We start from the raw sequence: 72,089 nt of genomic DNA, 5'->3' as shown, positions 1-72,089 counted from the left end.
GCTTCTACTAACAAACAACTAGGCCCAAAACACAAGCCTGAATATTGGCAATGCTACACTACCAACACTACTTAGGTAAAAAAACTGCAGAAATGTTTAAACAGATAAAGGATCAAGGAGACTCTAGAGAATGTTTTTAAATGCAAACAAGTTATATGATATACTCCTAGCAGGAAATCAGAACAAACAAACCCAACCAGATGCTTAACAATTGTAGAAAATTCTATTTAATACCTCACACACAGTGAGTAGTGCTATAAATAACTCAGAAATAAGCAAAAAACAAGATACGTAATGTTATAGATCACAGATTAGTTAGCTCAGAGGCCTTCCTCCGACTTCCTCTGATAAGCTCAGTGTGAAATGGCAGAAACACTCACAAGTTAACTTCTTAAGTAACAAAGTTGAAACCTGAAACAACTTTAAAAAAGCTTGAAAGAACCAATGAGGTGCTTACTCCAAGGCTTAGTCCAGGCAACCCCAGTCAGCCAATGACCACAAGCAATTCACTCTCACTGAAATGCTATACTGGCTTTGGCTAAGCTATGATGGCCTGGGACATGTGCTCAGACACACAGCCTCTACTAACAAACAACTAGGCCCAAAACACAAACCTGAATATGCACAATGCTACACTACCAACACTTTCTAGGTAGAACTGCAGAAATGTTTAAACAGATAAAGGATCAAGGAGACTCTAGAGAATGCTTTTAAATGCAAACAAGTTATATGATACACTCCTAGCAGGAAATCAGAACAAACAAACCCAACCAGATGCTTAACAATTGTAGAAAATTCTACTTAATACCTCACACACAGTGAGTAAAATAAAAGTGCTACAAATAACTCAGAAATAAGCAAAAACAGGATACTTAATGTTATATATCACAGATTAGTTAGCTCAGAGCCCTTCCTCCGACTTCCTCTGATTAGCTCAGTGTGAAATGGCAGAAACAGTCACAAGTTAACTTCTTAAGTAACAAAGTTGAAACCTGAAAAGACTTAAAAAAAAGCTTGAAAGAACCAATGAGGTGCTTACTCCAAGGCATAGTCCAGGCAACCCCAGTCAGCCAATGACTACAAACAATTCACTCTCACTGAAATGCTATACTGGCCTTGGCTAATCTATGATGGCCTGGGACATGTGCTCAGACACACAGCCTCTACTAACAAACAACTAGGCCCAAAACACAAGCCTGAATATGAAAAATGCTGCACCACAAACACTACTTAGGAAGAAAAAAATTGCAGAAATATTTAAACAGATAAAGGATCAAGGAGACTCTAGAAAATGCTTTTAAATGCAAACAAGTTATATGATGCACTCTTAGCAGGAAATCAGAACAAACAAACCCAACCAGATGCTTAACAATTGTAGAAAATTCTATTAGATACCTCACACAAGGTGAGTAAAAAAAGTGCTATAAATAACTCAGAATTAAGCAAAAACATAGGATACTTAATGTTATATATCACAGATTAGTTAGCTCAGAGCCCTTCCTCCGACTTCCTCTGATTAGCTCAGTGTGAAATGGCAGAAACAGTCACAAGTTAACTTCTTAAGTAACAAAGTTGAAACCTGAAACAACTTTAAAAAAAGCTTGAAAGAACCAATGAGGTGCTTACTCCAAGGCATAATCCAGGCAACCCCAGTCAGGAAATGACCACAAACAATTCACTCTCACTGAAATGCTATACTGGCTTTAGCTAAGCTATGATGGCCTGGGACATGTGTTCAGACACATAGCTTCTACTAACAAAAAACTAGCCCCAAAACACAAGCCTGAATATGGACAATGCTACACTACCAACACTACTTAGCTAGAAAAAACTGCAGAAATGTTTAAACATATAAAGGATCAAGGAGACTCTAGAAAATGTTTTTAAATGCAAGTAAGTTATATGATACACTACAAGCAGGAAATAAGAACAAACAAACCCAGCCAGATGCTTATCAATTGTATAAAATTCTACTAAATAACTCACACGCGGTGAGTAAAATAAAAGTGCTACAAATAACTCAGAAATAAGCAAAAAACAGGATACTTAATGTTATATATCACAGATTAGTTAGCTCAGAGCCCTTCCCCTGACTTCCTCTGATTAGCTCAGTGAGAAATGGCAGAAACAGTCACAACTTACTTTCTTAAGTAACAAAGTTGAAACCTGAAACAACTTTAAAAAAAGCTTGAAAGAACCAATGAGGTGCTTACTCCAAGGCATAGTCCAGGCAACCCCAGTCAGCCAATGACCACAAACAATTCACTCTCACTGAAATACTATACTGGCTTTGGCTAAGCTATGATGGCCTGGGACATGTGCTCAGACACACAGCCTCTACTTACAAACAACTAGGCCCAAAACAGAAGCCTGAATATGTACAATGCTACACTACCAACACTACTTAGGTAGAAAAAACTGCAGAAATGTTTAAACAGATAAAGGATCAAGGAGACGCTAGAGAATGTTTTAAATGCAAACAAGTTATATGGTACACTCCTTGCAGGAAATCAGAATACACAAACCCAACAAGATGCTTAACAATTGTAGAAAATTCTACTTAATACCTCACAAACAGTGAGTAGAAAAAATGCTATAAATAATTCAGAAATAATCAAAAAACAGGATACTTTATGTTACATATCACAGATTAGTTAGCTCAGAGCCCTTCCTCCAACTTCCTCCGATTAGCTCAGTGTGAAATGGCAGAAACAGTCACAAGTTAACTTCTTAAGTAACAAAGTTGAAACCTGAAACAACTTTAAAAACAGCTTGAAAGAATCAATGAGGTGCTTACTCCAAGGCATAGTCCAGGCAACCCCATTCAGTGAATGACCACAAACAATTTTCTCTCACTGAAATGCTATACTGGCTTTGGCTAAGCTATGATGGCCTGGGACATGTGCTCAGACACACAGCCTCTACTAACAAATAACTAGGCCCAAAACACAAGCCTGAATATGGACAATGCTACACTACCAACACTACTTAGCTAGAAAAAAACTGCAGAAATGTTTAACCATATAAAGGATCAAGGAGACTCTAGAAAATGTTTTTAAATGCAAACAAGTTATATGATACACTACTAGCAGGAAATTAGAACAAACAAACCAACCAGATGCTTAACAATTATAGAAAATTCTACTAAATACCTCACACATGGTGAGTAAAATAAAAGTGCTACAAATAACTCAGAAATAAGCAAAAAACAGGATACTTAATGTTATATATCACACATTAGTTAGCTCAGAGCCCTTCCCCAACTTTCTCCGATAAGCTCAGTCAGAAATGGCAGAAACAGTCACAACTTAACTTCTTAAGTAACAAAGTTGAAACCTGAAACAACTTTAAAAAAAGCTTGAAAGAACCAATGAGGTGCTTACTTCAAGGCATAGTCCAGGCAACCCCAGTCAGCCAATGACCACAAACAATTCACTCTCACTGAAATGCTATACTGGCTTTGGCTAAGCTGTGATGGCCTGGGACATATGCTCAGACACACAGCCTCTACTTACAAACAACTATGCCCAAAACAGAAGCCTGAATATGTACAATGCTACACTACCAACACTACTTAGGTAGAAAAAACTGCAGAAATGTTTAAACAGATAAAGGATCAAGGAGACGCTAGAGAATGTTTTAAATGCAAACAAGTTATATAGTACACTCCTTGCAGGAAATCAGAATAAACAAACCCAACAAGTTGCTTAACAATTGCAGAAAATTCTACTTAATACCTCAAACACAGTGAGTAGAAAAAAGTGCTATTAATAACTCAGAAATAAGCAAAAAACAGGATACTTAATGTTATATATCACAGATTAGTTAGCTCAGAGGCCTTCCTCCGATTAGCTCAGTGTGAAATGACAGAAACAGTCACAACTTAACTTCTTAAGTAACAAAGTTGAAAACTGAAACAACTTTAAAAAAAGCTTGAAAGAACCAATGAGGTGCTTACTCCAAGGCATAATCCAGGCAACCCTAGTCAGTAAATGACCACAAACAATTCACTCTCACTGAAATGCTATACTGGCTTTGGCTAAGCTATGATGGCCTCGGACATCTGCTCAGACACACAGCCTCTACTTACAAACAACTAGGCCCAAAACAGAAGCCTGAATATGTACAATGCTACACTACCAACACTACTTAGGTAGAAAAAACTGCAGAAATGTTTAAACAGATAAAGGATCAAGGAGATGCTAGAGAATGTTTTAAATGCAAACAAGTTATATGGTACACTCCTTGCAGAAAATCAGAATACACAAACCCAACAAGATGCTTAACAATTGTAGAAAATTCTACTTAATACCTCACAAAAAGTGAGTAGAAAAAAGTGCTACTAATAACTCGGAAATAAGCAAAAAACAGGATACTTAATGTTACATATCACAGATTAGTTAGCTCAGAGCCCTTCCTCCAACTTCCTCCGATTAGCTCAGAGTGAAATGGCAGAAACAGTCACAAGTTAACTTCTTAAGTAACAAAGTTGAAACCTGAAACAACTTTAAAAAAAGCTTGAAAGAACCAATGAGGTGCTTACTCCAAGGCATAGTCCAGGCAACCCCAGTCAGTAAATGACCACAAACAATTCACTCTCACTGAAATGCTATACTGGCTTTGGCTAAGCTATGATGGCCTGGGACATGTGCTCAGACACACAGCCTCTACTAACAAATAACTAGGCCCAAAACACAAGCCTGAATATGGACAATGCTACACTACCAACACTACTTAGCTAGAAAAAAACTGCAGAAATGTTTAACCATATAAAGGATCAAGGAGACTCTAGAAAATGTTTTTAAATGCAAACAAGTTATATGATACACTACTAGCAGGAAATTAGAACAAACAAACCCAACGAGATGCTTAACAATTATAGAAAATTCTACTAAATACCTCACACATGGTGAGTAAAATAAAAGTGCTACAAATAACTCAGAAATAAGCAAAAAACAGGATACTTAATGTTATATATCACACATTAGTTAGCTCAGAGCCCTTCCCCAACTTTCTCCGATAAGCTCAGTCAGAAATGGCAGAAACAGTCACAACTTAACTTCTTAAGTAACAAAGTTGAAAACTGAAACAACTTTAAAAAAAGCTTGAAAGAACCAATGAGGTGCTTACTCCGAGGCGTAGTCCAGGCAACCCCAGTCAGCCAATGACCACAAACAATTCACTCTCACTGAAATGCTATACTGGCTTTGGCTAAGCTATGATGGCCTGCGACATGTGCTCAGACACACAGCCTCTACTTACAAACAACTATGCCCAAAACAGAAGCCTGAATATGTACAACGCTACACTACCAACACTACTTAGGTAGAAAAAACTGCAGAAATGTTTAAACAGATAAAGGATCAAGGAGACGCTAGAGAATGTTTTAAATGCAAACAAGTTATATAGTACACTCCTTGCAGGAAATCAGAATAAACAAACCCAACAAGTTGCTTAACAATTGCAGAAAATTCTACTTAATACCTCAAACACAGTGAGTAGAAAAAAGTGCTATTAATAACTCAGAAATAAGCAAAAAACAGGATACTTAATGTTATATATCACAGATTAGTTAGCTCAGAGGCCTTCCTCCGATTAGCTCAGTGTGAAATGACAGAAACAGTCACAACTTAACTTCTTAAGTAACAAAGTTGAAAACTGAAACAACTTTAAAAAAAGCTTGAAAGAACCAATGAGGTGCTTACTCCAAGGCATAATCCAGGCAACCCTAGTCAGTAAATGACCACAAACAATTCACTCTCACTGAAATGCTATACTGGCTTTGGCTAAGCTATGATGGCCTGGGACATGTGCTCAGACACATAGCCTCTACTAACAAAAAACTAGCCCCAAAACACAAGCCTGAATATGGACAAGGCTACACTACCAACACTACTTAGCTAGAAAAAACTGCAGAAATGTTTAAACATATAAAGGATCAAGGAGACTCTAGAAAATGTTTTTAAATGCAAACAAGTTATATGATACACTACTAGCAGGAAATCAGAACAAAGAAACCCAACCAGATGCTTAACAATTGTAGAAAATTCTACTAAATACCTCGCACACAGTGAGTAGAAAAAGTGCTACTAATAACTCAGAAATATGCAAAAAAACAGGATACTTAATGTTATATATCAGATTAGTTAGCTCAGAGGCCTTCCTCCGATTAGCTCAGTGTGAAATGGCAGAAACATTCATAACTTAACTTCTTAAGTAACAAAGTTGAAAACTGAAACAACTTTAAAAAAGCTTGAAAGAACGAATGAGGTGCTTACTCCAAGGCGTAGTCCAGGCAACCCCAGTCAGCCAATGACCACAAACAATTCAGTCGCACTGAAATGTTATACTGGCTTTAGCTAAGCTATGATGGCCTGGGACATGTGCTCAGACACACAGCCTCTACTAACAAACAACTAGGCCCAAAAGACAAGCCTGAATATGGACAATGCTACACTACCAACATTACTTAGGCTGAAAAAAGTGCAGAAATGTTTAAACAGATAAAGGCTCAAGGAGATTCTAGAGAATGTCTTGAAATGCAACAAAGTTATATGATACACTCCTAGCAGGAAATCAGAACAAACAAACCCAACCAGATGCTTAAGAATTGTAGAAAATTATACTTAATACCTCACACACAGTGAGTAAAATAAAAGTGCTATAAATAAATGGTTTGGAGGGTGGCCAAATGGTTAAGGTGTTTGCCTTACAAACACAAGGTACAGGGTTTGAATCTCACAGGGCATAATTGGCTAGGCTTAAAATGGCTTGCAAGGGCAGTTAGCCTAGTACTAATCTATTAACTTATGAACTAAGAAATAAGCAATAAACAGGATACTTAATGTTATATATCACAGATTAGTTAGCTCAGAGCCCTTCCTCCAACTTCATCCAATTAGCTCAGTGTGAAATGGCAGAAACAGTCACAAGTTAACTTCTTAAGTAACAAAGTTGATACCTGAAACAACTTTAAAAAAAGCTTGAAAGAACCAATGAGGTGCTTACTCCAAGGCATAGTCCAGGCAACCCCAGTCAGCCAATGACCACAAACAATTCACTCTCACTGAAATGCTATACTGGCTTTGGCTAATCTATGATGGCTTCATATCCTCATGGATATTTCATAAATCTAGTGCTCCCAGAATCAGTGCTAACCCCAAACCCCCATCCAGTAAGTTTTTTAGTTAATTTCTCGCTGTGGTGCTGAGGACTTATTTTTGTCGGGGAACATCTGCAAACACATTAATATTATAAAAAAAGGAGGACAGAAGATGGATGACACAGAACTGGGGAAAGACTGTATTGCAAATGACAGGGGTTACTGGGATGGTGTTAACAGGAATAGTATTAATGGTGAGAGGACAGGTTTGAAGTTTCCTGTACATTAATACCTACTTGGCTATAGAAGATGTATTACAAGTCTGAATGAGAATAAAGTTATGGATGCAGTAGACAGGAGAGGGAATACATTTCAGGCTTGCAAAGGAAGTCTGTTCAGATCTTTGTTGTCTCTGCTGGTTCATGAAGTCTCTATATGAAGTCTCTATATGAAAAACACTCTTCCTTCATCTTCAGATTTATAAATGCAATTATGAACTGAAGCAACATACCTAAGTAATAAAACTAGAATAAATACAATAAAGATGAATCAAATCGGGAAACAAACAGAAGAAGCACAAGTAGTAAGGTAATTTATATATAAAACATAATTCATAGTGAAAAAAATATGAGTTAAATTAACATTTTAATGGAGTGAAAGAAACTGAATTATGGGCCAGGAAATACAGAGGATTTAAATGAAGACAGTGAATTAACTGACAATATCCCTTCATATAGTCTGATCACAGAGTTTTTAAAATTAGAAAAAAAAAACAAATACAATAGTGGTGCATGTAGAAAAAGTTAAACACTGCATGATTTGCGAAGTGCTGCCCTGTGTATGACCAAACACATGCTGCAGGAGAAGCTGAAAGGAAACATTTTCATTGTAATTCTTTTTCTCTTTGTCTGCATAACAATTAATTTTACCTTCTCTCCTCCTGCAGCTTACTATAAATAAATCCAAGTTACTCCAGACATCTAACCTGTCCTACACAGCACCCGGGTTCCCCACCTGTAAGAATCACCTCAGGGATCGTGTGGTGTATTGGAAAACTGTCCTGCCTCCCCACAAGAACCTATACTAATAAGAGTGTATGTACCTTACTGCTTAGTCTTTGTACCATTCCTTGATGTTATTGTCTGACCCAACGTGTGATAGCCAGCAGCCCAACATCGGCCCTAACCCTCTTGGCTCCTTAGAATATTCCCCTCCGTTCCTCCACATGCTGCTCCATATATCTGTAATTACTCATTTTGGTCAACAAATGGCAGCACCCATCCATTAACTGTCTTCACCCTAATCTTATAAGCTCTAACCTTACAATTAATAAGGAAAAACTAAGAAAGAAAGAAAATCTCTAACTAACTTCTCTACCTCTCCACCTTGTTAATTCTATATTTCTTTCCTCTTTCAACTCACCACCCTGTCCCTAACCCCTGTGACTACTTACCTTATGATGCTTACCTTGTATCTCTTCACCTATCCTTACTGATTGTTTTTCATTGCCTCGTCCTGGTCTTCATCTCCTGGCTCATCCCGCTCCGTTCGCCCTGTGGGCTCACTCCGCTCCCCTACCCTGCCCCCAACTCTCACCCACCCCCACTACCTCTACATTTAACCTCTACTAACCACACCCACTCCAATCAACCCCTACCTTCCTCACCCCCTACCTCCTAGCCCCACCCCTACCACCTCTCAATCATCTAGCACTACCACCCTCATCCTTACAACACTCCACTCACACCAATCATCCCAAATACAACCCCAGATTACAGCAATGCTAACAAAACCTTCCTCACTTATAATCCATCTACTACTATTACTTAGTTTATCCTATCTTACATACATTACCAAACCCTTCACTACTACTCACTCCCCCTATTATCACATAACCAGTTCAATCCCTATACTACACACACACTCCTCTACCTCGATAAGCCCTCACCTATACTCCTGCAACCCCTCCCTACTCATTCCCTTCAAACTACTTACCACCTATAAACATACTACTCCAAGCCTGACTTGCAATACTTCCATAAAATATATAACCCTTAAACTATACACTAAATTCTCAAATTACCTGTATATCCATCTTCACCGACTTACCACCACCCTACTTTCTGGTGATATACACCCTAACCCTGGCCCATCTTCCAGTAGTCTCTCAACATCCCCCTCCCATACACCAACATCCATAAAAGCCATCTCCTTCTCAGCATTAAATGCTCAAAGTATATGTAACAAAATCCCTAACCTCCATGCCTGGCTTCTTCATAACAATCCTGACATATTGTCAATCTCTGAAACATGGCTCAAACCCTCCATAAATGATTCAGAAATAACTCCTCCCAACTACAATATCATCAGGAAAGACAGAACCCACAAAAAAGGAGGTGGAGTTGCTCTACTCTACTCCTCTTCCTTTTCAGTTACTCCATATTCTAAATCGGTTCCCCAATTTGCTAATGCCGAAATACTTCTAGCCCTACTCCACCTGAACAAACATAAAACAATATGCTTAGCCTCCCTCTATATCCCTCCTGGTGATAATATACCCATTCTTGAGGACATCCTCTTCTGGCTCTCCACCAACATTACTAATGAAACAGTGATCCTAGGTGATGTTAACATCAACTGGTCCTCAATCCAATGCCCTACAAACCCCCTAAATATAAACCTTTACAACCTTCATCATCTAATCGATACAATAACCAGACCATCTAAGGACCATTCCTCTGGAAGCACCCTAGACTGGATTCTGGTATCACACCTACACCATATCTCCAGTAGCAGTACACTCCCTGACTCCTTCAGTGACCACTTTCCTACTTTCGCTCACCGTCACTCTCCATCCCTACAACTGCCACATACGACCATCTCTGTACGCTCCTTAAAAAACTTTAACCCCAACACCTTCTCAGACTTACTTAAACAATTTCACTGGAGTCTCCTAAATACACTTCCCCTAGATGAAGTTGTCACCTACTTTAATACATCATTTCTAAACCTTCTAGACACCCTGGCCCCCCTAAAAATGAAAAGAATTAAGAGCAAAACTATCCCATGGTTAAGCAAAAATACCTTAGCTGTCATGCGCCTCTGTGATAAAGCCTTGAAAAAACACTTATCACTTCCGACCGCAAATCCTACTATATCACCCTCCAAAACAATCACAAGACCAACCCCAAAAAATTCTGGGACAGTATCTCCTCCCTCTTCAACCCTGGCAGAAAAGAAAACCCACACCTTGATCACAATATTTCTGATACCATCCTAGCCTCCCAATTTAACAGCTTCTTCATTGACTCCATATCAAAACTAACATCATCATTCACAAACAATTCCACTCACCCACCAAAAATTCCCACCACCCCTTCCTCCTTAGATTCTTCCTCCTCTCACATCCCTCTCTTCTCTCTCAAACCCATACCTGTATCTACCATAAACAAACTCCTTCTCAGATTAAAACCTTGCTCTAATGCCCCTGATAACACCCCTTCCTTCTTCCTAAAGACAGCTGCTGATGTCATCGCCTTCCCTATCTGTATACTTATAAACAGGTCAATCCAAGAAGGTTATGTACCCCAAATTTGGAAAAAAGCCTACATTATTCCCCTCCACAAAGGAGGTAACAGTAATAACATCTCCAACTTTAGACCTATAGCCATCTTATCTCCCATCTCCAAACTACCTGAAAAATGCATCCACATACAACTATTACCATACCTCACCGACAGCCACCTACTAACCCCAACACAACATGGTTTTAGACCTGGCCACAGTACCTCTACTGCACTACTCTCCTTCCTCAAAACTGTAAATAAAGCCAGAGATTCTAACCACATTGTCTCCACCCTCCTCCTAGACCTATCTAAGGCATTCAATACCATCTCCCACTCCCTACTCCTGACCAAACTCTCTGACCTACATCTTTCATCCTCCTGTATCAACTGGTTTACCAGTTACCTTGCCAACAAGCAACAATCCGTTAAATGGAAGAAAACTACCTCCTCATTCCTCAACACAGTCACTGGTGTACCCCAAGGTTCCATATTAGGGTCCCTATTGTTCAACATCTTCATTAATGACTTCCACCACAATATCCCAAATGCTAAAATAGTTCAATATGCAGACGATTCTACAATTATCTGTGCTGCAAACTCCATTCCCTCCCTTATAAAACTAACTCAAGATGCCTTCTCAACAACTGAAAAATGGATGCATGATAACCATCTAGCTCTAAATCCATCAAAAACCAAACTCAGGATATTCACCCCATCCAAAAGCATAACTATCGACATAAATTCTTTCCTTATAACTAGTCACAACAACACATCCCTAGAAGTCATTTCCAGTGCTAAACTGTTAGGAGCTCTCATTGATAATCAGTTTAATTTTGATTCTCACATACAAATAAACATTAAGAAAACACACCACAAACTTGGAATGTTCTATCGCCACATCCGCTTCCTCTCTCCATCCACTAGATTCCTCCTCTCTACCACATATCTAATCCCTTCTCTCCTCTATGGGGCCCCACTCTTAACCAACCTAAAATCCTCTACCAAAACAAAACTCTCCTCCTGCTACAACAAAATCGCCAAATTCACCACTGGCCATAGATCCTCCTCCCATCACTGCACTGCCCTCCACAAACTAAACTGGCTAGAGCTCCCAAATTACCTTATCTACACTCAGCTAACTCATGCTCATAAGCTCATTTTCAAGCCCTCACTCTGCCCCTCACTCACCTCAACCGTCACCATGCACCAATCTAACAGACCCCTAAGAACCAGCACTCAGAACCTAATTGAACTCCACAAATCTGCCCGTCCAGCAGGCAAACTCCTACTCTCTTTTTCTGTAGCCCATCTCCGGAACTCCCTCCCACCTCAAATCCGCAGCACCAGCAGCCTTCCCATCTTCAAAACTCTCCTCAACTCACATTTATCATCTCACTGGGGATGCTCATGTTCACATCCTGCATAACATCCCCAGCTACTACCTTACCTTCCCCAATCTACAATCACATCCCCTGTGGGAACACACACATTGTAAATAACCTCTTAAAGTTAATATCTTATGCACATACCTACTAACTACTGCCTTCATTTAACATTCCTTAAAAAAAAAAATAATAATAATTTTGTTTGTAAATTGATATGAATTGTCACTATACTTCACATTCCAGCTGTACTAACATTTTCACATGCTTATATGTACTCTTCTGTTCACTTTTACAAACTATTACATTATTGTATTGTATTTTTTACTTTTTATTTAATTTTACCTGATATTATGCCATTGTATTGCATTCTTTACTTTTACTTTACTTTATATTTATATTTTATTTTATATTTTTACTTGATATAGTATCTATGGAGCTTTTCTCCCTAGGACTCCATTGAAAATGGGTTCACTCAGCCCAATGGACCATCCTGGCAAACAAACTTCAAATAAAATAATAAATAAATAATACATAATAATAACACAGACAAGGAGAACAATATTAGACAGGGAAACTCTAACAGAACATATTCTATTCAGGTTCAAGGTTAAACACTGCAGTTAAATCTTGTTCAAAAAGAAGAAGGAATATCAAACACTCTGATATGTAAACATCTCTTGAGAACAGATGATCAGTTACTTAAATAACATGTGAAGAATAGAGAAACAGATTTTATACTTCAGCTCAAATAATCATCAGGGTGCAACAAAGTGCAGTAGTACCTTGTATACTACGGCTTAAACAGCTATCTTTCTCCACATATAATGATATTTTAAGTAGACTTTTTAATGCTTTTGATTCAACAAAATATGATTCAGTCACAAGACATACGCCATACATGCACACACACACACACACACACACACACACACACACACACACACCATATATATATATATATATATATATATATATATATATATATATATATATATATAATTCCCAAAAATCACTGTGGAGGCAACAATCGACAAAAAAAGCACACTGGTACCACAGTAAATTCCACGATCCACACTTGATTTAAATAAAAGCACAAGCTCTTTATTTAACAAGCCAAAAAACAGTTGTTGAGCGCTTTCATGTATAAAATACACTTCATCAGAACACTTACTAAGCCCTAAGGCTCTCTATAAATACCTAAAAAACCGCCAAAAGTTAATTGTTTAAGAGCTGCGCCCTCACCATTTCTTAAAACTACAGTACTTACTTTCTTACTGATAATACATATAAAACCTAAAATACAACACTAAATGAAATTATGTGTAAATTTATACACTTAAAAACCAACTCTTTGCCAAAGGCAACTACATTGTACTGTGTGGTACATATTTAAAAGTAACACAAAGATGCAGTGTCAAACATTGTCATTAGCAGTGTTTTAGTAATAGTTGAATTTTGTACCTACCAAATCCTGTCTTGTTAGGACAAATGTCAAGACTGTTTTCTAACAAGTGACAAGGGCTTAGTAAGTGTTCTGATGTGTGGATCGTGGAATTTACTGTGGTACCAGTATATATATATATATACATATACATATATATATATATAAGGTTTCTTCCTAAAGATTGAGTGTGTATTTGGTCAAGAGCTGTTTAGCTGACTGTTTGTGATCAACTAAACTGCTGATTGACTGGTGTGTGTGTGTGTGTGTGTGTGTGTGTGTGTGTGTGTGTGTGTGTGTGTGTGTGTGTGTGTATGTATGTGTATATATGGTTTCACTTCAGTATCTCGAAATACTGAAACACCGAAGTGCTAATGGCCGAGACCAGAACGTCAAATTTGCAGTATTTCTAAATACTGAAGCGATGTTAAAAAAAAAATTAAAACAAAGAAAAATACTGTTTTTGCTGGGGGGCAAACCTTCCTGTACCCCCTCACTTAAATATACCATCCCTGTGATTGCACAATAGTGGGGACATGGCAAATCTCCCGTTCTGCACTTCCGTATATGGCATGGAATGGGAGATTTCCCTTTCCTCCACTGTATTGTGATCTCGGAGTTGGTATATTTAAGTGGGGGGGGGTGTGGAGGGTGCAGGAGGGTTTGTCCCCCTGCATAAATGTCTGTATCGTTCATTTTTTTTTTTATGGTCCACTTCGGTATTTTAGAATACTGAAACTTCGGCGTTCTGGGAACGGGTTAGGGAAAGCGTTAGCATGTATTAGTAATACATACATATGGGTCTATATTACATTGTCGAATGCACTAAACTTTGAACGCCTTTGTGTTGAACCCTATTTGTTGAATCTTCATCCATCAATTGATCGTTTCAGCAAAACTTTTAACCACGGCAAGTAATAAGTTGGCTAACTTACTGACCACAACAAAAACAGCATTATTTAAAACCTGCCATGGTGGGGGGGGGCTGCACCCCCCACAGTTCCCCTAAATAAATATACCAACTCCAAGATCACACTACAATGGGGAAAAGGGAATATTTCTGATAATGGCCCACTGGTTACTTAATGTGGAAAACGTTAGCTGAAATAATCGTTCGATGAATGAAGACTTCGACAAATGTGGTTTGACAAAGAGGTGCTCAACATTTAGTGCATTAAAAATGTGATATAGACCCCAATATCCAAATATACCAAAACAGTTGTTCCCATAATAAGTGTGCAGGCTGTTCTTAAAAATCTGTAAGGTAATTTGATATTTATTTCCATACATCAGCTGCTCTCTCAGAGAACTAATTAGTACACGTCTCATTTCTGCATTGGTTGTCTGATGATTCTCTTCTTCTATTGTTTGATAATCCCAAACAATTACAGAGGTAGTTGCCTGTAAATGTCCTGTATACCTGAGTAATGTCTCCTCTTAAATATCTAAATGAGACACCATACAACTACAAGTTCAGATATTTTAGTCTTTCATAATAACTTGTTCACATCTATGGATGCCCTTGGTATATTTACGATGTACTCTTTCCATGTTTTCTTATAATGTTTAAATACTATTATTCCATACTCAAATTTGGGTCTAATGTAATTAACAAACAATGACTTTATCACTTCTGATTTCCTAGAGTTTATAAATCTTTTTATACAACCTATAGTTCTGTAACTATCTAACAAATTGGTCGATATGATTAGAAAAACTCAGACCTGGATCTTCCCATATACATAGGCCCTTAAATGAGTGTACAGTTTCAGTCAGTGTGCTGTATTAAATATTCACCTTTGAATTTATGTCTCCCACATCTCATATGCTTAGTTTTTGATATATTTACCAGCATTCTCCTGTACCCAAATGGTCAATTTAGTCAAGTTCTTTTGCAGACATGTCCTATCTGTAACACATGTAATCAGTTTACCCAGTTTTAAAGTCATCTGCATACAAACTGTAGAACACCTCAGATGAAAAAAATAAGTCTAAAAGATACAAACAAAACAAGTATGAATCTAAGACAGAGTCCTGAGGGACACCCTGACTGTAACCAACAATTTCACCCGTCCAATTGCTGTATTATACTTGCTTTGTCCTATCTGTAAGCCATGCAGCTAACCATCTTATCAAGAGTACATCTAAGTCAAAGTAAAGTTTGTTGTCATTCAGAAATCACACAAGTGCAAAAACTGAATGAAATTCCTTGTCTCTGGACTCAATGCGCAGACAACATAAAGACTATTTTCACAGACATTTACACATAACACCTAGCTATTACATCACGGACATGCAGGTAGACAGATTAATATTGCACATAATTAGAAACACATTTTAACACTTTTCGAAGTGAACACTTACTTGCATGAGACTTTAGTATTGTACAGGTACTTGATTAAGACATTGCGCTGATACTTGCACAGAAAGAGACATTTGAGTATTGCACTGTGAACATTAGAGTATTGCACTATGGCTAATTTATGAATTTGCAACATGTACTGCACTGAAAGAAGAGATATTTTACTGCATTGCTACTGACCTAGATGGCCTATAAGTTACAGTCATGGTGAATATTGCACTAAGTATTAGATGAGACTGGTAACCAGGTTAATGCACAATTTGAGAAGTTTCTACTGACCCAGGTGGACATCATGGAATGTAGTGGTTACTAGAGTTCAGCAGCTTGATAACATTAGGAAAGAAGCTGTTCCTGAATCTCGTAGTTCTGCAATGTATGCTTCAGAAGCACTTTCTGGATGATAGATGCAGGAGCAGTCTGTAAGCAGGGTGAGTGCAGTCTTTAATTATTTCTCTGGCCCTGTTGAGACATCTGGATAAGTACAAGTCATGGATAGGTGGTAAGGTGGTCGTAATGATCCTCTTGGCTGTCTTCACCACTCTCTGGAGTGATATTTGCACTCAGAGGTAGACCAGCTTCCATACCATACTATGAGGTTGTTCATCAGGATTTTATTTATTTATTTATTTATTTATATGTGTTGACCGGGAGTGTCTGACTGGACGTTGGTCCATTTTCAGCGGAGGCCCGGGGAGAAAAGCTTCACAGTTAAAATAAACAGACAGTATTACATTGGATTACATAGCGATTAACAATTTACATAGCAATTACTTACAACATATTTACAGATGAAGAACATAGTACATCAGTAGACAAGTAGAATCTTTATCTGTGAAATACATAACAGACATTAACAAATGTTACAATAAGAAGTTCCTGCTGTATAATAAGTACTAGGCTTATGACCATCTGAGCTTGCTATAATCAAGGTAGTTAGTGGAGTGGATAGAAAGGTAGTAGTTGGATGGGGTGGGTGATATTAGAATGGGAGTTGCAAGGGCATAGCCAGCATGTTTTTAGGTGCGCTTTTAGTAAAGTTTTGAAATGGGTGCATGATGGTATGGAGGTAATTGTGGGTGGGAGGGAGTTCCATAATTTAGCTATGGTGCAAGAGAATAATGCTTCACCAGCAGAGTTAGTGGCTTTAGTGATCTGCAAGTGATTTTTGTTGCTGGATCTTAGTGGTCTGGTGGTGCGATAGGGTTGGAGTAGATTCTGGAGGGATGGGACATTTAGTGGATGATTTACTAGTTTGTGGGCGAGTGAGAGTTGATACCATTGAAGGAGGTGAGGGAGTTCAAGCCAGCCCAGTTCAGCAAGTGAGAGACAGTGGTGACTATGGTAGGATGCCCCTGTGGCGAATTTGGCGATTTTGTTGTAGCAGGTCTCTAGCTTGTTTAGATCGCATTGCCTTAGGTTGGTATATATTGGACAGGCATAAAGTAGGGTGGAGATAAGGTGGGAATTTGCTATTGAAATCTTTGCTGCTTTGATGAGAAGTTGCTTATTTCTGTATAACGCTCCTAGTTTTTTGTGGACTTTTTTTATGGTCATGGATATGTGAATGTCAAATTTTAGTCTATTGTCTATTTCCACTCCTAGTAATTTGGTGTGCTCAGTTGGGTATATAGTGGTGTTGTCTCTTGCTGTGATGTTAAAGTGAGAGTTGTTTTGAGTATGTTTGGTGGGTTGGAAGATGAGTAGTTTAGTTTTGTTTGAGTTGAGTATTAATTGGGCATCGGATAACCAAGTTTCAACAGAGGAAAAGGCTTCCTGTGTGACATTTTGCAGTTTGGGTAGGGACTGGGCTGAGCAGATGATGGTTGAGTCATCTGCGTATTGTATGAGTGTGCCATGTTTGGTGGCAGAGGCTAGATTACTGGTGAAAACAGAGAAGAGTAGGGGTCCAAGGATGGATCCTTGGGGAACCCCTATGGAGACAGGTAGTTGGGGAGATATGTCATTCTGCCATACAATAGATTGTTGGCGGTCAGAGAGGTAACTCTGAAACCAGTTGGTGACTGATTGTGAGAAGGCTAGGTTATTGAGGACAGAGATAAGTTGTTTGTGTGGGACCATGTCAAATGCTTTAGATAGGTCTAGGAAAGTAGCAGAGGAGAGATAGCCATTGTTTTTATGCTGAAGGATAGTGTCAGTAAAGGAGAGTAAGGCATTGGTGGTGCTATGGTTTAGTCGGAAACAATGCTGAGTATTGGAAAGGTTGGGAGGGTGGTCTAATGGTTAAGGTGTTTGCCTTACAAACACAAGGTGCAGGGCTTGAGTCTCACAAGGGATTATTGGCTAGGCTTAAAATGGCCCGCAAGGGCAGTTAGCTTAGTACTAATCTATGAACCTATGAACCTATGAAAGGAGGTTGTTAGTAAGGAGGTAGTCTGAGCCTGAGAGTGTATGCATCTCTCTAGTATTTTGGAGAGTGGAGACAGAATAGCTGTGGGGCAGTAATTGGTTAGTTCTGTGGAGGGTCCGCCTTTGTGGAGGGTAATTATATGTGATACTTTCCACAGTGTGGGAATGTAACTTTCTGACAGAGATCGGTTAATCAAGATGGATACTGGTAGGCCAGAGCATCAGCTGCGATTTGTATGTATTCACTTGGGAGGTTGTCTGCTACTAATTTGATGGGCTTAAGTTTAGTTAAGAGTTTTTTATGTTGGAGGTAGGTACAGGAGAAAAAGAGAAGGCAGTGGGGAGATTACTAGTTGAAGATGTGGGTTGGAGGGGAGGGGGGTTGTTTTGTTTAGCTAGTGATAGTATGGTTTATGTGAAGTGTGTGTTGAATGAGGTAGCAATATTTTCTGAGGAGTGAGGGATGTTAGGAAGAGGGGTACTGACTTTACCTGGGTGGAGGATGGAGTTTATGGAGGACCAGAATTGTTTGGGGCTGTGTTGGGAGGATTCTAGGGCAGATTGGTAGCACTGGAATTTGTCCTGTTTTATTAGCTTCTTGACTCTATTGCGTAGTTCTAGGAATTTCTGTCTAGTTGAGGGGGTTTTGGTTTTGCACCAGTGCTCCCAGGCTTTATCCCTGTTTTTCATTTCTGACTTAGTGGTTTTCTGTAGCCATGGGGAGGGTTGTGCTTTGATTCTGGAAAGTCTTATGGGTGCATGGTAATTAAGGATGCTAAGGAAGGTAGTATTAAAAAATTCAACTGCGTCATCAAGACTGAGGTACTTTAGAGGATGCCAGTTACATTCTTTGAGGGATGAGATGAATGTGAGTGGGTTAAAGTTTAGTTTTTTATGTATTTGATGGTAGATGACAGGTTTAGCTTGGTATAGGTATTTTCTGAGTAGGAATGTTGGGGAGTGATCACTGAGGCTATCTGTTAAGCAGCCTGTTATATATGACTGGGGGCTCTTACTGACTAGTATCCCATCCAGGGTAGTTTGCTTGCTGGAGTTTTTATTTATCCTGGTTGGTGACTGGACTAGTTGGGTGAAGCCATGAAGATTTACATGATGGGTTGGATGGTTGCCAGAACAGGCTTGCCAGTCAATATTGAAATCACCTAAAATGATAGTTTCTTGGGGGAGATGGTGGGTAGACCAGCTGATGAGGTTTTCTAGTGGAGGGATGTTTTGGCCAAGTGGGAAGTAGCATCCAATTATGTTGATGGTTTTGTTTTGGTTTATTTTGACGTTGGTATATATTGTTTCTTCATTGCCTATTTGTGGAGCTGATGATTTTAAGATCTGGATGTTTAGATACTGTTTAAATATTATAGCTACACCGCCTCCTTTCTTGTTTAGCTGGTCTACTCTTAGTATGCCATAACCTGTAGGGAGTATTTGCTCACTGGTAATGTGAGGTTTTAGCCATGTTTATGTTAGGATGACTATATCTGGGGAGTACAAGTCTATGGTGGCATGGAGTTAATGGACTTTGTTGGATATACTTCTAATATTTAGGTATTTAGGCTAAGTAGAAGGAAGTCACTTGGCTTTCTATTGGCTGTAATATGGGAGACGTTGTGGTTTCTAGTCTGATTATGAGGATTGGGTTGGAGATGGTAGGGCCAGGGTTGGGGTGGATGTCTCCACTTAGGGCTAGTTTTGATATGCATGAGGTTATTAGTTTTCTCAGTTTTTGAATGTGTTTGTTTATAAGAGAAACTTTATGATTGTGCTCTGTGGGTAATAGGTATGGTGGGAGGTTTAATATGTTAATTTGTAGGGATGCTTTATGTTTGAGTAATATAGTTGGTAGAATATGTGGGGGGTGCATAGGGAAGGTTCTTGAGTTAGTGGGATGGGAGCTGACTGAGGGTGAGACATGAGTGGTGGTGTGAGTAGTAGTACAGTGGTAGTGGTTAAGTGGGGGAATGATGGAGCTTTGGTAGGATGTAAGATATGAAAAGGAGAGTGCATGCAGTGAGCACAGGTAAGATATGCTTGTACATGTTAGTTGAGGAGGTGTGATAGTAGTGGGAAGATGGAGGAGGTAGTGTTGGGTTAGCACTGTGGTTGGCTATTGGAAAGATGGGAGGGGTCTGTGAGTGTAATAAAGGTGGGACCACTGGGGGTGGGAGGGAATAGGGGGCAGGGTGGGGAGCAAAGCGGGTAAAGACCCTGTTAGTTGCTCTTATGAGGGGGCTGGAAACAATCAGGTAACAGAGTTAACTGATAAATGAACATATGATAGTGTGCCTGCCACAGGTAATATTTATTAACTTTGGGATTGTCTTAAGGTAATAAACAGGGAAGGGGAGAACAAGGGTGTGAGCAGGCAGTTCTTTGTACTGCTGCTAATGAGCCAAAGCAAAGACATGTATGTGTTTAAGAAACAATCACAATTGATCAAGGACTGCTCTGAAACTGTAAGTCATTTCTTAACCATTAATCAGGTGGAAAAACAGGATAACGTTGTATCAGTAGGCTACTGTGGTCTCAGTTTAAATTAACAAACACACAGTATTGATCAGTTATGGATACTATTTGCTAACAGAAGGGAATAAGACAGAAAGTGGAAGATAAGTGTGTGTGTGTGTGGGGGGGGGGGCTGCTTACAAGCCAAAGCAGAGTGCTCTCCAGGGGAAAATGAATATTGGCTCAAATATGTAGACACATACTCAAAGTCAACTTTAGCTGTTTGCAGACATTTCAGACCCGGATTGCACTTTTCTTATAAGAATGATAAAGGTGGTACCGCAGTTGAATAGTTAAGAGTGGTGTTAGGTCTAGAAAAGAAAAGTACAGAGAGGAGTAAGCACTTTGAGATGGTAAAGATATAAATATTACAAAAAACAAACTGAGCAAATAGCTAGCATATGCAGGAAAATATATGTCTTGAACCAACTACTACTATATGCAGATACTGAGCCAATTGGAAAAACATCTGTTAGAAGAAACCTCAAGACAGTTATGCAGTCACAGATAAAAATATAGCGAGCAGCACTCTGTCGAGGTTGTCTAATGTGATTCTATCCACCAGTAACAGCAAAATTATATAGAAATAATTAGACACCAGTATGAGCTGTCTACACACAACACAATTACATGAATAACATTAGTGAACAAGGTGCAGCTATGCAAACAGACCATACTATTATACTAAAAACAACTTGGTGCAGACAAAATGCTAGTGTGGCATAGTTACTTCCAATAATAAAGCATAAATCATATTAGATGTCTAACGCAATTCAACATAAACATATACAGTTGTAAAATGTCTAACATCTTCTTCTTCTTCTTTCGGCTTTTTCCCGGTTAGGGGTCGCCACAGCGGATCACCTTGTCCGCACATTGAATGGCAGTGGAGTTTTACAGTGTCGAGTTGCCAGCCCGGCGCCCAACCTTCCACAGAAGGCACACTCACACCTAGGGCCAATTTAGAGTGTCCAATCCACCTGCAGCATGTCTTTGGGATGTGGGAGGAAACCGGAGCACCCGGAGGAAACCCACGCGACCACAGGGAGGACATGCAGACTCCGCACAGAAGGCACCCCAGCCGAGGATCGAACCGGAGAACCTCTTGCTGTGAGGCAGCAATGCTAACCACTGCACCACCGTGGCCGCCCTTGTAAAATGTCTAACATAATTCAACATAAATAGGCATTTACAGTTGCAAAACACTTACTGGAGAGACACTGAGCTCCTCAGAGTGGATTGTAGTTTTAAAAATGGTGCCTGCCACAGGTAATATTTATTAACTTTGGGATTGTCTTAAGGTAATAAACAGGGAAGGGGGAGGGGAGAACAAGGGTGTGAGCAGGCAGTTCTTTGTACTGTTGCTAATGAGCCAAAGCAAAGACAAGTATGTGTTTAAGAAACAATCATAATTGACCAAGGACTGCTCTGAAACTGTAAGTAATTTCTTAACCATTTCTCATGTGGAAAAACAGGATAACCTTGTATCAGTAGGCTACTGTGGTTTCAGTTTAAATTAACAAACACACAGTATTGATCAGATGTTCGTCGTCTCCCATTGCTGCAGTCCTGACTAATGGGTACTCCGCTGCCCTCCATCGGCCCGAATACCAAAGGGCTAGATCTGGCGTCGGTCATGGCGCCCGAGACTGACGTGGTGTCAGTATAAATGCGCATGACCGACACCATAAATTTAGTCTTTCTTGCCGCATGGTCCTGAGCAGAAGCAGAATTTGCAAGTGCCGTTCGGCGTTCTGGAATTGTCGGTTTTCGGGTTTCAGACCGGAGACCAAGTTGGGCTAAGTACCCCATTGGGGACATTTTATTTTTTGTCTTTTTCTTGTCTCAGTATTGTCGGATGTCAGAAAAAGTTAATAACTGTATTTCTTGTGGGAAACAGATTCCTCATAGGGATTACCATTCACTCTGCATTCCTTGTTTAGGGCCTGAGCACGACGTTGTTGGGTGTCGCTTTTGTGCTACTTTTAATAAGCGTACTATTAAACGTCGGTTGGACTGTGCTAGGCTGGTGTTTGGTAAACGTTGTAATTACAACATGCCGTCGGATTCTCCGACGACTGGCTCTTCTAAGAAGCGCAAAGAAAAGTCTTTGCGGTCCAAGCAGGATGAGGCGTCCGCTCCGGACGTCGGTCCTGTAGAACCACTGGCTGCTTCAGTGGCTCTTTCTGACAGTGTGCCTGAGTGTCAAGGGGAGCCTTTGTTACTACAGGGGGTGGCTTCTCCTTTGTTAGGCCAGGTTGAGGGTGCTCTTCTGTTGTCTGTGGCTCCCTCCCCTCGTAGGGTGGTTAAGCCTCCTCCTTCTCTAGGCAAAGGCCATTCTAAGTCTAAATCTGCCCCTGTGGGTGCTTTTCCCCAGGGTCCAGCTCCTAGGAAGCACATGTTGAAGATGGCTGAAGATTTGATTACTTTAATTAGGGGTTCCATGCCTCCCCCTCAGAAGAGGCCCAGGGTAGAGACAGAGTTGGAGGGTTTGGTTCAGTCTTCCATTGAGTCAGATTCCTCTGTGGAAGACCTTCAGGATTTCCCTCCCTATTCTGGTTCGGAGGCTGAGGATGCTTCTCCCTCTGCGTCCCCTCCAGAAGATTTTTCTTTCTCTGAAACTTTGCATTCCATGAGGGAGCATTTCAAATGGGAGGGCCAGGATTATTCTGATTCTCGTAAAAGGCTGAGAGAATTTTTGTTTTTGCCTCAGCACAGGCCCTTGGCTATTCCTCCTGTACTGGATGTTGTTCAGGATGTGTTTTCTGAGGCTGCCCTTAACCCAGATTCTCTGCCTCCTGCCCCTGTTAAACCAGATAGATACTACAGGGTTCCGGAAGCTCACAAGTACTTGTTTAAGAGCCCTAGAGCTGATCCTGAAACTATTTCTCAAGGCCCCAAGGGCGTTAAGGCCTCTGTGGTTAAGAATCCAGTTCCTCTGGACAAAGATGCTAGGGCCCTGGATAGGTGGGGTAAAAAACTGTATACCTCTTCTACTTTGGCTATGAGGGCTTTAAATTGTCAGTTTCATATGCTCAAGTATCAGAATTTTTTGTTGAGTCAATTGAAATGTAAAGTGGATGCTTTAGCTGAAGGTATTGACTGTAAGGAGCTTCAGGATTTAGTGCATGCTTCAGACCAGGTTGGGAAGCATTCTCTGCAGTGTGGTTTTGATGCTTTACAAGCTTCTTCCAGGGTGGCTGCTACTAGTTCTGTTGTTCGCAGACATGCCTGGCTTAAAGATCAGTCCTTGTCGGAGCATGTTAAAGCTCGTATTATGGATGCTCCTTTACAGTCTGATGTTCTTTTTGGCCCTCCTGTGGAATTAGTTTTGAAAAAGATGGAGGAAAAAGCTAAATCTATGCAGACAGTTAAAGAATTTTTACAGGTTCAGCCTCCTAAGTTCAATAGGAATTGGCCTGCTAAGGGATGGTCTTTTCCCTCTTCGGATTTTCATTCTAGAGGCAAGTCGAGGCGTAGTGGTAGGGCTTCCTTTCAGGGCCCTGTTACTTCTAGGTCTTTGAGTTCCTCTACCCCTTCTGCTGGGGAGGGCAAGGGTCAGTCCTTTCGGAAGCAGACCCAATGACCTGTGTCTTCGGCTGCCGGACTCTGCTTTGCTGGCAGCTCCTCTGATGGAAAACTGGGACTTTTCAACGGGAATTGGCATTTGGTTACCCAGGACAAATGGGTGTTGGACATTGTAACTCGAGGCTACAAATTTTATTTTCACACTTTTCCGCCTTTCAACGGTATGCCGGATGTGCCTCATCAGCAAAAATTGGAAGCACAGGCACAGGTTTCTTCTCTGCTCCAGTTGGGAGCAATACAGGAAGTTCCTTCTGCGGAAAGGGGCACAGGGTTTTATTCCCGTCTTTTCTTAGTGCCAAAGAAGGGAAATACTTGGAGGCCCATTCTGGATTTATCCATTCTAAACACCTTTCTAGAAATTCCGAAATTCAAGATGTTAACACTGCAACAGCTGTTGCCTATGCTGGGCAGGGATCACTGGATGGTGACTTTGGATCTCAAGGAGGCCTATCTTCACATTCCTATCAGGCCCAGTTGCAGGAAATTCCTGAGGTTTCGGACTGGGAATTTGCATTATCAGTTCTCTGCATTGCCCTTTGGCTTATCTACTGCACCCAGGGTATTCACGAAAGTCCTGGCTCCAGTAATAGCTTTTCTCAGACTACGGGAATTCAGATTTATCCTTATCTGGACGATTGTTTGATACTGGCTCAAGACAAGCACGAACTACTTCGACATCTGCAGTGTGTGATGACAGTTTTCAGATGCCTGGGGTATTCTGTGAACGAAATAAAGTCCAGTCTAGTACCCTCACGAGATGTGTTTTCTGGGTGTGAGTCTGAATACAGCGACTCAGATGGCATTTCTTACCCCGGACAAACAAAGAAATCTTCACCAGTACTTCCTACAGCTATCAGTCCTGTCCAGGCTGACTGCAAGGACAGTCCTTCAAGCCTTGGGGTTCATGGCATCTTGCATTCTAGTACTTCCCAATGCCAAACTGCATATGAGGAAGCTACAATGGTATCTCAAAAGCGTTTGGACTCAACACAGCCACGATTTGGACACTGTCATTCGGATTCTTCCTTGCATCCAAAAGGAATTTGTGTGGTGGGCTCAGGAATGTCACCTAAACAAGGGACTCTCTGTGACCCAACCAGAGGCAAGTCAGATATTAACGACAGACGCCTCGGAGTCAGCCTGGGGTGCTCATTTCAAAGGAAAATGGATTCAAGACCTTTGGCCCCGGAGTTGCTTCACTTGCATATCAATATGAAGGAGATGCTGGCAGTTCAATTTGCCTTAAAAGCATTCAAGGATCTGCTTCGCCCGGGACTAGTGTTGATTCGAACAGACAACACAACGGTCATGTGGTACATCAACAAGCAGGGGGGAACTCATTCTTACCCTCTTTGCAGACAAGCAATGCTGTTATGGGAAACTGCTTTGGATCTGCACATCACTCTTCGAGCACAGTTTCTGCCAGGGGAACAGAATTCGTTAGCAGATGTTCTGAGCAGACAAATGGTGGATCCTCACGAATGGAAGTTGGATCCTCAGGTGTTTCGTCAGTTGACCATGGCTTGGGGAACTCCAGACATAGATCTGTTCGCTTCTCCTCTGCATTTCCAACTACCTCTGTTTTGCACAAGGCTGTTTCATCCGAAAGCCTGGAAAATAGATGCACTATCCTTCAGTTGGAGCAACCTTCATGTGTATGCCTTTCCTCCTCTGCCTCTTCTTCCAAAAGTCCTGTTGAAAGTCAGGAGGGACAAACCATGCATGATCCTTATAGCACCGGATTGGCCTCGTCAGCATTGGTACCCTCTGTTGAGGAGTTTAATTCAGGGGCCCCTTGGCCATTACCACGGATTCCTCACTTATTGTCTCAAGAAAACAATCATTTTCTCAATGTCAGGGTGCGATCCCTACACCTGACAGCCTGGCACATTCAGTTTTAGAGAATGAGGGCCTTCAGCTCCCTCAACAAGTTTTGGATGTTCTTTTGGAAGCCAGGCGTCCTAGTACTCGAAAAGTTTATGCTGATAAATGGAAGAGATTTTTTCTTTGGAGTTCAGCTAAAGGCTTTGATGTCACATTGCCTGATTTGAGTTGTACATTGCAATATTTGACTATGTTATTGGACAAGGGTTTGTCCTTCTCTTCTATTAAAGTGCATGCTGCAGCTATTTCTGCTCACTATGATGGTGACCCTCCTTTATTTTCACATCCATTGCTTAAACAGTTTCTTAGAGGGGCAAAGAATATAAGACCCCACGGAGGGCTCCTACTCCTACTTGGGATCTTAATTTTGTTTTGGAGAAGCTGACTCTGCCTCCTTTTGAACCTGCAGCTACGGCTGACTTGAAGTTGTTGTCTTGGAAGACTGCTTTTTTGTTGGCTGTTACTTCTGCTAGAAGGGTATCTGAATTACAGGCTCTCATGGCAGTGGAACCTTTTCTGATTTTTCACAGGGACAGAGTTTCCTTGCGTACTAATCCTACTTTTCTGCCTAAAGTGGTTTCTAATGTGGCATTGAACCAGTCTATACATTTGCCTACTTTTTATGCTAACCCCCAAACTGAAGGGGAAAAAGTTTTGCATTCTTTGGATGTACATAGGCAGTTACGATATTATTTGTTCAGAACCAAAGAGTTCAGAAGTTCTCATCAGTTGTTTGTTTTGTTTGCTGTGACTTCCCGTGGAAAAGCTGTCTCGAAACAAACTATTTCCAAGTGGATTGGCCATTGTATTGCTTTTTGTTATTCTCATCATGGTAAAGAGGTTCCAGTTGGGATCAGGCCTCATTCTACTAGGGCTACGGCCACATCTACTGCTTTTTTAAGAGGGGTAGCTACTAAAGACATTCTAGAGGCAGCTACCTGGAGTTCTGTACATACCTTTACAAAGCATTATCATTTGCCTCTTTATTCTAAGTCTAGGGCTGGGTTTGCCACTGCAGTCTTACAGGGCATGTCTGCAGCCCCTCAGGCTATTTAGTTGTCCGACCTCCCTTTTTGTTTTTTCCGTTGCTCTGGGATTCTACCCATTAGTCAGGACTACAGCAATGGGAGACGACGAACATAGTACAGTTTTGTACCTACCATAAATGTAGATGTTCGAGGATCTCCATTGCTGCAGTCCAATTTTCCCTCCCTCCTTCCCCCTTTTTTCTTTTTAGATTGGGGTTTTTGGGTAGTGTTTTTTTTTGCATTCTGACATCTGAGGCAAGAAAGACTAAATTTATGGTGTTGGTCATGCGCATTTATACTGACACCACGTCAGTCTCGGGCGCCATGACCGACGCCAGATCTAGCCCTTTGGTATTCGGGCCGATGGAGGGCAGCGGAGTACCCATTAGTCAGGACTGCAGCAATGGAGATCCTTGAACATCTACATTTATGGTAGGTACAAAACTGTACTTTATGGATACTATTTGCTAACAGAAGGGAATAAGACAGAAAGTGGAAGATGAGTGTGAGTGTGTGTGTGTGTGTGGGGGGGGGGGGGGGCTGCTTACAAGCCAAAGCAGAGTGCTCTCCAGGGGAAAATGAATATTGGCTCAAACAGGTAGACACATACTCAAAGTCAACTTTAGCTGTTTGCAGACACTAATATCTATTTTTTCTAATCTGTTGATCAGCATTATGTGTATGACCCTGTCAAATGCTGAAGCTAAATCTATATAAATTACATTGCAGAACAAAAATGCATTCATAACTGTTATGTTGTTATAATGTAATGTTGGCAGCAGCATTCGGAAGAACTAGAGGTGGAAAAAAAAACAAAAACACATGGTTATCAGATGAAGTAAACCACAGTACGAGCAAGAATGGAGTTTATTATCTCTGTGAGAAGACAAGGTAACTGATGATACATTGCTTTACATTTTAAACTTAACAGAACATGAATTTAATGATTCTAAACTGAATGCATTATCAAAGGGTGTAACGACTCTTCCCAGCAGAGGAGTGTGCATTGTAAAAGGACTATGACTTCTCTCAAAATATTTACCAAAAAACTTGATCTGAAAGTTGTTTCATGAGCATACTGAATGCACATTATAAATCCGTTTTTATCCATGTTTGAGTTGACGTGTGAAAATGAGTTGACAGCATTATTAAACTGTATTGGTCTATAGTTTCATAGGTGTATACTTGGCTAATGACCGGTGGGGGCCGTTATTAGCCTAGCCATGCATCCCAAATATATCCCACAAGTATTTTGAGCCATAGAGGTTATTTTAAGTGGTATATATAAGCTAAGAAATAATTTACAGACTTCCTCTGCACTTGAGACATATGTTAGATCTGGGATGAATTTCCAACTTACCATAGGTTCATACGTAGGCACGAGGCTAATGACCAGTGGGGACTCTTTAAGCTTAGCCTTGCAGCTCAAATCTTTGTGAAGTCCCAGTACCCTTAATAAGAGTAAGCAGGGGCTTGAGAGATGAAACATTTACAACAAGCAGGGGCCTAGGAGACAAGCCATTTACAGGCTGCCTGTGTCCATTAGAAACACAGGTGCCAAATCAGAGATTAATTTCTTGTTACCCATCCAGTTGCCAAGTTACATTTGGATTGGGTTAGTGAGGAACTCTGCTTCATATGGATGAGGAGTTTGCTCCAGAGAAGGGGATAGTCTCTGGCATAAATACCTGTCCCTCTTCAGAAGGTCCTATTTATATCATAGGCAAGGTTTAAGTCTTTAGAACATGTCATTCTGGTGCTGTTTGTTTTGCAGACATCCAGGAGTTTCATTAAGGTGGGATACAGCAATGCCTTGTATGCCAGGCATAGCACTCCCCTCAATAGCCTGTAGGAGACAGAATACAGGGATGGGGCTTTGAGAAAGTCCGCAAGGCATGTTACGTACACCCTGTACTGTTTTAGTGAGGGACGTATGTGGACATTCCAATTGTTGGATATGCCTGGTTAAGCACATTGCAAAGGGGGTACCATACTCAGTGATTGGTCTGCTGAGTGCCAAATACAGGGAATGATACCTTTCTTTATAAGTTGCACAACATTAAATTATTTCCTCCCTAATGTAGATACGTGATGATCAAAGGCTAGATTACTGTCTGTGTGGGTTCCTAGGTCCTTGACTACTGGGATGACTCTTGGGGGGGTGTTGTCAACAGGATTGATACCAGGGGTAAATGACTTCCCAAAGGACACTATTATGCATTTCCTGGCATTATGTTTTAGTCTATGGCTCTGACACAAGTTATTTGTCTGTATCATCCCTTCTTAGAGAATATTAGTGTTAGTGGGGGATTCCATGACTGCTCCTAATTTGTAATCTATCCATTGGTCTAGGTTATGCTCGAATAGTGTTAAGAAAGAACTCTGCTTCACATGGATGGGAAACCTGTTCCAAAGGAGATTTCTGAGACACATACCTACCTTTCTTTCCAAAATGTCCTATTTATGTTGCAAGCAAGATTTAAGACTCTACATCGATTAATTCTGATATTGCTTTAGCGTGATTCAAGGATGCCCTCTACACCAGGCACAGATCACATCTCAACAGTCTGTAGGAAACATAGTATACAGATAGGGCTTTGAGGCAATCTGTAGAGGAGATGTTATTTACACCCTGTATTCTTTTTTGAGGAACATCTGTGAGGCTTACATTCGTTGCATGTGCAACAAATGTGTGGTCAGGTACATACTGAAGGGCAAGTTGTACTCAGTGATGTGTCTGATAAGGGCCGAATACAGAGGAACAATAACCATCATGGACATAGATACCATTCTCTTGCTTATAATTTGATCAACATTGAATGATTCCCTTACTACCTTAGACAAATGTTGGTCAAAAGCCAGGTTACTATCCATATACTTCCTGAAGTACGTGACTACTGGGTCCAATCTTAAGGATGCATTACCAGTGAGATAGTCTCCTAGGATGGCTGACTTCCCAAAGGGTACTTTTATGCATTTCTTGGCATTAAGTTTTAAGCTGTGGCTTTGGCACCAGTCATTTGCTGTGTTAATCCTTTCTGTAGAGATGTTAATGTATTGCGGGGATTGTATGACTGCTCCTAGTTTGCAGTCATGTGCAAACTTGTTCAGCCAAAGACTTTTGACTTTGGTTTTGACTTCCAAGAAGTAAATGTCAAAAGGTGCAGGCCCAGCACAGAGCCCTGAGGGACTCTGCTAGTGACCAGCCATATGTGGAGGTGGTATCCTCTATCTTAACTTCCTGGGTCCTATACAACAGCCAGCTAGCTATCCAGCATGTAATACAGGGGTTAATGCCCAATTCTGTGAGTTTGTTTACAATGCTCAAGTGAATTATTGTATCAAATGCCTTAGGCAGATCAGGGTAAGCAGCATGCACTGTTTTCCCCTCATCCATTGCCTTGGTAACCTTTTCAAAGAAGCACACTAGTTGGAGTAGGCATGATCTATCTTTCAGGAAGCCAAAGCAGGCTGGAACCAGTGCCTGAAGGTTCCATATGCCATTACTAATCATATCCATGATAATTATTACCATAGCTTTCCATGGCCTTCCCTTGTGTAGAGGGATGATTGCTATAGTCCTCCATTCACATGCTACAATAGATTCATAGATTGTTACTAGGCTAATGACCGAGGGGTCCTTTCTAAGCCAAACCAAGTTTTTCTGAAAGACTAATGATGTCCTGTATCTGAATAAGACATTGAGATCCAGGCATTTATAAGCTACCTCAGTCCATAAGGGACATGGGTGCCAGGCCCGGTGTAGATTTCCTGTTCTCTATCCACTGGTCTAGGTTGCACTTAAATGTCTGTCTGGAGGCTATGGTTAAATAGTGACTCCAGTTGTCTATCGATAGTAGTTCAGGCTATTTAGAAGGCATCTTGGGATATTATTGTGGCTCCATAAGCAAATCCAAGTCATCTGCTGACCTCTGCAAAACTTAAGTAGAATTTTCACTGTACATTGGACTTTTGAAGTGCACTTTTACCATATCACTGCTTATTTGAACTGTTTTTTTTTGTTGCACTTTGCTGTAGCATAGATTAGATTCAGACCTGCTTAATCTAGTTCTGTTTGTATAACTTGAACACCAAACCAGGCCATCATTTTTTGGAGAAGGTTCCCCTGCACCCTAGTAGTAGGAGTGTGCAGTTAGAACTCATCTGATTGAAGGTTACTGGAACAGACTTAGTTTTGAGCTTTTTATTGGTTAATTTGTTAAATCAGTTTGCTCTCATTTGCTAAATAAGCAAGGCATTTGCACTGTTGAGCAGTGGTGGGCACAGTTTGTGGTTATAGATGCAAACACTTTGCCTGCAACTTTTCCCTTAGTACTTTGCTGGTGTTCCATTGGTGAGTTCTCATGATTGTCCCTCACTGACAGGTGATACATTCAGCGAAGCTCCTAAGGTACTAACACATATCCTACCCACTAGCACTTTGTATTTTTTGTCCACTTCTCCTGTCCTCTACTTTACCTGGTCCTTCCAGTTGTCTCCCTGTTTTCTGACCACATCAACTCACCTAGCATTATGGACGGACAATTTCCCACAGTTTCTCCAGCCAGCCTGGTTGACATGGGCATTCTGTGACAATGTATCAATTGCCTCATGTACACTAACAACCCACTTCTTCTAGCCCACACAAATTCATTATGTGAGAGATGCATTTGTATCAAGAACCTAGAATCCAGCCTCTCTCACTAACCAGTCAGTTCATCTGATACTTAGCAGGTTGTCAACATGCACACCTCATCTCTTGCACCTACCAAACCAATAACACATAAACCCATATATGCGGCAGAGGTCCTTACAAGAAGCTTACCTAAACATCAGAGACCTCCCAAACACAAACACAAGCATGCTTCTCATAATACATCCTCTGCAGAACACAGTATACATGATATATCACGCACCAGTGTCTCACCAGTCAAGCTCCTAAGATATAACACAAAAACAAACATCTTCGTCATAGGCAACTCAATTGTGAGAACATAGATGTCCCTCTTACCAGGTTGGATAAGGAAAAGGTCAAGTTCAGCTGTCTGTCAGATGCCAGGATCCACCACATCACACACATACTCAAGTCTGTCAACAACATGCATGGTTATGACTCCGTCATAGTCCATTTCGGTGTGAACGACTTGAGATGTACCTCACTGGACTATATGAAGAGAAACATGACTGAGCTCTCTGATTATGTGTCTTAGGCAGGTATGCACCTAGCCTTAAGCAGTATTTTACCTTCATCTAGGATGATGCCTCAATACAAACAGAAAATGACTGACTTCAACAAATGGATTAGTTTCTGGTGTCATTCAAAGGAGATCCAGTATCTGTCAACCTGCGATGACATGGTTGGCGGATCTCAATGCTTTGCCAGAGATGGTCTTCATCTATCACCTCTGGGATTTCGTTTACTGGCTAAGGCTCTTGCCATCCCCATAGTGCCTTCTTTAGGCAATGTCAAATGAACAAAATTCCCAATGTAAAAATACCCTCTTAAAACAACCTCAAGGTTATGCTGTTAAACTCAAGGAGTCTAAACTAGAAACTGCACTTACTGGAAGCAGTCCTCACCCTGGAAGATACTGACAGTTGTGCAGCCACTGAGACCTGGTTTAAGGCTGTGAAGAGCTATACCTGGTTACATTTCCTTCCACACATTCAGACAAACTGAAGGTGTGAGAACTAAAGGAGGTGGTGTATCAATATTCATTAAACATAAATACACAACTAGACTGGTTAAACAGTACAATTCCCTTGAATTACTTCAGAAGCAATTGAATGTAAGTAAGACTCCTTTTCAGGTCATTGTCAGCTATAGCACCCCTTCCATGAATCAGGACATCCAGTCAGCCTAATTGGATCTGCTTGAGTCAATCAAGATATAACCAAACACCCTGGTTTTGGGTAACTTTAATTACCCTTCCATAGACTGGGTAAATTATACATGTTCTAACTCACTTGTCCAAAGGTTCCTGGACTTCATTAACTCCAATGCCCTAGACCATCTGGTTGACACACCCACAAGGGGCTCAAACATTCTGGACCTGTTGCTCATCAACATGGGGACCGCTGTACCACCTCCAGTGTGTGGCTATCTCTGGTGAGATCTGACCACAAATCAGTCTTGCTAGAAGTAACTATAACACAAGATCCCCCATTTAGCAACAGCTAGACTAAAAACTTATCCAAGACCAATTACAACTTCTTACATGAAAGGATAAACAGCTTCATAGCCCCTCTCCCACTGATGGAATAGATACCTATGCTGAGTTATACACCAATATTTTATACAACCACCTGTACAACTGTACTGATTCTGCCATACCTGACAGAACCAAAGCAAGATCTTCAAGGAAAACCAAACCTGCCTGGTGGACAACTGCCATTAATAGGCTATACAACAGAAGAAAGAAATTGTTACCTAAGAGTAGGAAGGAGCAGTCTCAAAACAAACTCTCACCTCAACTTAAACAAGAAAATAAGACTCCTAGTGAAGTCCTCCAAAGCTAACTACGAATCCAAATTAGTTGCCCTAACTAAGGATAACCACAAGTCATGCTTTAGTTACATCCGTAACCTCAAAGGTAAGGCCCAGATTTGTGCTGAACTCATACTTAATGATGCTACATATATAGAACCTGTGGATATAGCAAACCTGCTGGCTGACAGGTTCAGTGAAAACTTCACTCCCCTGTCCCTGCCACATATACCTCAAAGCATCCTTAGCACCTGTCCTCCACCTAGTATGTCCAAGGAGCAGGTCTTAAATGACCTCTACAAGGCCAAAAACACAGCTTCTATGGGACCAAACAGTGTCCCAGACTGTATTCTAGATGGGTTAAAACAGAAATTAGCATCACCATTGGGCAAGCATTTCAATCACAGCCTAAGCACTGGCTTCATCCCAACAGAATGGAAAACAGCTACCATCATCCCTTTGCACAATGGGGGTGCTTCCATAGACCCTGGAAACTATATATCCATTAGCCTGACCAGCTTTATCTGCAAGGCCATGGAATGAATTATCATGGACCTTATTAACAAAGATATAGGACATTTCAAATGCTCAGCCCCACCCAGTTTGGCTTGTTCAAGTGAAGATCATGCATGTTAAACCTGGTGGACTTCTTCAAGACAGTCACCAAAGCCCTAGATGAGGGCAAATCTGTGCATACGGCCTACTTGGACTGAGTCAAGAACACATATAGTCAAAATATGGGACTCCACTTCTTCCAGCAGACCCACAACCAGTGGTATGCCACATAGATCGGTTCTGGACCCCCTACTGTTTGGAATCTACTTTTCCAACGTACAGGCTAAAACTAAATGACTGTAGCTGACAAAGTTTGCTGATGACTGCAGACTTGGAGAGATCATTGAAACCCCTAGTGATGTCATCATCCTGCAAGAAGGTCTTATGCAGACTAATGACTGGTGCCAAAGTCATGAACTTATACTTAATGCAAAAAATGCATTATCATCCCCTTCGGCAAGGGTGATGTTCGTGCAAACTACCACATCAATAGCAATACCCTAAGCACACAGTCAGTGGTGAGAGATTTGGGCACACAGGTTAACAGCAACCTTAACTTTGATCGCCATGTCTCCACAGTGGTAAGAAGGGCATTTTATATTGGTCATCTCCTAAGTTAAGGCATTGCCTTAAGAAAAAAAGAGGTTATAACCCCCCTGTATAATTCCCTCATCAGGCCAATCATAAAGTACAATGCTCCCTTTTGTATGTTCCTTTCTAAACACCTGCAGCAATTGGAGAGACCACAAAGATTTCATACAAAGAAAATTCAGGGTTTTCAAGATCTGCCTTATGCAGACAGACTGAAATCATTGTCACTTTAGTCTGTGTCATACAGACTGCTTAGAGGCAATCTGTGTCTTGCATATAGAGCAATCTCTGACCCAGCTTTAATGGAATCCTGTACATTCACAAGTCAAATGACACACAGGTCACTTGCTCAAATGACCTTAACCTGGTATGTAATATCAGCAGAACTTTCTGGAGAGACAGATTTGATTCACAGAGGTTGCTCAACTTTTGTAACAAGCTACCTATTCATGTTAAACAAATCCCCTCAATGGTCCTATTTAAGCTTAATTTGGACAACTGGATAGGTAGCTGGAAATTCACCCCAGGGTTTCCACCTGTGTCCCTCTTGGATGGGGGCAATATGCTGATTTTAGTTTCTACTTGAACCACACACCCTTGGGAATATGGGTTTAACGTTTTTTGGCTTGTAAGGGTCCTGGAACTGTTAGCTGTAGTAACCTTCTATGATCCTATGATCAATGCAATGCTTTTAGCTTTAGCCAGCGCATGAGGACATACTTCCTAGTGATAATTGGTTGGGTTATGTTTGATGGTATTACTTAGGGGGTGGCTTGGGGGTGGCTAGAAACTGGAAGTGAATTTGTCATTGTTGTCTATATGTGTCCCCAGGTTCCTGACTACTGGGTCAACTCTTAGAGGTGTGTTGTCAATATGATAGTTACCAGGGGTGGATGACTTCCCAAAGGATGATATTATGCAATCCTTAGTATTCAGTTTTAGTTCATGGCTCTGACACCATTTGTTTGTTTGTGTCAGCCGTTTTTGGAGAAGATTTGTGTCAGTGGGGGATTCAATGACAGCTCTTAATTTGCAATGATCTCCAAATTTAGTCAGACAAAGGCCACTGACAATGGCCATGACCTCAGAGAAGCAAATGCCAAAAAAAGAGCTGTCCAAGGACTGATCCTTGAGGGATTCCACTTGTAACTGGGCCTCTTTGTAGAGGTGGACTCCCCAGTTCTAACTTCCTAGGTCTATATGTGAGCCATCTGGCTACACACCAGTTGACATAAGGATTTATACCTAACCTCTTGAGTCTGTCAACAATGCCTGAGTGGGGTACTGTGTCAAATGCCTTGTCCAGGTCAAGGTAGGCAGTGTGAACCATTCTACCCTTATCCATTGCTTTGGTGAACTTCTCAAATAACTCCACCAAGTTGCGTAGACATGACCTGCCCTTGATAAAACCAAATTGAGCTGGGTCCAATGTCTGGAGGTTTCCTATGTCATTACTGATAATTTTCTTGATCATTCTTTCCATGGCTTTACATATAAGACTAGTGAGACTATGGGTCTGTAGTTTCCAGTGTCTGTAGATGGCTCACCTTTGTGCAGAGGGATGACTGTTGCTGTTCTCCATTCATGAGGAATATAGCCTGTTAGGCTACTACAGTTAAATAGCAATTCCAGAGGGCCTGGTAGGTTATATTTCATGCTACTAGGAAGGTACCCTGGGATATTGTCTGACCCACCTATGCTGTGTTCTTAGCCTTAGAGAGAGTATCAAGGACCTGTTCCCTAGTGATAGCAGAGGGAGTTATATTTAATGGTATTTCCTGAGACAAGATTGAAGTAGAAAGAGGGGTATAGTTGGAGCTGAATTTGTCAGCCAGTAGGTTTGCTAATATTCTGTCTTTTTTAATTTCTCCAAACCTTTTGGGTTTCTAATACCATAATGGGAATGAACCACATTCCTAAGTCAAACTACAATTAAAGTTAAGGAAAAATGAGTGCTGCTACCGTCTGAAGGTTGTAATTCCCAAAAGAAAACAGATTTCACAAACACATTTTCAAACAGTTCTTAAATACTAACTGCACAACCAAATAATTGAATAATAGAGTCAATAATTAAATTCAATAATTGATTGATTGAGCAAGCAACATTCTAAGGCAACCAACACCTAGTTAAAAGCCAGATGAAAAGTGAATCATATATAATGAAATGTATGTAGTTTGAAATAATAATAATTTAAACAAAACACACTTTATAACATCATCTTATACCATCCGTATAAAATATAAAATATATATCCAAACATTATTTGCTGAAATATCCTTAGAATTACCTCTTAAAACATTAATGAATTGAATATTAATAGTATGTATAGTATATAATGTGAAAAATAAAATAAAAAATATAATATAAAAAATATATATATATATATATATATATATATATATATATATATATATATATATATAATTGAATCCAAAAATATATCTAAATCCAGTATTGGTTTAATGCTAATAGACTGGTTGAGCCCTGGTTCTACATGTGCTCTCATTCTGAAGATCCATTCAAGCTCAACTGATTCCAAGTGGTTCAGGTTACTACCCTAATATCATCTGTAACACCCTGAACTTAAAAGTATGACCTACATTTAAACTAACATGTCTGGGTGGCGCATTCTGGGTGTTCATTTTCCTGATATCATGATTGTATATTCTGTCTTTTAGCCTCCACATTTTGTGCATGTAGCTAAATAAATTAGATTCTTTTAGAAGTAGCATAAAACTTAGGTTTAAATTCAAACATCATGGTAGGGTGAACAAAATATTGTTCAGATGTTATATATCTACACATGTTGCAACTCATACAACAAAAAGTACCCATTTTATTTATATTTAATCTGTTGATTCTATCTTTTGTGTGTTCCTTACATAATAGCCTTTTTAAATTCTTACTATTTCTATAGTTGAATCTTGGTTTATGTCCCACTATATTCAACGTTTTAGCATCTATAGTGAGTACACTCCAATGTTTGCTTATTATGTCCACCACTTTCCTATTATCATTGGTATATTTATAGTATCATAACTCCCTCTTAATCTGTTATTTACATGATTTATGGTAATTTTAGTGTTCTCATTTATATTATCCATAATAGAGCATCTAACTTTATTTATCATAGAATCATTATACCCCCTGTCTAAAAACAGTGTGTGTAAATCATCAAACTGCCTCTGTAGGTCAGGATTCTCTTTACATAACCTATATACTCTAACAAACTGTCCTTTTACCACATTGGGAAAGATATGTCTAGGGTGCATGCTACTATAACATAAAAGCGTATTCTTCCAACAAGGTTTTCTATATAGGTTTGTGGAAAGACCACCATCCATCATTCTGGTTTCCCCTCCCCATGAGACCTATTGTAGCAGGTGAGGGCTGGGTGACGGAAAGGATATCACAATATCTAGAGAGCGTACTAGGACCTATTGTTCGTAATATTCCGAGCATCTTAAAAGATAGCTACCAGCTAATCTATGATATATCAACCATTAAGGATAAATTTAAAGATACTCCTTACTTAATGGCAACTTTAGATGTAAGGAATTTATTTACAGCAATCCCCAATGACTACGGCATAGAAGCCATCAGGAGTATGCTATCAATAACAGAAGGGGTAACCAATGAACAAGAGCTATTGGTATGTACTTTATTGGATACCATACTCATCAATAATGTGTTTATGTATCGTGAAAAACTTTATGCACAAAAGTGGGGGGTAGCAATGGGCACCCAACTTAGTGGTACATTATTGGGAGAGGGAGTTTTTATTTAGTAGCACATATTACCAACAAGTGCTACTATGTAAAAGATTTGTGGATGACATACTACTATTTGGGAAAGGAACTGAGGTAGATCTCTTAGAGTTTATCAGTTTTTTGGAGTCGACTACTGATTTTTTGAGATTTACCTCAGAAATTTCTGTAAGAGAAGTATTTTTCCTGGATGTTAAAATAACCAGGATGATGGATGGTGGTCTTTCCACAAACCTATATAGAAAACCTTGTTGGAAGAATACGCTTTTATGTTATAATAGCATGCACCCTAGACATATCTTTCCCAATGTGGTAAAAGGACAGTTTGTTAGAGTATATAGGTTATGTAAAGAGAATCCTGACCTACAGAGGCAGTTTGATGATTTATACACCCTGTTTTTAGACAGGGGGTATAATGATTCTATGATAAATAAAGTTAGATGCTCTATTATGGATAATATAAATGAGAACACTAAAACTACTATGAATTATGTAAATAATAGATTAAGAGGGAGTTATGATACTATAACCCCGTTTATTACGAGATATACCAATGATAATAGGAAAGTGGTGGACATAATAAGCAAACATTGGAGTGTACTCACTATAGATGCTAAAACATTGAATATAGTGGGACATAAACCAAGATTCAACTATAGAAATAGTAAGAATTTAAAAAGGCTATTATGTAAGGAACACACAAAAGATAGAATCAACAGATTAAATATAAATAAAATGGGTACTTTTTGTTGTATGAGTTGCAACATGTGTAGATATATAACATCTGAACAATATTTTGTTCACCCTACCATGATGTTTGAATTTAAACCTAAGTTTTATGCTACTTGCGATAGTAAGAATCTAATTTATTTAGCTACATGCACAAAATGTACAGGGTTTTATGTGGGCATGACAGCGAGGAGGCTAAAAGACAGAATATACAATCATACATACGATATCAGGAAAATGAATACCCAGAATGCGCTGGCCAGACATGTTAGTTTAAATGTAGGTCATACTTTTAAGTTCAGGGTGTTACAGATGATATTTGAGGGGTAGTAACCTGAACCACTTGGAATCAGTTGAGCTTGAATGGATCTTCAGAATGAGAGCACATATAGAACCAGGGCTCAACCAGTCTATTAGCATTAAACCAATACTGATTTAGATATATTTGATTCAATTATATATATATATATATATATATATATATATATATATATATATATCTATATATTTATATATTTATATATGTATATTTTTATTTTTTATTTTTATTTTTATTTTTCACATTATATACTATACATACTATTAATATTCAATTCATTAATGTTTTAAGAGGTAATGAATTATAAGTGCAGGACATGTCTAAGGACCCAAATTTATGCTCTGGGTCTAGATGCACGTCAGTACATGTATTTCAGCAAATAATGTTTGGATATATATTTTTATATTTTTATATATCTTTCATATATTTCCTTTATATTGGATGGTATAAGATGATGTTATAAAGTGTGTTTTGTTTAAATTATTATTATTTCAAACTAATTTTTAGTTAGTTATCTATTACTTTCTATTACTTATTATATTGTATTTTTTGTATTTAGGATACATACACACATTTCATTATATATGATTCACTTTTCATCTGGCTTTTAACTAGGTGTTGGCTGCCTTAGAATGTTGCTTGCTCAATCAATCAATTATTGAATTTAATTATTGAATCTATTATTCAATTATTTGGTTGTGCAGTTAGTATTTAAGAACTGTTTGAAAATATGTTTGTGAAATCTGAAGAAGCATGCCTGTGTAGCATGTGAAAGCGCTTATTTTATCTTATTCTGTTTTACTTCAATTAAATACTGGTTTTATAACATCTTGGTGGTTGTGTCCAGTTTTGGTTTTGATACAATTAAAGTTAATGAAATTATTATTGTTTCAATCTTTGATGTCAGCCAGAAGTGCTCTTCGCAGCACCCACAATGTGCCCAGTAATGCCTCCTTCTGCAATTCATATGGGGTTACATGTATTGATAACATATCTAAATACTATTGTAGATTCTTTTTTTTTTTTATAAGACTCATTGCTTCTACTACTATTGGAACTGCCTGGGTATCTTTCTTCCACATTGCTCTCATTTCTGCCTGCGGATCCTGAAAATGCCTTTGTGTCTCTCTGTACACCAGACACTGTAGTCACTTGGAGTGGCGATTTCAATGATCAATGCTACTTTTGTCTTGTTTTCATGGACCACTATATCCGGTTTTCTAGCATCTATCTTTTCAAATGTTGGTATTGGGTAATCCCATGTGATGTAACTTCATCATTTTCTATGATGCTTTGTGGCTCATGTTTCCAATGTTTTTTAGCCACTTCAATCCCATAATGTTAGAACAATCCCCAGTGCAAAAGTCTAGCCACATTATTATGCCTTTCAGTATACAGTCATTCTGCCATTAGTATGTCACAGCCAGCAACAAGGTGTACGACTGTTTCCAATTGAGTTTTTCAAAACCTACATTTGTCTGTTTCTCCCACATGTTCAATGTACTTTGTAAACCAACATATATGTAGCCTACTATCTTGGTCCGCCAATATTAACCTTTCATTTGATTTGAATTCACCTCTCCTTAACCATTCCTTCATTCGTTCCTGATCAACATGAGGTTCTTCCAGACATTTTCTATACTTGCAACTAAATTTATCAATTTTCCACATTTCTTGCCTTCTCATCTGATCCTTAACCTTATATTTCTTTTATTTTCTGGCACATTCAGTTGCTGCCTGATTTTTATCTACTTCTGGTTTGATTTCCATTCTTGTTTGATGCCGATATGCTTCTGCTAGATTAAGCTGAGAAGTCATCTCAGATTTATTCTCCTCATGTTTCAAAACTTTCAGTACGTTTGGGTCTTGTGAGGTCAGACATGTGTGGAGTCCCATGACTGCAGATCTATACATGTAATCAATTTCAAGAAGGCCCATCCCTCCTTCGGAACAGGGAATATATAATCTTGGTAGGCAATGATTTTTATAAATCATTTGGTGAGCATGAAGCATCCTTCTTGTTTTCCTATCTAATCTATTGAACATGTTTTGGGGCCGGTCAATCACTCCAAAACTGTAAGTTAGGATAGGAACAGCAAATTGGTTTATAGTTTGGATTTTGTTCCTAGATGTCAATGCTGTTTTCAGGATTAATTTAAATCTTCTAAAGTATTCCTTACTAAGTTTTATTCACATTTGTTCATGTTTTATTGTTGATCCTTCATCAATTCCCAAATATGTATACACTTCCTCTTGCTCAAGTTCTTTTATATCACATTCTTGTCCCAAACTGAGGTTTTCCTGGTGCTGCAGTTTTCCTACTTTAAAGGTTACTTTTGCACATTTATCAAGACCACATGACATTCTTATATCACCTAAAACAGTTTTGACAACTTGCAGTTGTACTATCAGTTCATCTGATGAGATATATAGTTTTAAATCATCAGCAAAGAGAAGATGAGAAGTCTTTACAATCTGTTGTTTTATAGGAGCCAAATTATAGCCATGGCCTAAGCTGTTACGTAGATAGCTTAATGGGTTAAGGGTAAGGCAGAATAGTAGCGGTGACAAAAAGTCACCCTGGAATATCCCCCTTTGAATTTTTATCTGTGGGATAATAACTTGTACTTTATCGTGGCTTAATTGCAAAGTGGTTTGTCACTGTTTCGTGGTCACTGTAATGTAGTCGATCAGTGTAGGGTGTATCTTATACATTTTTAAGTACTCTCTTATCCATGAATGTGAGATACTATCAAATTCTTTTTTGTAGTCAATCAATGCCATACTTAGATTCTTTCCCTTTTTACAGTTCTCCATTATGACTTGATTTAACAACAAATGATCCATTGTTCCATGTGACTTTCTTTTACTGCCCTTTTGTTCTAATGCCATAATTAAGTTTTCATCTAAATGACTATAAACTCTGTCGGCATCAATTTCCATTAATATTTTATATGTCATCGGAAGGCAAGTTATTGGTCTATAATTTTTAAGGTAGCTTGCAGGTGCACTGTTAAGTAGGAGCATTGTTTTTCCTGTTGTTAGCCAGGTTGGTGTCTGTTCAGGGTGTGCATATAAACAGTTCTTACTCATGGCTAAATTTTCATGCAAAAATGTTAATACTTTTAACCAAGTTAGGTACTGCATCTGGGCCTGGCATTTTTCAATTAGAACCTTTTCTTAACTTTGTTTCAATCTCTCTGGCTGTTACTTCATCCCATTTCATATCATATACCTTTAAACTTCTTATTCTTTCTTTTACTTCTTCTATCCATTTACCATCTTTGTTATGTTCCACAGGATCTTCATAGGTACGTCTCTAAAAGGTATCTATTTCTTCCTTTTTGGTGGTCTTTCAATTGCTTTTACCTTGTTTCCCAATTCTCTATAAAACCTTTTTTGGGTAATCAATAAATTGCTTATTTTGTGCTTTCCCTTTCTATTTGTGTGCGTATCTTCTATGTTTTTCTGCCTGTGCTGAGATTTTTAGTTTATTTGTAATAGTGCGTGATAGATCCTGGTCTGTTCTAATACTGTGCATTGCTTTTATCACGTCTATCTTTCTTAGTATTTTTATTGATCTGTTCCCTCTTCTATATTCTTCTAACAGTGACACTTCTTGTCTTAATTGCTTTATAGTTTTCTGTATTCGATATTTCCATGATGAATTTCGATTTCTCCCTTCCTTTCCCTCACTACCCTGTGTTCTTGTGGTAGAAAAATTGAGCAAATTTGTGGAACACAGTTTAAAAAGCTTTGTCTCCTCACTTCCCCACATCTGCAAGGATTCTTGGGAATTCTTAGCCAGCATTCCCATGAATAGTGATCATCCTGATTTATTAATGATTACTATTGATGTCACCGAATTGTTCCCTAGTATACCTCATGGTATTGGTATTGAGTGGTTTACGGAGATTCTTGTCACTGAATCAGGGTTAAATAGTAACATGGTCAACTTAATAGTTGAATTTATGGAAATCATTCTGAATAATAATTACATCTTTTTCAGTGGGGAATTTTTCAGGCAGTGCAAGGGGGTGGCCATGGGTGCACCGTGTGCCTCCTCCTATGCTAATATTGTATTACATAAATGGGAGACCATGGTCATTCATACATCTGACTGGAAGAACAATATTGTTTTTTATAAGCGCTACTTGGACGACATTTGCCTATTATGGCAAGGTTCTAAAGATAGTTTCCTGGATTTCTTTAATTATATCAGTTCTTCTACAGATTTTATGGCTTTTACTTATAAACTTAGTGAGCATTCCCTCCACTATTTGGATGTGGCCCTTGTGAAGGACAGGATTAACAATACATTTACTTCTCAGATTTTTAGAAAGGAAACATTTTCGAATGCATTTTTACATTTCGATAGCTTCCACCTGCAATACACTAAAAGAGGAATAGTAAGAGGACAAATGATACGAGCCTCGAGAATGTGTAGTACCCTGAACTTATTTTTGAACGAAATTTTGTGTATAACAACCCTATTTGAAGAGAGAGGGTACCCTAGTTGGTTGGTCAATACATGTGTGACTGAAATTAAGGCCAAAAGAGATTTATATTATCCCCCACTCCTAGGGCATGGTCTTCCGTTACCTAGCAACAATAAACAGGTGCAAACAGAAATCTCTAGAGGTTTTGTTTACACGTTCTCTGAGGATTCAGAATTTATTGAAAACACAATGAATATGTTCTGGCCTATCTTAACATCTCAAGATGATATTAAATCTTTTTTACCAGATAAAATACACTTTATCAGGAAGCGTGATACAAACTTAAAAGATATGCTCGAGCAAGTTGGGCACAACCATTGCTCTGCCAACAATATCAACACACTCAGAAAGAAGGGTTCATATAAATGTGGAGCATGCAATCAATGCCCATTTATTTTGAATGATGACCACATCTTCATTCCATCTAGAAACCGCATGTTGAGAGCACGTGAACATTTCAATTGTAACTCATTTGGGGTGGTTTATTTGGGTATATGTGTAAAGTGTTCTGCATTTTATGTGGGAAAAACGACTAGGACCATCAGAAAAAGAATATACGAACACACATATGATATTGAAAAGAAAAAAGAGAGTAACGCTTTTTTCAAGCACTCTTTAAAGTGTAACAATATGGTCATTAAATTCTTCATTCTTGAAAGGGTCAGTTATGACCCTAGAGGGGGAGACTGGGAGAACCTTCTTGAAAACCGTGAACTTATGTGGCAACTAGTTTTAGACACCACGAGATTCCCTGGATTGAATGACAGTGTTAGTCTTAAGAGTGTACTCAAAATTAGAAGTAACAAACTATAATGTATTAGGCACTCATTTTATTATCTAGCACTGTCGTCATTATTTCTTGGCTCTTATTTGAAGTAACACACCTTTTGAGGCTAGTCATATTTTTAGATAACTGATTTGGAGGTGTGGTGACTTAAAATCTTTACGCTGTGGTATAGTCACTAAATGATGTTGTTTTTTTAATTTTAACTAAATATTCACATCATTTTTTATATAGTAGTGTGACCGATAATGGTCAACAAATGTTTTAGCTTTGAGACCTTTTAATGCTAATACAGTATTCATTTTTTGAGGCATTTACGTAAGGGATTAAGTATGTGTATACATTTTTAATGTATGTTGGTATTATTATTAATCCAATTGTCATACAGAATATATTACTCATTTTATCAATTTTATTTTATGTATTTTTTAACTATTGTGTAGGTGTATTTGTTTAAAATAGTTATTTGCCTGATTAATTGGTGCATAAAATTGTTAAATGATTAATTGGATGGCCTATCCTTTGGTATAAATAAAGGGGATGGCCACACAATATGTTATAACTTGATAAAGCCTGGGATAACATTGTCTGTGGATTATTAAAGCAACTGTGGATTTCTAAGTGCTGACTTTTTTTTCCTTTGGATACGGTGTTTTTGGTAATTTTATTCTGTTACCATTACAATCATTGTTGGACTACTAACACACCACTCTTATCGAATTCATACTTCGGAGTGGTAACTGGCAATTGGTCACAGTTTTCCTGGTCTTCTGAGGTCTTTTTGTGGTTATTTTCTTGTGGTAGAACTTTATCAGTAATTAATTTAGCTGCACAGTAATATATCCTGTTTACTTCTATATCACATGGATCTCTATGGACAGTCCTAATTACTGTGTTCATTTGTTTTATCAAACTTCTGACTTTTTGGGTTTTATTGACCTTCTGCAGTCAATTTATTTCATTGATCTTAATATGTCTATCTATGTCTATTAAATCAAGCAACTCTTCTCTTAGCTTATTTTCTTCTAAACTGAGGGCACATTTTTTGTTTTCCATTTCCTGCAGGCATTCTATAGAAGGTTCTATAGCATCTTCCTGTGACACATTCTCTTTAATTTCATCCTGTGTCATCCATTGCTCTGTCATATGGGAACTCACTGGCCTGACACTCCTCAACATTGACTGCACCAGAGTTTCCACAGTTTCCTGTTTCTTCCCTTGCTGTCCAGCTTCAGTTAAATGTTTATACTGGTTTCCTGTGGTAGGCTCTAAAATATCTTCATATGGCACCTGACCAATTGCTTCCCATTCCACTGGTTTCCCTTAATTTGAATATCTATTGCTCTATCCTGTTGTGGTGCTTTCTGAATTAGATTTTCTACACTGAATCCTTCACTTCTCAGGTACTCCATAACCTCAGTTTCTGTTTCTTTAACTTCTCCATTATTAATCTCCTTTTCTACTTATTTATTTATTTAACATTTGTTTACCGGGAAAGTCCAACTGGACACAGGTCCTTTTTCAGCGGAGGCCTGGGGAAAAAAGCTCCAGTTAAGCAAAATTACAAGTTTGAGTTACAGTTACAGGTAATATAAGACTTACACAAAAACATAAAGTTTCTATACTCTGCAAAAGAAAAAGGCTTGTCTTCAAGCAAGCTCAAAGTGTCAAATACAAAAGTTACAAAAACATAAATATAAAATGTCTTACATAAACGTGTACCATAGACATCACAGTATGAGTATGTACATATGTATACAAGGCATTTGTCATGCTTGGGAAGAAAGAAAGACTCCTGAGAGAAGGAGAGGACAGATGCCTCAGTTAGGATTTATTGGGAGGGCAATGAGTTTCAAAATTAGTTAGAGATGTAGAGTTGAGCAGTTAGAGGTCTATCCAGGGCAGTTACAAGAACAGAGCCAGGAGTCTTTCAGGTGTATTTTTAGCAGTTTTTTAAACTGTGTTAAAAGAGAAGCAGGTAGTAATTTGGGTGGGCAGTTTGTTCCATATGTTAGGGATGTAGTTTGAGAAGTGGGATTCTCCAGCTGTGTTATTTGCTTTGGTGGTGTCTAGTAGGAATTTATTATTTGAGCAGAGGGGTCTGGAAGTGATGTATGGCTGTAATAGTTTTTGGAGGGCAGGGGATTTGTCTGGTTGATGCAATATTTTGTGGGCAAAGGTTAACTGATTAAAGTGTAGTAGCTGAGGAGGTTCTAGCCATTCTGGTTGTTTAAGAGCTGTACAGTGATGTGTTCTGTATGGGGCATCAGTGGCTAACTTAGCAATTTTATTATAACAAGCTTCGAGTTTGGTTAGTTCAGCTTTGCAGAGGTTGTTTAGGATTGGGGAGGTATATAGGAGGGAAGATAGGAGATGCGTCCAGCAATAGTAGCTTTTGAGTGTCTAGTTAGGAATTGTTTCTGTAAAGTAAACCTTCCATTGTCTTATTTTTTGTATTGTAAAGTTTTCCATGTCCGGATTCCTTTGCTTGTATTTCTGTCTCAGTATAGGTGACTCCATTAACAATGAGCTCTGCAGACAATTGTGCACTGCCTTTGAGGTTGCAGACATGTCTAAAGAATGCCTTATGGATGTCCTTGGCCTGGGAGGCCAAATTTACCTCAAATTTGGCTTTGGTAGAATTTATTTGTCCTCTGAGTTGTTTGTTTAGTTTGATGAGAGTACTTTTATCCTGCTAGGTGCCGCACCTCCTAAGTTTTGCCATAATTTTCTTCCATTGGTTTTACAGCCTGTTGAAGTTGTGATTCTACTGGGGTGGCTTATTTGCATGTAGAGGGTTTCTGTGAACAGTTCCACGTAGACAGCATTGTTCTCAGGGTTTATAGGGGTTTGACATTTTGCCAGGTTATCACTTAATAGCAGAAAGTTAGCTTTGAGTAGTTCCGGAATATTCCAGGGTTAGCTGGTGTTCCAGCATTTATTTTTACTTCAAAGGCGACCATTTTGTGGTCTCACCTTGCAGGCGAACCTCTCAGCTGTCTAGATTTGTGCCTCATATTTTTGGTCTGTACCTCATTAAATTTCTGATTTTCTGGATTTTTGTGGAAAATCAGTGAGGATTAAATTCACTAAATAATGACAGGCATTTGAGTGTCAGACTTCATATCCTTCAGAAAATGTATGGTAACACAAGACCTTTTATTCTAACAACTGTCTAAGTTTATAAGAGCAATATTTAAAATTTGTCCCTGTCTTGGGGGCTTTGCCCACCACATTATTTTTGGCTTTGTCCAGATTTTTTGTTTTAAGAGGTTGATAGCTATGCTTACCAGAGAAGACATTACTCTAGGGAATGTGAAGCACTCTCCCATATTAGTGAGGACCGGATCCAGTATAGTTGCACTCCTGGTCAGTGTACTGACAATCTGATCCAGGGAGTTTGTCTTTACAAAATCCATGAATCTCTGTGCCTGTACACTATATGATTCCCAGTTAACTGTGGGAATAATTAAAGTTGCTCATGAATATGGTACTGGGTTGGATGATGAGTGTTTCCAATAAGTTTAAATACATGGTATGCATTTCCTGGGTCATGGAGGGAGAAGCTATACCCTGCAAGGAAGTGTGCTGGATTTTGCCTATGGTGATTTGAACTTGAAGAAGCTCAAGTACATTGTCCTGTTTGACCAGCCTTGACATATATTTATTTTTGATGTAAACTGAGACACCTCCACCTTTAGTCCCTGTCTTTGCAGTAGCTGTTCTAAACGTGTGAAAGCCAATATAACCTGGCACTGTCAAGTGTGCTCTCTATGGCTTTAAACCATGTCTCAGTGACCACACAGACATCAGTGTTCGCTAGGGTGAAAAGAGGTTGTAGGGAGTGGAGGTTTTTGTTTAGACTCCTATCATTGAGTAGTAACACCTTCAGATTTTCTTAGTTTTGATTTTCTATGTCAGAAGTGCTTTCATTTTGGCATTGCCTAAAAAAAAGGCATTATGGGGTAGGACAATGTTTTAGCATGCCTCAAGAGGAGAGGTGCAGACCATCCCTGGCAAAGCAGCATGGTCTGCTGACCTCCTTTCATGCTGACAAATATTGCACCTCTTAGAATGACACCAGAAACTAAACCAATTATTACAGTCAGTCATTTTTTGTTCACATTGTGGCATCATCCTCGGAGAATTTAAAATGCTGCTCAGTGCTAGGCTTACACCAGCCTGAAACACATATTCCGAGAACTCCATGTCTCTCTTCATTGGAAATTAAATGAAACAAATGGCCTGATCACTGATGTGAAAATGGAGCACACAAATCTCATACTAAAAATGCAACAAGCTATGGATGAACACATACAACAGGACAGGAAAATGACAGTCTGTTATTTGCACTAGACAGTACATGACCAAAAGTATTCAAAAAATGGGGAGCAGCCGCAAATGTAGTGTTGATGAGCTTTATCTTAAATAATAGCATCTCATTTAATTGACTTGTGATTGATTCCAACACATGTAAAACTACGGGGAGATTGTTATTCAAAACATCAACACACCCAAGGTCACAAAATAAAAACATAATAATAATTATACATGTATACCAAATCCAAGATCACAAAGTCTTAACAAAGAACAGAATAATGAAAATGCAACACTCACCTTCTCTCTCTCTTCTGTGAGGTTATCTACATGATCCAGGCAACCTTCCAGTGCTGACATTTTGAGTGACACTCAGTGATCCACCAAGAGATAGTAGGCATCTCCTCAAGATGTGTGTGGCCTCTTGCTCTTGACTGAATTAGTGGGATCGGTAAATATATGACTGGACTTAGGCAAGGTTCTTAGAGAGGCGTACTTGTCTCCTTTCATTAAGAGGGATGACCATTACTCACTGTTACACTCCAGCAAAAAAAAAAAAAAAAAAGCCAAGTGACAAGCAGCCACTAAGAATATGATCAGTGGAACTTATAAAGGCTTACAAGGAAAGAAAAAAAATGTTTTTTCAAAAGTGATTTATGATGAATGTTAAATGGATCTTGTAACAAGACTAACAACAACAAAACTATGTTTTGCTGGTGTGATGTGGCAAACTAATAAAACTGGAACACAATACACTCATAACATTGGAGCGTTTCATACTTGTTTAGTACTTTTGTTCTTTATTTATCCAAGCATTTCAGAACACTTACAACTCAAAAACCATATATATTCAAACTCATTCTAAACATCACATGATTTATTTCAGATTACCAATCTCCTCATACTAAAAATACTTATTTGACATATTACATAAACAATAAATACTACAAGAAACGCATAAATACATGTCATCAACAAAAACATAAAAAATATTAAAAAATGCAGCCTTGTCCAATTATTTAAAAGGACACCTTTTCAACACACAGCTGATATTGTTTTATTCAACACTAGTGCTTTACTGGCAGCCTACAAATGCTGCCACCTAATTTCTCTAGTTTCTAATTCATTATTAAAATATCCTCCATTATATCTTGAAAATAATGATTCATTACAAAAAAACACACACACATAAAGTTTCTACAGTCAGCACAGTTTATTCTTATTTCCAATGATCTGGGAATGTGCAGCCATAATCTGCAGTCGGAGGGTCAGATTTTTGCTTTAAGTCCTATGCTCCCATGCATGTCCATTACTGTCCAATATGTGCTACAACTAGAGTCTGCAAAGAATATTGACACTCCCACATGAGAGGTATTCCATTGGCTGTACCCCCTTCAGACATCACCATTGAGGGCTCCTCAGACTCTGACCATAACAGTATGTCTGGGCATATGTTCTCCACCTCTCTGCTTTGAAATAGTCAGTCAGACTAAGCATTGTTATTCCTTTTCTTACTCATGCCAGATCAGGCAGGTGCCTGAGTCACTAATTAAATTCACATTGAAGGGTCATACCCAGGACTCTATCCCTCTATAACAGTTGAGCAGGAATGCTTTATACTCTTTTATGAATTAATTAGTAATGATTAGAAAAATAGTCTTTTATTTAATGGTATTCAATTGACTGATAATATTTCTATTGTATATGACTCATAGGTTCATAGGTGTGTACTAAGCTAATGGCCCTGGAGCCTTTACAAGCCTAGCCCATAGAAGTGTCCTGGCATTGTGCCGGCCATCGTTAATTCCCAGTGCCTCTATCAAGTAGAGCCACTGGAGTGATCCCTGGGGTGAACTTTTTATTTCCCATCCACTCATCAAGGTTTCTCTTGAAGAGGGTCACTGAGGTGCTCTGCTTGACATGTATGGGAAGTCTATTCCATAGCATGGGCAGGCTCTGGGTTATGAACCTGTCCCTCCAGCATGTTCTGTTGATTGTGGTAATGAGGTTGAGGTCTAGAGTGTGTGGTGCGGAGGGATTGGGATTTCTTTAGATGTAGCATTTCTAACAGAGCTGGGTCAGACATGGCTCATCATTCGTTGTAAAGATTAAATCCAATATCAGAATGAGTGACAGAGCTTTCTGTGTACTAGTATCTGTGGTTCATGCTGACCATCATGTAGGAGTTCATCCTCAATAGGGCAGTTCAAATCATGACATGTCTTAGTACCCCAGTCAGGCTTGCTTTCTGTACCTAAGCAATTCTGGAAAGCAATAAAATATATAACCAACAATAATGTTTAGAAAGGCACTGGTGCAACTATGCCAGCTGTATTTCTTGCATTACCCTAATAATAAAACCAACAAAATTAGATAGTAACAACAACCATTTACTTTCCTCCCAACTTTCCTTCTCTCCCTTGTGTACTCCAAGCAGCTCACAAGAAAACAATTTATACCTGTTTATTTACGGGCTATCATATCCACGTCTATCTGCAAAATCCCCCCAAAACTAGACAAAAAGAATAAACAAATTCAAATACAGTTCACCCCTTCCTCTGTTTAGCAGCAAAGCACACCTCAAAACCACTGGCTCTTCTTTTCTTCTTTGTAAAAAATCTCCATTCTTGATTTTTTTGCAAGGAAAAAGCAAAAAAAAAAAAAATATATATATATATATATATATATATATATATATATATATATGGAACCCGGACAGTCCACCGAAAGCCTGCTTCACTGAAAGTGAAATGGGTTATCACAGTTTCGTGAAAGCACTTTTCATCGAAAAAAGTGCTTTCTCGAAACTTTTGTAAAAGTACAGGGAATCGGGGGGAAGTGGTAGTGGGCGAGATCTGACTACAGTGGGGATAAAGGAATATTCCCTTTTCCCCACTGTAGTGTGATCTTGGAGTGAGAATATAAAAGTAGGGGGGTTATGGGGGGCAGAGCCCCAATGTGGGGGGTGCAGGGGGGCAAAGCCCCCCTGCGTAAACACGGTGTGTGTGTTTTTATTGTTTTTGTGTGTGGGTGTGTGTGTGTGTGTGCGTGTGTGTGTGTGTGTGTGTGTGTGTGTGTGTGTGTGTGTGTGTGTTTTACCTTCCGTTTACCGAAACTGCTTTTTCGGTGAAAGCAGTTTCAGCAAACGGTATTCGTTAGGGTTGGATTCGGACAGTTGGTGTTTTGATCAACTGTCCTAAATCCATATATATATATATATATATATATATATATATATATATATATATATATATATATATATGTGTGTGTGTGTGTGTGTGTGCGCGCGCAAGCATGCACATGTGTATGAAATTAACACAGAACAACAGAAAAACAGCATCCTGAAGGGCAAGAAACATATTTACTTAAATCCAGAAACTGGTTTCACAGCTTAACACACCTTCTGCAGAACTAAATAAGCAAAAAGTCAAACGACACCTTATATACTATAAAAAGTTACATTTGGGAAACCATAATTCACCCCCAGTTTAGCATCTACAGTATGTCCCACATGGAAAGGGACAACAAATAAATTTCCAGAACATATTCTTGCTCTGCCCATGGTGGGTTATTTGCATGCAAAATATAAGGGCTAAAAACTACAAAGGGAATGTAAGATTAGGTTTCTTAAGATCCTCACAGATCAGTAGTCTAGTTACTACCTATGAACATATGAACCTATGATATGACTGCATCACCAAAACTGATCACATTTACAAAACTAACTTCAAATTAAGCTTCAGTATTATCCACATGTATACAAAAACATATGAACAAATTAAAAAAAAAAACAGTAAATCTTCTGTAATGGCTATTAAGACCGGGGTAAAAAATGAACAGCTGTTGAGTTTTATCCAAAATAGTTTTTTTATCCAATAAATCCTTCAAAACATTGTCAGATGTTTGTATTTCAGTGAATATCTGGTCAATACTAACAAATGCATCACTCTTACAGATTGTGAAACTTGTATCTGGGTGATTAAACAAATGTTTATAAAGAGCACTCCATCCATTCCTGAAAAAATATGGTGTCTGGCCAACATAGAAACCCCATAGGAACATATCACAAGATAAATGATCCATGCAGTATTACAGAAAATTGCAGTTCTAATATTAAAGGTCCCTCTAGAATTCCTAGTAAAAAGCTGTCAGTAAGATGCACTTACAAAAAACATATCACACTGAAAACAGTCAGTCTTAAGTCAAGTATGTAATTCAACTGGCCATGGGTTACATGCACCTTTGTGAGAGTTAAACTACTGTGATAAACTCTTATTCCTCCTGTAAGAAAGTTGGCAACTACTTGGAAAAGTTGTGCAAATACATTATCAAATGTTAATATGAACCAATGTTTGTGAAATCTTCCAAAAATTATTTCTGAAAGTAGTCAAGAATTTAATATGTTGTATATCAAAGACGCTGTGATGATGATGAGTTAGTAAAGTTGACCTATACATGTGGGGCACCTCATCCTTAACCTTAAATAAATCTCTGGATTGAAATATTCAGTGTTTCAGTCTATGGATCAGATAAGAAGAGAACTTCTGATAGCCCACATGTGAGCTAAAAATGTTTCCCCCTCATGTATTGTAACTTGGGTATGTTTCAAATAATGCATGTATGGAAGACAACTATCAGTGATCAGGCCTGTAATTTTAGGGAATGATTTATGATGCATAGTAGTAGCTGATGAACTATTATCTTCTTTCGTTATACTAACATCCAAAAAAATCAGTTTCCTTCAAATCTGCCTGAATGTTGAATGAAATACTAAATATACTGCTATGTAAATATTTCTTTAACTTAATTTCCTATAGTCACCGTTCCACATTACTCAGCAATAGACAAAGTATTGCTGTCACATACTAAGATGACTAGATACCTATTTCCATCTGAATGATCAAAATAACCCATAAAAATGGGCCAAAAGCAGGCCCCATCATAATCCCTTTCAGTTAGTTGTGAGGAGCATTCATTATTAAAAAAGAATACGTTTTAAATAAGGAACAATTCAGTGAGTTGAAGCAAAAAATCCTGGAATTCAAATATAAAAAGGTCAAGGTACTCTAACTATTATTTTCAGCTATCAAGCCACTTTCATTTTAAAATGGAAGTATACAGGGAATTAATGCCAAGCATTCATAATTACCAGTGCTGCTCCACCAGAATGTCTGATACCACATTCACACATTCTGGTGTGTCTTTAATTCTTGAGGTAATCTGATTAAGCATCAGTTTCAAACATACCCCAAGTATGCTGAAAAAGTGTATACTAAATATATTTGCCAGATACCACAGGTCTCCCTGGAGGCAAATTGACTTTCTTAAGAACTTTTGGTAAAATGCATAGAATTTGTGGTGCGGGATCAAGAATAATCAATTGATACATTAAATGTTCAGGAATAATTGCAAGATAAACATAATATGACATTAATGTATCTGTTTCTTTTTTTTTTTAAACTGATCTGTTATATCAATGGAAAGTTTCAAATAAAAACATAGTCACACAATTGTCTTATACTTACTTCTCATACATATGAAAGCATTGTGCTAGAATCCAAATGGCTTATTAAAATAAAATATTTATTTATTTTATTTTACATTTGTTGACCGGGAAAGTCCGACTGGGTATATGCCCATTTTCTGCGGAGGCCTGGGGAGAAAAGCTCCATATATACAGACATATGAGATTTACATAATATAAGAGTACAATCTAGCATATCAGATGAAAAAGAAATGTACAATTATAGTAAAGACACAGTTCAACAGGAGAAATGACCTATATGTCAAAAGTATAATATCACAAGGAAGGCTCCATATATTCAGACAAGCAAAATTTCACGTAATATAAGAGTATAATCTAGCATTTCAGAGGGAAAAAAAACAGCACATTTATAGCAAAGACACAGTCTCACAGGTAATGACATGTCAGAGTATAATAACAATATAAGATGCAAGACATTTGTCTAGTAGTATTAATTTCTCACATAGAGAAAAGAATAAACATCATACGGCAATCATCTGCTAGCTAAAAGATATGAAATACTGATAATCTGTTGACAGCTAATAGTAGAGCTGGCAGCTAATTAGTGGTACAGGAGAAAGGGGGGGGGATTAGTTGGGGTATGGACAAGGACATAGCCTGTGAGATTTTAGGTGTGCTTTAAGAGCATTTTTGAAGAGACTGCTGGAAGGGAGGGTAGTTATGGCAGTGGGAAGTGAGTTCCACATTTTGGATATGGAGTAGAAGAATAGCGCTTCCCCTGCAGAGTTGTTGAGTTTGGTGACTTGGAGTAGATTTTTGTTGCAGTAGCGAAGGGGTCTGGAGGATTGGTAAGGTTGGAGAAGTGTATGAAGTGAGGGAATTTTAAGAGGGTGGTTTACAAGTTTATGAGCAAAGGTAAGTTGGGTTAGGTGTAGGAGTTGAGGGAGCTCAAGCCAGTCTAGGTTTCTAAGGAAGACACAGTGGTGACTGCGGTGGGAGTCCCTTGATGCAAATTTTGCAGTTTTATTGCAGCAGGCTTTGAGTTTCTTTAGGTCTGATTGTCGAAGATTTGTGAGTATGGGTGATGCATAGAGTAGGGTTGAGATTAGTTGGGAAGTTGCGGTAGAGATTCTGGCTGGTTTGGTTAGGTATTGTTGGTTTCTATACAAGGCATCCAGTTTTTTTGTGGACTTTTGTTATTGTGAGTGATATGTGAGTGTCAAATTTGAGTTTGTTGTCAATCTGTACATCGAGTAGCTTAGTGTGGGCTGTTGGTGAGATGGAAGTGTTGTCTTTGGCAAGTATGTTGAAATGGGGGATGTTCGGGGTAGATTTTGAGGGTTGCAAGATGAGGAGTTTGGTCTTATTTGGGTTGATGAGTAGTTGAGTATTTAATAGCCAACTTTCAACAGAAGAGAAAGATGCTTGAGTGATCTGTTGTAGTTCTGTTAGACTTGGAGCTGAGCAGATGCGAGTGGCGTCATCTGCATACTGTATGAGGGAGGCATGTTTGGTAGTGGTGTGCAGGTCATTGGTAAAAATGGAGAAAAGCAAGGGGCCAAGGATGGAGCCTTGGGGAACCCCGAGAGTAACAGGGAGATGAGGGGATAGATCGTTGTGTCAGACAACTGATTGCTGGTGGCTGTGTAGATAGCTGTGGAACCAACTGATGGCAGGTATGGAAAAGGAGAGGTTGGAGAGTGCAGAGAGTAGAAGATCATGTGATACAATATCAAAAGCCTTTGATAGGTCAAGAAATACAGCAGAGGAGAAAAGGCCATTGTTTTTATGTTGGAGAATGGTATTAGTGAAGGAGAACAGAGCAGTTGTGGTGCTATGATGTGGTTTGAAACCATGCTGTGTGTAGGAGAGGAGATTATTGTCTAGGAGATAATTGGAGATCTGTGAGTTGATACATTTTTCGAGTATCTTGGAGAGAGGCGAGAGGATGGCAACTGGGCGGTAGTTGGAGATGTCTGTTGAGGGCCGCCTTTGTGTAGGGGTATGATGTGGGATATTTTCCATAAGGTTGGCACATAGGACTCAGATATGGAGCGGTTGATTAATATGGAGATGGGATAAGCTAAAACATCAGCTGCTATTTTTAGGTATTCTGTGGGCAGGTTGTCAGCTGCTAGTCTTGTGGGTTTAAGTTTTGTCAGTAGTTTTTTTATGCTGGAGGTGGGTACTGTGGAAAGGAAGAAGGGAGGGAGGGGTGGAGTTGGTTTGGGTGTGGGGAGTGTTGCTGTAGGGAAGGGTTTTTTAGTTAGGGATAGAACGGTCTCTGTAAAATGTTTGTTGAAAGAGTCAGCTATGCTACAGGTGGAGAGAGGGGTGGTTGGTGGGGGTGTTTATCTTCCCTGGCCACAGGATAGAGTTAATTGTGGACCAGAATTGCTTTGGGTTGTTTTGGAAGGAGTTTAGGGATGTCTAATAGAAAAGGGCTTTGTCTGCTTTTACTTGCTTTTTGACTTTGTTACGTAGTTCAAGGAATAGTTGCCTCTCTGAGGGGTTTTTGGTTGTGCACCATTGTTCCCATATTTTATCCCTGGATTTCATAAGGCCTTTAGTGTTTTTTTGTAGCCAGGGGGATTTTTTAGTTCGGATTTCGGTGCATCTTTGGGGGGCATGGGAGTTACGGATGTTGAGGAAATTGCTGTTAAAGTAGTAGACTGATTCATCTAGGTTGAGGTATTTTAGGGGTGACCAGTTTATTTTTTGTAGGGAGGTGGTGAAGGAGCTGGAGTTGAATTTATCTTTGTAGCGAATGTGTCAGTGGACAATGGGTTTGCTGCTATTTATGTGGGTTTTAGTAGGAAGGTTGGGGAGTGGTCAATTAGGGAGTCAGTAAGGAGCCTGCCAGGTAAGAGTGAGGATCTTTGTTGACTAGGGCCCAATCAAGAATGGTTTGCTTATTGGGGTTTTTATTTATCCTGGTTGGGGATTGTATAAGTTGTGAGAATCCATGGAGATCTAGGTGGAGTGCTGGGGGTTTACTATTGCAGGATAGCCAGTTGATGTTAAAGTCACCGAGTATGATGGTTTCTTGGGGTAGGGAGAGATTGTCCCAGTTTAATAGGTTTTCAAGGGGGGGGTATATTTTGGCCTGGAAGGACGTAGCAGCCTATTAAGCTGATTGCTTTCTTGGGATTTAAATTTAGGGTAGCATAGAGGATTTCTTCCTTGTCAAGCTGGGGAGCTGACTGGGTGAGAATTTGGATATTGAGGTGATGTTTATACATCAGTGCCACTCCTCCTCCTTTTCTGGATATTCTGTCCTTGCGGAGGATGTTATATCCAGGTGGGAGTATTTCTTCACTTTTTATGTGAGGTTTAAGCCAAGATTCGGTTAGGATAAGGATGTCAGGGGATTACAGGTGTATGTATGCCGGGAGGTTTTGGATTTTGTTACAGATGCTTCTGATGTTAAGAGACATAATGAGGAGATCTGTTGGCTTTTTATTAAGTGTGATTTCGGTGATAGGGGAGCTATTTGGAGGGGGGTTTGTGGAGAGGTTGGAGAAATTGGGGCCAGGGTTAGGGTGCACGTCTCCACTGAGAGTAAGTTTAGAGAGAATACGAAGGTTATGTTTTATATATGCAGTGAAATGCTTGTGGTATTTTAAGAATAATTTGCATTCAGATGAGGTGCGGGCTTGGTAATTAGGTAGGTGTGGTGGAAGGAGGCATTTTGGGGGTGCAGTAGTGAAATTGTGTGGTGGGAATTTGAGAGGGGTAGTTGACAGAGTGCAATGGAAGTGGTTGGGAAAATTGACTGAAATGTCTTTGTAAGATGTAGTAAATGCTAGAATAGTGCAGCAAAGGATTATAATTGTAGTAGTTAGTGACATGACTGTGTTGGGATTAGGATGTATGATAAGCAGGAAGGAGGAGTAGAGGGGTGGATAGTATGGGAGGTATGAGTTGATTGGTTGGATATTAGTGGGAGCGGTCTTTTGCTAGATTAAATTGGAGTACAGCTGGGGTGGGAGGGATTTGGGGGTAGGGAGGGGAGTGGAGTGAGCAGAGCGAACGGAGCGAGCTAAAACCTTTGGCAAGGATTGCAGGGTAAGTGGTAAATATAGTCTATTTGGGCTATACTTGATTTCTGTAGCCAAATTCAAACTTTTCAACTGGGAATGACTGTAAAGGAAATTATTAGGCAGTGGGTGTAAAGGTGGAGTTGGCTACAGAGGGTTTCAGGTGGGGACAGCATTGGTCTGCTTGAGTGTGTGCTACCCTACATATAAGGAAAGTTGAACACATACACTGTTCTTTGCAGGGTAATGTTAATGGGAGTAAGTCAGCAGAAACCCAAGATTACCCAAGTAGAAATAAAGATCACAATATTCTTGAAATGGATACCATCACTCTTACAGATTTTGAAACTTGTATAAACTTAGATACAATGGTACAATGGCATATCTATCAGTTTTATAAATTAAATGCACCTGTTCCATACACTATTCATATAAAATAATTATTGACAGGCTAAAATATAATCTTTCAAACATTATCAATATTATTTATCTTCCAGTCAATGAACAGTGGCCAGGAATTATAAAAATATACCATGCAGCTGCACAAGGCCTGTGTGTGAAAGGAATATTACACTGTTTGAGAAATATGTGAGTACCTAAAACTTGGACCTTCATAGCAGTTAGTACTACTCAGCTCTGATATGATAAATTAATGGTGCAGAGCAACTGTGGCAATGGTGCAGGTATCACAGTACAAAGCAGAACAGATCAACAGGAACATGTAGAATGTACCCTTGCATTAGTAGCATGCTTTTGACTAAAGTGTTGTGACAATACAAGACTAAGTCATGCAAAATCCAAATGACTGGCTGTGGTAGTAAGTGTTACTAAGCACAACATTCTGGTCACTGGCAACATGTAACTTCAAAGCAAAGGGTAATGCAGGAAGACACAGAATGGGTGGGACTATCTGGAATGGGGCAGGACTATAAATAGCATGTCAACAACTATTTACCTCTGATCAAACAACAGCTGGGGTCAGTCACTCTATCCACAGAGTGCTTCATTACCCACTCATTCTAGTGACTTTTTTGATCATATACATCTCAGATATCAGACTGTGATCAACAAGGCTTACCTTAACAGAAATAGAGGCAGTAGGCTAAGGACTTCAAGGCACCCCTCTAATGCACACTTGTTCTCCAACACAGCCCCAGTCCCTCTCCTAAGGCCTCCCCACACCATCTAGACAGATTATTTCTTTCTTGATTTTTTTTTTCAAATGTCCAACTCTTCAGTCAATTTCTCTCTCTTTTCATTGCTTCTGAACTAAACAAGGCCATGCTGTAATAACTGTGGAAGAAGTAATTGAATTAAGTTAGGGGTATGAGGGCTGCTAGGATCTCTACAAGCCGTGGGGTTCCAGATGCTCTGTAGTATATTTTAGAAATTTTTCCCAATTTTTTGATTCAGTGATGGCCAGAACAGAAATCATGAGTAAGGAAAGACCTTATTTTCATTCATGGAAAACCATATTATATCCAAGACTTAATGTTCAAAGTTCATAAACTAGTACCTTCCATTAAACTAATTAAATAGAAGCTTTATGGAAAGATTTTTTACTGAAAAATACTTTGTCATTAACAGATTCAACTGCAATAATTTTAACATAAATGTGATTATAGAACTTATGTTTTCCCACTTTTCTTTCTCAGTTTGCACTCAGTTTTTCTGATGAAAAAGTATGGACAAAGCCAAAAGTAAAGGGTGGCAAAGGTCTAGAATGAGGGGCAATTTAAAAAATTAATTCATCAAGCATTTTCTGAAAAATAAAAGGTATAAAACTGTGAATAAAACCCTGTCTGTCTGTCATTACTGACTGACTAAAATGTTTGCTGATTTATCAAAAAATCAAACATTTTAAGGGATCAGAATAAAAATATGAGACAACATCAGAGGCATTCTGCGAAATCAGGGGCAGTTCAGTGGTATGATTTCTGCCTACTATGTCTTAGGATCTTCTGTGGCATCAGAGATTAATGCACAGTGCTATACAGTGTGGACCTAGACAGTCAGGGATTCTAATCTGACAGTGTACTATATGCATGTAAGACAATACTCACAGACAGGACAGGTTTACTTAATAGATGGTGATATAGATGACTCTGTGTGAACACTGACATTGCTAAAGAATTTGGGTTTGGAGTTGGAATAATGCAGGGCTTGATATTCACCTATGGTTACTAGTTATTGGCTAGGCATGTAATAATCTACAGATTGATTGCCTAGTATTAACCTATGAATTTGTCAATGCTCTTAATACTTAAGCAACAGACCTGTCCTTCTGTATCAAAGCTAGTCTTAACCCTTGTTGAAACATGATCTTGAATGGTTGCAAGTACTGCCACATCATACTATTTAAGATGTGGTACAGTAGTTACTCAATACTTAAACTTTTTTCTTGCTCTGATGACTGCCATTATATTGCATTATGCTCTAGAAAAGTTGTAAACTTAGACAAATGCACTACCATTTCAAAAAATCACATCAGACATGATTTATCAGTGGGTTTCTGCATAATGGCAATAACCCAAACCATATCAGGATCTGATTGAAGACTTCTCTTTGACAAAATGTGTTCTATATACTTCAAAGAGGTGACACATATCTAACATTTGGCTTAACACCTGTCCAAAAGCCTGATTAGTTATTTGCCATGTTCATGTTTTGTAGTACTCCAGACCATAATGTCATGTATTATATGATCCATTCCATCTATTCTCTTTACTATTGTTGCTCCTTCCCTTTGGAACATTTCATGAGCTGATAAGATCCCAAAAGACAGCCTCAAAAATGTATAAGAACCTGAAGGCATAGAGAACATGCAGAGTTTCAAACTGCGTTATTCCTGCTTGATCTACTAAAAACCTTCATTTACTGTAAGCACTGTAAAATTATTGCAAAATTCTGGAAGCTTTAGTTATACTCACTTGTACCTCATCAATGGTTTCAAGTGGATAATTCTTCCTTGATACATTTGTTAGGATCTTACAGATCAATACATTTTCTTACCTTATTCTGCTTCATGACTTTTACAGTGTTGTTAACTTGTTCTGTTTGACTGTGATACCTATATGTTCCATACAGTTTACACTGAAAACCTTGAAACTGTATCGGTCAACCGGCATTGTGGTCAACTTGCAGTATTCCAGTTGGCAGAACGTCGAACCCAAATGAATCGACTACACTACAGCAAATGGGTAGTGTAAATCGAGCATTTGGGCTCTACATTGTACAGGGGGATCGTGGTTCAGTGAGGAACTGGGAATTGGCCCATTTCCTCACTGTAGTGCGATCTCAGAGTTAGTATATTTAATGTGCAGGGGGTGCATGGGCCCCCTGCAAAATAGTAGAAGTAATGTACTGTTGACTGTACAGTTTAATGGTATGTTAATATGCATAGCAGGAGGTGACGTCGAATACATTGAACCACGGTTGTTGATGCATTAATTTTTGCTTTGGTTTAGTTTTCGGCATTCCGAATTCCAGATTTTGGGTCGACATTCTAATCGGTCAATTGAATTGGATATGAAATGCCAATAGTAAACTGTTCCATACTGTATAGCTTTTTAGTAGCATTTCAGCTGTTTTTATTTATTTATTTATTTGCTGTAATCTGAAATGTTGCTTTTTGCAGTCACCTGACTGATGTATTACGTACTATATAATCTCCCTGTGATGCATCTATTGTTTTCCTCAATTGTAAGTACTGCAGCTTAGTTACTGTTATAGTAAAGTTTTGATCAAATGTCTGGACAGTCTGAGAGATATTAGTGATCATTCTGTGGGACAGGAAAAGCTGTTGCTGTTTCTAGGAATTTAGCATTACTGGTAGAAGCCAAAAGCTTTTTTTTTCCATTGGTGTCTTTAAATTCTTAGCTCAGGTATATTGTGCTGATCTACACTTTGTGAGTGTCCTTCCCTCCTCTCAATTTAGGACCGAGATAATTTACTGTAAGCTATTTCTACCTAAGTAGACCACTTCCAGTAATTAACTACTATACTACTAGTATATGGTGTTGATTAATATTTAATATTTTGTATTCATAACAATTTATTAAAAGAAAAGAAGCATTAAATGTTCTAATTCATAAGGATTTATCAAAGAAAAGAAGTGTTTCAGCAAACATGTTGTTGTTGTTGTGTCTTTCGGCTTTTCCCGGTTAGGGGTCGCCACAGCGGAACTCCGGTCCGCTAATGATCGGCAGTAGATTTTTACATGCCGAGTTGCCAGCTCTAACGCACAACCTTCAATGAAGGTACGCACATTCACGCATGTCTCCACACAGAAGATGCTTTAGCTGAGAATTGAACAGGACAACGTCTTACTGTGAGGCGACAACGCTACCGCAGCACCACCACTGCAGTACATAATACCATATAAATAAGACTTACATGCAAAGTTTTCTATACACTTGGACTAAATGGAAGGTCAGTCAGCTTTTGTTCCCTCAGTTGCCAGCCTCGTATCACTTGGTATTCTCAGGCAGTGTAACAACTGTCTGATGCTCACAGACAATGAAACAACAAAAGCTATCTGTCAAAGATGCAAATATTTAACTGAGATGGAGACATCACTCTCACAAAAGAGCGCAGTCTGTGCATACAAACACTTTCACTGCACTTCACACAAATACATGTAAAATTATCATATCCTGAAGCTGTAAAAAAGGCATTTCATAAGCTGCAGAGGTCAAAGAAGACCAGGTCCCAGCAGGAATTAAAAACACAACAAATTCTTCCACATCCATACCTGAGAGTCACCAGGAAAAAAAAAATCACTCCAAGCCCAGAATGCTTAAATCCGCTACTAACAGAAATGTACTGGTGATTGGTGACTCCATAGTAAAACACACAAACTCTGTTTTTACAAGGCTGGACAAAAATAGGGTGATGGTGAGTTGTCTTTCACATTTCAAGTTTCCTCAAGACACTTAAGATGAACAATTATGACTGCAACATGGTGATGATCCATGTGGATATAAATGACCCGGGGCACAAAATCCTGTGGGATATGCGAAGAGGCATTTCTGAGCTCTCCATACATGTCACCGATGCAGGGAAGTCTCTAGTGTTGAGTGGAATCTTTCTTCTTCAAGAATGATACTGAGATACAAAGTAAAGATGATCAGCTTCAACAATTTTCTTAATAATTTATATCATTCAACAGGTATGCATTATGTATTACTAATGGAAGAGCTGCTGCAATGCCCTACTTCCTACACCATGGATGGCTTGTACCTCTCATTACAGGATTCCCGTATAATGGCTGAAGTCATTGGTGACCCCAAAGTGCCTTTTTCAGGCACAGTTCAGGTAATGGAGCTTCTAAACTGAAAAAAAAAACAACAAATCTAGCAACAGATAATATCAAGATGGTGCTGCTCGACACTGTACTGTATTGCCTGATGTTGAAGCCTTCCTGCAATTAGAGCACATTCACGTATGTATTATTATTGAAACTTAGTTTAAAAGAGGAGACAGCACCCCCTGTATACCAGAGTTTTATGCCTACTATGTTTTAGACTGCTGTAAACTGCAGTAGAGTATCCATATTTGTTAAAGGCCATATTACCTTGAGGCAGATTCCTACAGGCTCACAAACAGAAATTGCTGAGATTCAGCTCACTCTAAAAAAACAACTACCATATCATAGCATGTTACAAGACCCTTCAATGACACATGAAAACCATGTGCAATTCTTAACTACAGTGGGTGACCTTCAGATAAAATCTCCATCATCCAGGGTAACTCCTTCACACCTGGCCTGCATGGAATTTCACGCTGCTTGACACCTGCAGTGTTCCTGTCTGGACAGCTTTCGCCTGAGCTACAATTCTAAGAATGCAGATTTGCAACCTACCTGTAAGCAAATGTTTATATCTAGAAAACTATAAAAGTTACAAAAAGTGTTAAAATACAAAACTTATTCAGCACACTTTCCACTATACAATGATGATAATAATACGTCAGCTAGACCTAGACTCAATGGTAATTTTGTATTGAACAAGTAGTCTGATAATATGTAAAAAAATTATTACAATTATGCAAACAAGTATTAATATTTCTCTAGCCATAGTAGATAGACCACAACTATCAGTGTGACTTTTGTTTGCATAGATATGCTCTTCATTTTTCTAAAGTAGTTTTGCAAGTGTTTCTCTATTTACAGATATCTGCATAATTATGAAATGTATGCATATTTTATATTTTCCTGGCAAAGGAATGTTAATATATGCAAAGTAGTGCATGTTGGACATCAACTGGCAATATAAAGTATTTTGCAGTATTGTGTATTCTTTCATTTGATACCTTGGAGTAAGTACCACATGAACACCATCTTGTTCAAGTTATTAATATAATTGTAGACATAAGACATAAATGCATAATATTTGTAGAAAATAATGCAGGTTTTCTCTTTTTCAGAGTATTCCATTTCCCTGAGGAACCGCTCCTGGCTTCTGTGGTGACTGGACATGTGAAATGCTGTTTCACAATGCATCTAGCTGGTCAGTTTTAGAGATATTTACCAAAATATTATATTTATGCAAATGTGCATGTTGCATTACTAAACTATTTTAAATATCTTCAGACTGTCAGCAGGCAGATAACAGATAGTAGTGACAACTTCACAGGCATTTAAGTAGTCTTTTGCTTGTTGCCATGGAGTACCATATAAACAACTTATTTTTCTAGTTATTAATATGTGGTGACTGGGCAAACGAAGCAAGTGAAGCACTTTTCTGCAATGTGTCTTGGTGGCAATGTCTGACATATGTACATAAATATGATATTTATACAGTTATGCATGGTTCCCTATTGAAATGTTGGCACTCTTAATACCGGGTGCAGATTCTGAAAAAAAAGGACTAAAACTGCAGGAGAAAAATGAATCTCAAGCATCTCTCTTCCTTTTTTAAACTTCTATATTAACTCTGTGATTGCCATAAACTGAAAAGGAAATATCCTGAGAAATAGCCATCTTGGACTTAGTATAAGTAAGACTTGCTTTCGGACATTCAGTCTCCATCTTTTGGGACTCGCTCTAGCAGTTCCCAACATTTCAAACAGCTAGGATTATGCATACTGCATTAGAGAACAAGTCTAAATATTTTCAGATTAGTAGCAGGCAGACAACATATATTAGCATCAACTTTGGCAGTATATAATTTTAAATTTGATATCATGAAGTACTACACAGAAACCTTCTTGTTCAAGTTATTAATGTGATTATTACCATATAACCTATATAGGTTCATAGGTATATACTAGGCTATACTAGGCTAACAACCATTGGGGCCCTTATAAGCTTAGCCATGCAATCCAAATGTGACCCACAAATTTGAATTATATAGGGAGTGATTTACTGTCTGCCTCTGTCCATCAGAGATATACAGTGGATATAGAAAGTTTACACACCCCTATTAAAATGCCAAGTGATATAAAAAATTAGACCACAATACATCATTTCAAAATGTTTCCCACCTTTAATGTGACCTATAACCTGTAAAATTCAATTGAAAAACAAACAAATCTGTTAGGGGAAAAATATAAAAAAATAAAAAATGTATAATACGCTGGTTGCATAAGTGTGGACACCCTTAAACTAATACTTTGTTGTGTGTGCACACCCTTAAACTAATACTTTGTTGAAGCACCTTTTGATTTAATTACAACATTCAGTCTTCCTGGGTACACACCTGCCATCAATTAAAGAGACTCAGATTAACCCTAAATTAAGTTCAGCTGCCCTAGTAGGATTTTCCTGACACTAACTCAGTCCCTGCTACAGCAAAATACATGGTTTGCAGAGAGCTTACAAAGCATCAAAGGGATCTCATTGAAAGGTATCAGTCAGGAGAAGGGTACAAAAAAATTTCCACAGCATTGGATATACCATGGAACACAGTGAAGACAGTCATCAAAAAGTGATGAAAATATGGGACAACAGTGACGTTGCAAAGAACTGGATGTCCCTCCAAAACTGATGAAAAGACAAAACAAAAACTGGTCAGGGAGGCTACCAAGACACCTACAGCAACACTGAAGGAGCTGCAGGAATTTCTGGCAAGTACTGGTTGTGTACTACATGTGAAACAATCTCCTGTATTCTCCATATGTCTGGACTATGGGGTAGGGTTGCAAGATGGAAGCCTTTTCTTACACAGACAAACATCCAGGCCCAGCTAAAATTTGCAAAACAATACATCAAGTCTCCCAAAATCATGTGGGAAAATGTGTTATGGTCTGATGAGGCCAAGGTTGAACTTTTTGGCCACAATTTCAAAAGGTACGTTTGTCACATAAACAACACTTCTCATCACCAAAAGTACACCATCCCCACGGTGAAGCATGGTGGTGGCAATATCATGGTTTGGGGTTGCTTTTCTTCAGCTGGAACTGGGGATTTAGTCAAGGTGGAGGGAATTATGAACAGTTCCAAATACCAGTCACTTTTGGCCCCAAACCTTTGGGCGTCTGCTAGAAAGCTGAAAAGGAATTCACCTTTGAACATGAGAATGGCTCCAATCATACATCCAAATTAACAAAGAATGGCTTCACCAGAAGAAAATTAAAGTTTTGGAATAGCCCAGACCTAAATCCAATAGAAAATCTGTGGGGTGACCTGAAGAGGGCTGTGCACAAGAGATGCCTTCACAATCTGACAGATTTGGAGTTCTTTTGGAAGGAAGAGTGGGAAAATATTGCCAAGTCAAGATGTGCCATGTTGAAAGACGCCTATCCAAAAAGACTGAATGCTGTAATTAGATCAAAAGATGCTTCAACAAGATATTAGTTTAAGGGTGTGCACACTTATGCAACCAGCATATTGTATGTTTTTTATTTTTATATTTTTTCCCTAACAGATTTGTTTTTCAATTGCATTTTAGAGTTTATAGATCACATCAAAGGTGGGAAAAGTTTTTAAATAATTTATCGTGGTCTCATTTTTTCATATCACAAAAACCTGGCATTTTAACAGGGGTGTGTAAACTTTTTATATCCATTATAGATGCCAGACCAGGGTGTACTTCCAATTACTCATCCATTTGTTCAAGATGCACTTAAATCCAGATAGGGAGGAAATCTGCTTCACATGGATTGGGAGCATGTTCCAGAGAATGGGAATTCTGTGAGAAACATATCTGTCTTTCCAACATGTCCTATTTATGTTGCAAGCAAAAATGTAGGTATTTTAATCTAGTAATTCTGATGCTGTTTGTTTTATGGATGTGCAAAGGAGTCATCAAAACAGGGCACAGAGATGCCTTGTATGCCAGGCAAATATCACCTCTCAGAAGTCTGTATGATACTGAATAAAGACACAGGGTTTTAAGGCAATCAGCGTAGGACATTGTGTTTACTCTCCCTGTATTCTTTTTGTAAGAAACCTTTGTGGACATTACAGTTGCTGCATGTGCCTGGTCAGGTACACACTGAAAGGGGCATTATACTCTATGATGGGTCTGATGAGTGCAGTAGTATGATGACCTCACTGGAACTCGATGCCATGCCCTTTCTTATAAGATGAGCAACACAGAAGGATTTTCTTACTATCTTGGACACATGTTGGTCAAAGGCTAGATTACTATCTTCATGAGTTCCCAGATCCCTGACTAGTGAATCAACTTTTAGGGGTGTTTTATTGATGACATAGTTACCTGGGCTGGCTGACTCTCAAAAGGTACTATTATGCATTTTTTGGTATTGAGTTTCAAGCCAAGGCTTTGACACTAAGTGTTTGTCTGTGATAGACCTTCCTGAAGGGTATTCCCATCTTGGATTCAATGACTGCTTTCAGTTTGCAATAATCTACAAACTTGGTTAGCCAGAGGCCTCTGACATTGGCTTTGACATCCAAGAAGAACAGCCAAAGAGGAGTGGGCCTAGCACAGAGCAGTAGGGGACCCCACTCACCTCTTTATGGAGGTGGTCTCACCAATTATAACCTCCTGGGTCCTATCAGTGAGACAGATAGGTATCCAGCATATTATACCTAATCTGTAAGTTTGATGGCAATGCCCGAGTGGGGTATTGTATCAAGGTAACAGTATGCATCATTTTCCCCTCATCCATTGTCTTAGTGACCTTTTCAAAGAAGTCCACCAGATTCAGTAAGCATGACCCTCCTCTGACAAAGCAAAACTGGGATGGAGTCAGTGTCTGGAGATCTCCTATGTCCTTGTTGATACTTTCAATGATAATTCTTTTCATGGCTTTGCAAATAAGACTAGTCAGACTAATGGGTCTGTAGTTTCCAAGATCTGTTGAAGGTCCTCCCTTATGACAGGGGATGGCCGTTGCAGTCCTTCATTCATGCGGCACAAAGCCTCTTTTAAGACTACAGTTAAATATGACACCAGGGGTCCAAATAAGTCACATTTTAGACTGTTCAGTAAGCATCCTGGGATGTTACTGTGGCCAACTGAGCCCAGGTTCTTAAATTTAGTGCGCACAGCCAGTACATGCTCCCTAGTTATACTTGGATGGGTTATATTTGACCGTATTTTTGGAGGGAGTGGCGGGGTGAGATGAGGTTAAAGATGGAAATGACTTTGTCCACTAACAGTTTCCCTATATCACCAGGCTCAGTGAATGTGGCACCATTAACCATCAGTTCAGCATACTGTTGTGTGTTTTCCTTGAGGTTTCTGACATAGCCTTATGGCTATATTTCACCTGAGAGGCTATCTTAACCTCAAAGTTGGGTTTGCTTGACCTAATTAGCCCTGTTTAGTTTGATGAGAGAGTTTTTATCTTTATGGGAATTACCCTTTCTGATTTTTGCCATAATTATTTTTTCTTTTGTTGTATATCCTGTTTTATTGGGCAAAACACTAGGGTGGTTTGTTTCTGGGGCTAGTCCTGGGCTTCCATTAATTACGTACATCAGCCTCAATGCAGCCATTTACATGGTTGTACAGATTTTCTGAGAGCAATTTGGCATAAGCTGCTGTGTTCTCAGAGTTTGGAGGGGCACTGAATTTTTACAGTCCATTACTTAATAAATGGCAACTTTCCTTAAAATAGTTTTTAATTGTCACTGTTTTTAATGGGGTTACACAGTTGATTTTGATTTTGAAACACGACAGCATTATAGCTGGACCTTACCAGGGAGGTGAGGTGCAGTGTTTTTCCTTATTTGTAAGCATGAGGTCCAGTATGCTGGAGCCTCTAGTGGATATATTCACTATTTGGTCAAGGGTATTTATATTTATGAAGACCAGGAATATCTGTGCATGCAGATTTGAGGCCATGTCGAATTCTCAGCCTATTAAAGTCTCCCATGAGTAGCATGTTAAGCTGGATGCTAAGTGTCTCCAGTAGGTCCAAGTATGCATTATGAGCTTCTTGGGACACAGAGGGTGACCTATAGCTGGCTAGGATATGGTAAGGGATTTTGTCTATGGTAATTTGGACATGGAGCAGCTCAGGCGTGTTGTCCTGTTTGATCACACTATATGTATGCTTGTTACTGATCTATATTGAGACACCTCCACCTTTAGCCATTGTCAATGCAGCTACTGGTCTAAAAGTGTGTAAAACACTGAAACCTTGCACTGCTGGGTTAGTCTCCCCTGCTTTAAAACCAAGTCTCTTTAACTGCACAGACGTCTATATTCTCGTGTGAGGACGGCTTGGAGGGAGTGTATTTCTTATAGGTTCATAGGAGGTTACTAGGCTAATGATCGTAGGGTCTTTACAAGCCTAGCCATGTAATACCCACATTCCCTAATTGACCACCATTAGATGATTTCCTAACTGACCATTGTTAGATGGTTTGATTGTTTGCAGAGCAAATTAATGATCAGCACTGGCTGCCCCTGTCCATGAGGGAGGACATAGTTGCTACCTCAGGGGTGAATTTATGGTCTCCCATCCAGTTGTCCAGGTTGCACTTAAATATCTTAATGTGAATTGGGAGTTTATTACAGAGTAGAGGCAGTCTCTGGGAGATGTATCTCTCTCTCTCCAGCATGTTTTGTTTAAGTCATAGGTTAGGTTGAGATCTCTGGAGCAAGTGACTCTTGTCCCATCTGATTTGCAGACATGCAGCATTTCCATTAGGGCAGGGTCGGAGACTGCTGTATAGGACAGGCACAGATCACCTCTCAGCAGCCTGAAGAACACAGAGTACAGTGACAGGGCTTTCAGTCTTTCCATACAGGTCATGTTTGGAGTCTTTGAATTCTCTTTGTGAGGAACCTCTGTGGTCTCTCCAGCTACTGCAGGTGTCTGGTGAGGTACATTCAAAAGGGAGAATTGTACTCTACTAGTGGTCTGATGAGGGTGGAGTACAGAGGAGTTATAACATCCTTGATCTTGTATGCAATGCTGTTACTTATGAGGTGTGCAACATAAAAGGTTTTTCTGAACACTGTAGACACATAGTGATCGAAGTTTAGAATGCTATCAATTTGTGTTCCCAAGTCATGCACCACAGGGTTCAAGCTTGGGGGTTGCTGCTTCTATTGTAATTTGTAGGAGCTACATCTTTGCCAAAGGGGACACTGATGCAGTATTTTGCATTTAGTTTTAGACCATGGCTTTGGCACCAATAATTTGCCTGTGTTAACCCCTCCTGTAATATGCTAATATCTTTAGGGGACTCAATGATTGCTCCCAATTTGCAGTCATCCACAGACCTGGTAAGCCACAGGCTGTCTACTTTTGCGTGGATGCCAGAAAAACAGATTCCAAACAGTAGAGGGCCTAGCAGAGAACATTGTGGTACCCCACTAGTAAATGATCTACTGGTGGAGGTGGAATCCCCAACTTTGACAGTATGAGTTCTGTTGGTGAGCCACCCATCTAGTGACATATGGATTAATTCCCAGCTGGGAGAGTTTCTTGATGATTCCTGAGTGGGGGATTGTGTCAAAAGCCTTGGCTACATCAAGATGGGTGGTACATACTGCTTTGCCTTTGTCCAGAGCTTTGGTGACATTCTTGAAGAAGCCCACCAGGTTTAGTAAGCATGACCTACCCTTAATGAAACCAAACTGGGTCGGGTAGAGACTTTGAAGGTTGCCTATGTCCTTGCTGATAAGGTCCATGATGACTCTTACCATGGCCTTGCAGATAAGGCTGGTTAGGCTTATGGTCTATAATTTCCAGGGTCGCTTCATGTACCCACTTTTTTGAGAGGGGATTATAGTTGCTTTTCTCCATTCTCTTGGAACAAAGCCAGCGCTCAGGCTATTGTTAAAGAGAATGCCAAGTGGATCCACTAGGTCATGTTTTAGGTTGTTTTGTAAGCAGCCTGGTATG

Source organism: Protopterus annectens, chromosome 2.part2 (genome assembly GCF_019279795.1).
Source record: "Protopterus annectens isolate FY-2018-M chromosome 2.part2, PAN1.0, whole genome shotgun sequence".
Classification (NCBI taxonomy): domain Eukaryota; kingdom Metazoa; phylum Chordata; order Ceratodontiformes; family Protopteridae; genus Protopterus; species Protopterus annectens.
This window is presented reverse-complemented; position numbering follows the sequence as displayed.